Source organism: Cydia strobilella, chromosome 1 (assembly GCF_947568885.1).
Source record: "Cydia strobilella chromosome 1, ilCydStro3.1, whole genome shotgun sequence".
NCBI lineage: Eukaryota > Metazoa > Arthropoda > Insecta > Lepidoptera > Tortricidae > Cydia > Cydia strobilella.
Genome location: NC_086041.1, coordinates 10,504,568 through 10,573,593, shown reverse-complemented (window position 1 = coordinate 10,573,593; position 69,026 = coordinate 10,504,568). Strand labels below are relative to the sequence as shown.

At 39.7% G+C, this 69,026-nt stretch overlaps 3 protein-coding genes across 7 annotated transcripts in view; 1 reads left to right on the top strand and 2 right to left on the bottom strand.

Annotated features, from left to right (window-relative positions):
* Positions 1 to 6,901, bottom strand: part of LOC134740961 (zinc finger MYM-type protein 3) — a 13,657-nt gene extending 6,756 nt beyond the window's left edge. The window contains exons 1-11 of one of the 4 annotated variants that reach the window (XM_063673649.1): positions 6,702 to 6,901; positions 5,752 to 6,164; positions 4,636 to 4,946; positions 4,287 to 4,437; positions 3,497 to 3,658; positions 3,012 to 3,146; positions 1,372 to 2,658; positions 969 to 1,245; positions 647 to 755; positions 411 to 534; positions 1 to 324 (exon numbers count right to left, since the gene is read on the bottom strand). The exon at positions 1 to 324 is cut by the window's left edge and continues 342 nt beyond it. In XM_063673649.1, the coding sequence (XP_063529719.1) occupies positions 1 to 324; positions 411 to 534; positions 647 to 755; positions 969 to 1,245; positions 1,372 to 2,658; positions 3,012 to 3,146; positions 3,497 to 3,658; positions 4,287 to 4,437; positions 4,636 to 4,946; positions 5,752 to 6,115 (3,244 nt within the window). In that variant the 5' untranslated portion in view covers positions 6,116 to 6,164; positions 6,702 to 6,901. The remainder of the gene's footprint in view (positions 325 to 410; positions 535 to 646; positions 756 to 968; positions 1,246 to 1,371; positions 2,659 to 3,011; positions 3,147 to 3,496; positions 3,659 to 4,286; positions 4,438 to 4,635; positions 4,947 to 5,751; positions 6,165 to 6,701) is intronic. The other 3 variants (XM_063673667.1, XM_063673641.1, XM_063673658.1) reach the window with 3 other exon arrangements.
* A 2,364-nt stretch (positions 6,902 to 9,265) lies between these two features.
* On the top strand, positions 9,266 to 35,914 carry LOC134740981 (chromatin-remodeling ATPase INO80). Of its 2 annotated transcripts, XM_063673679.1 has the most exons (29): positions 9,266 to 9,498; positions 9,692 to 9,940; positions 10,715 to 10,920; positions 11,895 to 12,086; positions 19,368 to 19,456; positions 19,873 to 20,068; positions 21,077 to 21,214; positions 22,539 to 22,735; positions 23,940 to 24,150; positions 25,078 to 25,257; positions 25,482 to 25,737; positions 26,118 to 26,264; positions 26,450 to 26,590; positions 26,716 to 26,837; positions 27,001 to 27,281; positions 27,425 to 27,675; positions 28,185 to 28,288; positions 28,620 to 28,775; positions 29,072 to 29,231; positions 30,370 to 30,497; positions 30,729 to 30,818; positions 31,265 to 31,342; positions 31,712 to 31,870; positions 32,128 to 32,230; positions 32,434 to 32,504; positions 32,625 to 32,736; positions 33,064 to 33,216; positions 34,170 to 34,366; positions 35,543 to 35,914. In XM_063673679.1, exons 2-28 carry the CDS (start codon positions 9,703 to 9,705, stop codon positions 34,352 to 34,354), a joined length of 4,344 nt encoding a protein of 1,447 aa, XP_063529749.1. In that variant the 5' UTR covers positions 9,266 to 9,498; positions 9,692 to 9,702; the 3' UTR covers positions 34,355 to 34,366; positions 35,543 to 35,914. The 2 variants fall into 2 exon arrangements, with proteins under 2 accessions (XP_063529749.1, XP_063529760.1); XM_063673690.1 differs by lacking the exons at positions 9,266 to 9,498; positions 9,692 to 9,940; positions 10,715 to 10,920; positions 11,895 to 12,086 and adding an exon at positions 18,680 to 18,736.
* A 25,146-nt stretch (positions 35,915 to 61,060) lies between these two features.
* LOC134740878 (uncharacterized) overlaps positions 61,061 to 69,026 on the bottom strand; it is a 12,545-nt gene continuing 4,579 nt past the window's right edge. Inside the window, exons 3-5 of the mRNA XM_063673534.1 lie at positions 65,034 to 65,164; positions 62,362 to 62,520; positions 61,061 to 61,903 (exon numbers count right to left, since the gene is read on the bottom strand). Coding sequence (XP_063529604.1) covers positions 61,716 to 61,903; positions 62,362 to 62,520; positions 65,034 to 65,164 — 478 coding nt within the window. The 3' untranslated portion in view covers positions 61,061 to 61,715. The remainder of the gene's footprint in view (positions 61,904 to 62,361; positions 62,521 to 65,033; positions 65,165 to 69,026) is intronic.

The following is a 69,026-nucleotide window of genomic DNA, read 5'->3' as shown; positions in this document are numbered from 1 at the left end:
CCTTAGAAATCATCATCGGCTTCGACATAGTCGCCTTATTGGCTACTTCTCTGGGAGGCAAAGTTTTGACTATGACGTGATTGTATATTTTAGGGGGCGGGGGTGGCGGAGGTGTGGGGGGTTTGGGAGGGGGCGGAGGAGTCTTGGGGGCGGCCGGGGGTTCAGGTTCGGGGGGAGGGGGTGCGGGAGGCTGGACCTGCAGCCGCTTGGACTTGGCGCGCGTCATGGAGGTCATGGCCGGCAGCAGCGGCGGCGGCGCGGCCAGCGACTGCACGTTGGAGATCACCGGCAGGCCCGACGACCGCGTCTGCGTCTTCGCCACGGCTGGAGACACAAATAGTAATCTAACGTATCAACTCAATTAGAAATGTGAAAGTGTTCAGTGTAAAAATGCGGGTGCAAAAACCTACATTTACCGTTGTTTTTATGGCCTGTGCCAGAGTACGTCCGCCGGGGGACGCCCGTGGGCACCGCCTTCTGTTGGTCCATCGATTCTCCCGGCACTAGAGGCGGCGTATGTTTTGAGTATTGACCCTAGAAAAAAAGATATCATGAGATGGGAATTAGGTTTTAGTTGCAAATTTTTTAAATTGATTTGGTAATTTTGTGAAGCTACGTGATATTAAAATCTAAATACGTCTTTTACCTGGAATGCCATGACGCATTGGTATGTGCAGAAGTTCCTAACTGTTGCATCCGACATCGTCAAATGGTATTGTGCCAGAGACGTTCGCTTGCACATATCACATTTTATTCTGAAAAGAAAACATCCCTTTACCGAGTCCTACTTCATAATATGAAAGATATTTTGAGAATTTTTTTATATACCATGTTGTATTGGTACAGTCAAGGTTTTAAGTATCTTTGCCGGTGCAAATATTTAATACCTTGACTGTACCAGTTTTAATAACAAAACTTTGGCTGTACCAGTGTGATAGGATCAAAAAATTTATATTTTTACTGCTCACCTTCTTGACGACACTGCGTTCACGGAGACCTGGTAGAGATTCAAGCAGTTGAGCGAGCACATCATTACGACCTGCCCCGAGATCTGCACTCGTCGTATCATGTCGAAGTTGTATTTCTTCACTTTGCACCAGTTGCACGGCACGATGTGTCGGGAGTTGCTGATGTACACGTTCATGCAGGACTTGGAGCAGAAGCAGTCGGGGGATTGGGTTTCATAGATGGTGAAGCAGTTTAAGGTTTTGCGCTCGAAGTATTTTTTGCACCATCGGCATTGGTCTGAGGAATAGGCAACCAATTATTTTTTCAGCTTAATGTAACTATTTCAAGTTCAAGAATCATGAACACATATTTATACTAGGTTTTTTCTACAAAACTATTTTATCAAGACTAAATGCAAATTACCTGGAAATATGTTATTGACGAATTTGAAAGCGGCAAAACATGGATCGGAGCAAAGCCTTTGTACGATATTCTCACTCACTTCGACCTCTATTGTCGTCCCTTTCTCCAGAGAGCAGACGGCGCACTTTGCCCACACCGGCTGCGGCAGCGGGCTCTTGCTCATCTGATCAAACTTCTCCATACAGGTCTGAGTACAAAAGTCTTTGAACTGGCCCTTGTCTCCTACAGGCGCTAGGAAGCCTTGGTGACCGACCGATATATCTCTTTGACAATAGCAACATATCTTCAACCCCTTTTTGAACTCTTCCAAGCATCCAGAATTACAGAACTGTCGGATGTCATACCCGAATCTTACACAGTATTTTCCTAAACTAGTGTGCGTAACCGTGTTTTTGCAGTTGGCGCAACGCGCCCCTATCTTGTTCTGATACCTTCCTAGACACACCTCATTGCAGAAGTCCATGGTTTCCCACGTCAGAGTTTTATCACTTTCTAGGTCTAGTTGTAGATTGCACTGAAAGCATTTCCTGATAAATGTCCTTTCTCTCTCTTCCCTGGCTGCCTGCACCATGGCCGGAGTCTTGGGCTGTAGTTTGTACGCCTCATCCAGATATTTGTCTGTTGCATTGCTTATCACTTTTAATTTGAGGAGTGGTGGATTTGATACACTTGCCGCTTGCGCAGCCGCTTTGCGAGTGACTCGTTTCTTCTTTATGTGGAATCTGCCATTTTCTCTACTATTCAATTCCTTGATGCAGGTTTGTTCGCACACGGCAACGTGCTCGCCGTACAGTTTGAATGCGTAAGCGCATGGTTTGGTTTCTTTGCAGACTAGACACTCCGCTTCCGTCGGGGTTACTTCATCAATGGCCATCCTCCGGCGTTTGAAAACATATTTCTCCTTTTCATCTGCCATCATACTGTGTAAACAGGTAAGAGAGCAGTAATTTGTGTCTTCGCCGTCGTAGTTGTAATAGAAGTAGCAGAGTTTACTTTCCTCGCATTCTGAGCAGGTGAGTGTTTTGGGCGTTATTTCCTCCACGGTGAACTTCTTGGAACAGACATTGTACTGGCCGGGGTGTTCCTCCTGGAAGGCGGTGAGACAGGCATCGGTACAAATGTACTTGTAGTCTCCATCCTTGTCGACGTACCGGTAGGTGCAGGGCTTACTTTCGGCGCACTGCACGCAGGTGCCGTCGAATTGACTAATTTCCTGAATGTTGTTGGGAACTAAGTTCTCTTCATCGGCTTCGACCGCCTCTTCATGTTCGTTTTCATTTTCTTTATCTGTAAAATCACAACGAAAATGATAATTACCTAGCATTCCCTGGAGATTAATGCTGCGGGTGATAATAGTGTTTCTACAGTAGTTTAACCCTTAAATGCATAATGATGTATATATGCATCGTATATTTGATGGTCCGTGGCTCAATATGCAGCTATCCAAAATCACATTTATTACTTTTATACAGCATGACACATCTATTTCAATTTATTAAAAAGTTATACAAAAAATCATGCATTTAAGGGTTAAAGGTACATAATTCCATACATTATTCAAGTTTGGATTGGCGTTTTCAATCAACGATTGTCACCTTGGCTAGGCCCCCAGCAGTCATGAAATAAAAGAGAATGTTTACCGCCGGCGTGGTCGTCCGTGGCAGCGTCCGCAAGAGCGGGCGCGTCGCTCGCGGACTCCGATGGCGCCTCTGCATCTTCGTCCGCATCGTTTTCCGCGTCATGCTCCGTCTTGGGCACTGTCTCTGCTTCAGCAGCTGTTGAGACAAAAGTTTATCATAAGTATCAGTACTCAACGTAAGGTAACAAAGAATAACAATATTAATGTCGTGGCCAGATCATAGATTTTAATGATTCCATGAAATGCCATTTTAGAATTGATCACTTCATGATTTAGTTAGATTTATGTTTGACTTTTTTATGATGTGGCCCACTGGTCCACATCCATTCTACTACACCACAATATCTGTTCAGTAGTAGTAGTAACTCTTTAATGTACAAAAAAAAACAGGAATGAGAGGAGTTTATCGCCAACATACAGACAAACACACCCTGCTTTGTTTGAAAATAAATGTATGATGTAAAATTGTATAAGCAAAACACAAACCTTCAGCTTGTTTTCTCTTCTCAGCCAACACCTTTTCTGCTTCTGCCTTGTCAGCTTCTGAGATCTCCCGCTCAGTGTCAGGTAGCAGCATAATTTCCTCATCAGCTCCAGGTTCCTCTGCTAATTCGGAAACACTTCCGGTATCATCTAAGGGTGTTTCTTCTGTGAGGAAAATTTGCCAAATTTTAGAAATAAAAATGTGACAGTATTAATCTCTAGACAAACTTCTGTTTCAGGGTGGTAATCCACCTGTCCAATGTCATTGCCTCTCACGCTCTAATTAAGCAAAATGTGGGACACAATACACATTGGACAAGTGGAATAACGCCCTTAGTTATAAACTAGCGACCCGCCCCGGCTTCGCACGGGTAGTCCAACAAATTTACACAAAACCTTAACAAATTATATACCTAAACCTTCCTCAAGATCACTCTATTGATAGGTGAAAACCGCATGAAAATTAGTTAGTAGTTTTTGAGTTTATCGCGAACATACAGACAGACAGACGCAGGGGACTCTGTTTTATAATATGTAGTGATGTGATTGCAAAACGAATTAAATTTAAAGTGTTAAAGTGAAATTCCATAGTGAATGAGACCAGATACTTAACAGAAAGAAGTGTAACAACAGTAGCCTATGCTAATTATCAATTATCTTCAGTCATAATTGACCAGTTCTTGCATTCCTTATTCATCTCCTATATTGAAAGAATAATAATTTAAGTTTGTTTATGACTTTCAAGTTGAGTTATAAATATTACATGTTATTAAATGATAAGTGTTTAGTTTACCAGTGTGATCATCATCATGTGCTACAACACTGTCCGCATTATGGTCATCATCATCATCATCCAAGTTGACTACCCCGCTTGGTTTAGCTGTGGACGTTTCTGTAGTGCTGTCACTTTTGTCCTTCAGTAGCGCATCAAAAGGGTCCAACGCCTGGAGAAAAAAATGGGAAGTGACCAATATATAAATGATATAGATTCTTTATTAAAATATTACACCAGCACAAAATTTCAGGAGGTTGAAAATGGCCTCAATGGCTTTCACAACAGGATGGTATGGCATTGCCTTTGTTTTGCTAGCCTTTTGAATTTCATCTCAGTATGTTTGAATTTAGTATAATTAGGTATTTACCTGCGTATGGTCTTCCTGAGGCTCATCCTGAACATTAGGTGCTGTCTCAAACTCAGGTTTACCCACATCATCTTCCTTTTTCTCCACATGGCTTGTCTCCTGATCATCTTCCTCACTTGCTCTCATAGCAGTGGCTTCTGAATCTTGGCTAGCATCTGGGAGCTCCAAGCTGGTTTCCTGGACTGATTCTTGTGTGGACTCCTGAGTAGACTCTTGTGTAGAGTCTTGGCTGTTTGATTCTTCTGGATTTTCTATTTTCTGTGGTGGACCATCTACTGTTTCTGCACTTTCTGCATCTTCTAATTTTATTTCTGGAATAGTAAGATATTCTGTGAGAAATAAGGGTATATTGGGAAAATAAAGACATATAAACCTATTTACTAAGGCACGGGGGCCATTCAACAAGGCATAGCAAGAGGCATAGAGGCAAGGGGAGGGGGGGGGGGGGGGCATGGTTAAGCTAATTTCTGCAGCAAGTGTTTACTGAAAATTATGGGTAATCATAACTTTACCTTAACATCTATTTTATTTTACTTTTTCTCCATGACTTTTATTAACTTCCATCTTTTTATTAACTATCCAAATATATTATTTACAAATATAGATATTAAAATTTATTTATTTAATCTTTATCACACAAAAGGCGGACTTAATGCTATGAGGCATTCTCTACCAGTCAACCTTTGGGCAAAGCAGGGAAATAGTAAAAAAAAATACAGCAGAGGAATAATAGTACAGTAGGTAAAATGATAGTTTCTTCATCTTTTGTGCTCCAAGGCTCGTCATTTAATACAGTTTCATTGTCTCTAATTCATTGAATAAATCTATATTTTTTGTAGAAAATTGGTACAAAAACCACAGTAATTTTTGAATCTGAATATTCTTATTGCTATTATTATGTGGCATTTTCATCAAAAAAAAATTTGCCTTTCTTAAATGCAATGCCAACAAATCATTCTTAGTTGGTAACATTGTTGCTTTTTTATTTTCTTAATCTTATTAGACTGTTGCTAACAAGGATAGCATAGATTGTAGTTTTAAGTATATGATATGATGTGATGAACTTCATATATAATGATTATTCATTTTAGTTACATTTTATATGAAAATGCATACCATTTTGCTTAGTTGTCTCATCCTCTGTTGCCTCTGCAGCAGGTTCGTCAGTATTCTCCACATTATTCACCTTATCATTATCACTAACACTTTCACTCTCATGTTCCACATGGTTCTGGAGCTGACTATCGCCATCCTTATCACTAACTGGATCATTCACAGAATCACCATTACTGTCAGTAGCTTTGCCTACATCACTAACTTCTGCTTTATCACTGTTATTGGTATCGGCATCTTTGTTATCACTTTCTTGCGATTCTTCAGACTTTTTGGGATGTGTCTCATCTTCTGCAGAGATCTTGTCCCCAGATGCTTCACTCACAGCCTCCATAGAGTTTTCAGGAATGCTTTCTTTCTCTTCCATGTTACCAACAATCTAGTTGGATTTAGGTCAATTAGAGAGTCGAATACATCTGAAAATGAACAAAATGCATATTTTAAAATGCCTTAATGGTAAGACGCCGCACCCGGCGGCAAGTTTCTAGGTTAGAATGCAATTGGGCTGGCGGTAAAGAAAATTAAATAAGAGGGAATACACCTTATATCAGCTTATTGCTGTGCAAATTGACAAGCTTGCCCAATAGAATAAGATTTTTGGGCACGGTCATTTCAATTACAGCGGTAATTACAAGTCAAATGACGCCAATCCCAACCAAAGCCATATTAGCCCGCGCTTATTCTCTTTTTGGCTTTTTAAGCTAACAGTGGAGACTGTAGGCCTAAAAATACAATCATCTTGTTATCGAACTATAACTGAACTTGAATGCTGAAGTATTTGTCTAATAACTACTAGGATGTCGCGGCAAGTTTCTTTGTAACAAGTGAAAAAAACGGCAGGACAGGTAAATTATTTTGGCGAGACATTAAGCGACAGTGCCAACTATTGAACTTTTAGGATAAAATACATATTTTTCGTTATACAACCTATTCAATATGTAAATACAACTTGCCTGTATTATTATTTCACACAAAATTCCTTGAAAGCACAACAAACGACACCATTTTGGAATCGACTTGCATGCGATTTGTTGCGGATGTGTATACCGCACTAACTATATTTTATTATCTTAACAATTACTGTTAAGACAAAACGTGATAAAAAGATGTGTTAAATAAATTTAAAAACATTTTTTTTAATGTAATATTTGCAACATTTTCCTACAAAGAGCAGATTAAATAAAAAGTAATCAATGCAGAGCCTAAATAATATCTTTATGTTGGTAGTAAGTGACGCTTCCATACAACTGAATCAGTTTGAGTTAAAGTTAATAACGCCTAAATGTATTAAGGTTATAACACACCATCGCACCGCACCGCGACCTTGGACCAGTTCCATAGACAATTGTCTATTTTTCATAGACAAACATGAAAATATGGGGTACTTGGCAACACTGGCGCACGTGTGTGGCAGTCTGAAAAGTTCATCACACACCATCGCACCGCACCAAGGTCATTGTGCGACGCACCCATAAGTAAGAGCGAGAAAGCGATATCTCTTTCTTGCTCTTACTTATGGGTGCGTCGCACAATAACCTTGGTGCGGTGCGATGGTGTGTTATGGCCTTAAGGTAGAATCCAGTAGGATCGCACCGTTTTGACGGTTCGGTGCGATAGTATGATAATAGTATTATTTATTCTGTGGCGATAGTGTGGAAGCCCACGCCAGTACTACCTATTCCTGGAACTGCTCCAAGGTCGCGGTGCGGTGCGATGGTGTGTAAAGGCCATAACACACCATCGCACCGCATCAAGGTTATTGTGCGACGTACCCATAAGTGTGGGCGAGAAAGAGATATCGCTTTCTCGCTCTTACTTATGTGTGGGCCGCACAATGACCTTGGTGCGGTGCGATAATGTGTTACGGCCTTTACGGCCTTTAATGCAAAAATGTAAAGTTGGGACACACAAACCGTGAAAGTCAACCGTGTCCAGTTTCAGTCCAGTGAAGGCCCCACTGCCCCAGTACACAGTGGCTAACGATAGGCTATGCCAAGCCACTGCTATAGGCGACTGTGTGAATATCAGCACATGCCACGCTACGCCACGATTCCTTTGAAGTGTCAAAAAAACCGACAACTTCCCGATTGCGCACCACGATAGACCAATTTTCCGCAATTGTATACCATTGCCCCTTGTACACAATGGCGATGGCTTGTCATGGACCATCCTTGACCATTGTGTACTGGGCCCTTAAGATCAGTCTACAATTCTGTATTATGTAGTTGCTTTACAAGGGGGCAAAGTTGTTGTTAAACCTCTCTCTAATATTGATACCCGAGCAAGCGAAAGATTCCAAAATTCAAACACGAGGGTAGGGAGAGGTTCAAAATGTGGAATCTTGAGTGATGCGTGAAACCCTCGCACGAGGATTAAAGGCGCTTAAAGGGCGCCTGAGTGTGGAGGGCCCTTTATACCAGCTAGTGTGGTGAAAAATAGCCATTAATGGCTACTCTGTTTGGTTATATCCTCTAAGGTCTAGATAGTAAGGGCTCTCCACACTCATGCGCGAATTGCGGCGCGAAGCCGTGAACGCGAGTGTGGAGGGCCCTGTAAAGCAAGAAAACTTCTTGATAGCTCCGCATGTATTTGCGGAGCTGATCCCGCTCAATCCCGCTGATCTTAACTCTTAACCATGTATTTTTTGTATGTAACCTATATGATCGTTCTTTATTATTAAGACAGCTGTCAGATCTAAAAGTTCCGTTTCCCACATCCATTACATCACTCCTGCATATTAGTGACTCCTCTCCAAATATTTAAAATATTATATTTTATATTAATTCCTTTCACGTCATAATATAAAACCTTAATTTATTATACTTTACCTTTCCCTGATCCGTCCAAAATTCCCTCTTATCCGTTATAATATAATGTATAGTTGGTCAAGCAAATCTTGTCAGTAGAAAAAGGCGCGAAATTCAAATTTTCTATGGGACGATAACTCTTCGCGCCTACATTTTTTAAATTTGCCGCCTTTTTCTACTGACAAGATCTGCTTGACCAACTATATTATAATCCTTTAATTCCGTTTCCCCGTTTTACTCGTTTGGCTGAATGCGCCAGAAGCGCGATGCATTAAAAAAAAAAACGTCTTGATAAAGCGCTTGCTAGACGGTCGCCGACAAGCCGCGTGGCCTTGGTCTTGACGGACCGTGTAGACAGTTTTTCCAACATTCCACATAATTCCACACAAATTTCATACAAACATTACCAAGGTCAGACGGTCTGAAGGCTTGTCGCGACCTAGACTGTCACACGCTTAATACGATAACAAAATACCTAATGTAAAAGAAACATATCAACAACATTTTGATACGTAATTACGCATAGGTACGTAATGTTTATGGTAATATTTTTTTTCAATTTGTATTTTTATGTGATCCCCATAAGATCCCCATGATGTTATGGAGATCCGCATGTGTATTAACCCCCTTATGCCAGGGGCAAATGTGTTCTCCTTTACAAAACGATATCTGAGGCTGATTCTGAATTTTTATTGGCTACTTTCAACTCTAAACTGTTTCTATTGGCCAGTACAATGTCAAGATGTTTTGTTGTCAATCTCGTCAACTATGGCGGGCTTGTGTTTTTTCAAGCTCAAATATGAAATGAGTAGTTATGTGCGCCGCTCGGGCGGCGACATTGACAGCGATTTGTCGAATATTCTCGTTCGCCATTTTGTGAATGCTATGGAATTTTGTGTTAAGTAATCAACGTGAAGTCATCTTGGAGGTATCCAAAATAGGTGTAAGTTCAACTTTTTGCAAAGTGGCCGGGGTCTACTTGAAATTCAAAATAATCGCGATTCATGTGTGAGAGTCGTTGTGTGTCCGCGTTTATCGTTTAGTCGTTGCTTTATTGTTTCGTGTCGCAGCGGTTTAGCGAGCGTGTGACCTTTAGATTCCCTATAAATCACTGATTCACTGAATTGTTTTTTCAGGTTTGATAGGTATGACTGAAAATTGCGTTGTGGGTAAGCCGTCGCTGAAGCGGCATGAAGTCGCGAGGCCTGTACACGTACAGAGGCTGGAAGCTGCCCTGGAAATCCGACCTTTTGTGAACCAGGTGGAACAGATCCTCAACTCCGAAGGCGGAAGTGACAGTGACGATGACTCTGATGGCAAATCTATGGGCAATGAGATGTCCAAAGGAGATAGGGTGGTACATGGTGTTGTCACTACTAAACAAGGCTAGTATTTATCAATATTATGCTTCAATGATCCTAAGCCAAAATAATAACCATAGTTTTCAACAATAACATTACAACCGCACAGTACACAAACGAAACTACTAAAATAGATAGTATATGGTCAAGAAATTTGATTTTGGTACCATTTCATACCTTATCATAGTGACAATAATATCAGGTCCTTTTTTAGCCTACTTTGGTGTCCCACTGCTGGGCAAAGGCCTCTCCTCGTTTTCTCCACTCGACCCTGTCTTCGGCATTTTCCCACCATTTATGGTAGAATACGTCCAAGTCATCCCGCCATCTCCTTTTTGGTCTGCTTGAACCCTAGGCTGCACCGTCTATGGTCCTATGATGGTATGAGAACCTTAGGGATGTTCATATTGATTGTCACTGTTATAAGATTCAAAATGTTACATTGATTAAACTAATTCCTTGACTGTACTTTGGTTGCTGATAATCAAAACGAGGTTTGTTTTCCAACTCTTTTTTAAGGACTTTCTAAAAATTCAAATTTTATCTTGAATTGTTTATATAGCATCATTTCTTTAACACGTCTATCTCTATTATAATTCATCATATACATACACATCCACTTTATGCTCCATTCCATCCATGGATGTCCATGATAAATCATTAAAGTGAACATTGAGTAATAAATTGAAATTATGCATGTTGTATATATTTCTCAGAAATAGATATTTTCAAACACATTATTAACAGTATATTTCATTAAGAGGGAGTTGATAATATTTACAGTACCCTTTTTTACAGAACGCCATAGTGACCGCCTGCGCCTATACAACCTCACATCTGTGGGTGAAGAGAGAGAATGGCTCCGGAATGTTTTGCTGTCCTCCGAGTCTGACACCAGTAGTGGCGAGGACACACCTGCAGGCAAAGATCAGAGGATAAAAAGATTGCTTAAAGAGAGACTGTATCATAACAAATATACTAAGGATTATTACAAGGATCAAGGGGTATATATGGCATGTTTTTACAATATATGATTTCAGTCATCAGATGTCATTTTTAGGTCTTAGTTATTGAAATTGTATAACTGCAATTAATCTAGTTTAGTAACCTGTTATTTGGTAATTCTGAGTATTTCAGTAGCATGTGTTCATGAAAGAGTATCTGTGTCTCCACATCATGTAATTGGTGAATGACAAAATATTAAGAGGCCGGTGTCGATTTTAGTCGCAAAAATGTAAAATTGATAGATTTAGTCGGTGAAATTGTACACCTTTTGTTACCTAATTGAAATAACAAGTACTGGTTTCTATTAGCACGTCTTCTTATCTTACCTTTTATCAGATCAATTTTTTGAAAAGAGACTCACTAAATTAGTAATGTTTGCTTTTCTGATGGACGTTTAGGTAAACGCGCGTAAAGCACTGATTTTGTCGCTCTTATTTGTAAATTTCGTAACGTTTGGACGGCTAAACATGGTAATTTTGTATTACACATATCCTGTACTTGACGTTTATCAGACTACATTTTTATTATTATGACTTTGAAGTAGTGTAAATGAAAGTTAGCCGAAATCAATTTTCTCCATAAATTACTTCAAAACAAGTGACAATTTCTCTGAAAATCGACTTAATTTCAACGTAATTTTGATACTTAAACAATCTACAACATTTGCTGAAACTATTCTTATACATCAATTTGTATACCACCATAAAATTCTGATGAATTTTTAAAAACTGCCCCTTCTATTCATATATTACCGGTGACGTACGCTCGCAACCTCATTATTAAAAGGCAAGATGAGAAGACGTGCTAATAGAAACCAATACTTGTTATTTAGATTTTACGTAACAAAACGTGTATAATTTCAACGACTAAATCTATCAATTTTAAATTTTTGCTCCAAAATCGACTACGGCCTCTTAATATAATGCTTGCATCCTTTTTTGTTTTAAATACAAATATTTCTTAATTTATCTAGAACTCCCACTACATGTACTATGGTGCGGGGCTTCTATCAACGGTGGACCGGTACCCAGAGCGGCGCATCAGTCGACCGCCGCCGCCGGCCGCACGCGGACGCCGCGGGCGGCCCGGCGAGCGCGGGCGTGGCATTAAGCAGAAGAGTAGGCGCGGCCGTGGCAGGGAGGGTCGGGGTGAAGCTAGTGATATGGTCTGTCTAATTTTAGGCTGTAACAATTAGCTCCATGCATGAATTTATTTTCATTTTTGGATTCATAATTTATATCGTTGGAACACCGGAAATGATAAAAATACTTTTGTATGCCTTAACATTATTTTATTAAAAAATATTTAAAATGTTGAAAATTTTTGAGCGGTTGAAACGCTCATTGTTCAGCTTTGGCTTTGTATTTTTTAGATTTCTTGTTGTAATTACTGTGGCAACACAAAAGTCACAGTTTGAATTTGAATATTGCTCTGTCACAAGCTGTCAGAGCCAGTCTGTCATAAGCCTACTACCAGTTAACACAGTGTCTCGCCATTCTCGCTAATTTTCTCGCAATTGTTAAAAGCACTACTGCTAATATTTAGACTACTTTTAAAATCAGTGCTGTGTAGCCGAAGTACGCCGTGCCCATCCGTGAAGTGGAGAATCCGAGGTCTAAGTTGGACGATCAAGGTAACGGTTCTAAGCTTACCTCTAGCTTGCGACAAGGGCAGCCCGGGACCAACACCAGGGTCTACAACGGAGGCCAACGGTTCAAGCCCACAACCCCGGATTGCAAGGTAACTTCGCCCTACACTATTTCGCACTTTAGTTTCACTTCATAGGTTAATTTTAGTATAGCACAACTTTCTTGCTCGACCGGCCCCTAAATCTCATCCCTTATTGCCCCCCTTTACAGTCCATTCTCTCGCCAATGAACATTTTGGTCTTCGAACCGGATAATTTGAAAAGTGACCTTTGGTTTTTCGTTTGTCGTTGTGTGTTGCTTATTCAAATTCGCTTGGTCATACATATCTTCATATCATTTGTTTAATTCAAAAAGTTGAAGGTAGACTTCTAAAAAAGTCGAGGGTAAAGCAAGAAAGTTGTTGGTAGTGTAGTAGTGCTTTTACTAAACCATTCGTTCACTCGTGGTTAATACTGTCGGCAACATTGTCACAGCTGTCAAGTGTTGACGTTAGCTGTCAGTGTCAATATATACATATAGGTTCGGTACTTTGTTATTATTTTGCATTGCAATTAGTTTTGTGTTTTTTTCGCCGTTTTAGTGTGTTTATTTGCATTTAAAACAATATGAGTGTCCATGGTGATAGTGATCCGGAGCCCGCGACCGTGGACATGTTCCGTGTCGCGCGAGGGTACGCGATTTTTCGTTTGGAAAACATCGAGAGTTCCGACTTAAAAGGTTATGATGAATCGGACATAAAAGATTTGGAAAAAGACTTTCACAATGCTCAGTTGAGGATCTTACGTCCGCTGAAACCTGAAAGACGTGTGGAAGAGTACGAAGTTACGAGGGAATTCGAAAGTAAGTTGAAATCGGTAAAATGTAGGTTGAGACAAATGGCCAAAAGTGAGATGAGTGATAAGTCGGATGTGAAACCTTTAACGCTTGAAAATAATTTAGCCAAGCTTCCTAAAATAGCGATTAAACCTTTTGATGGAAAATTGGAAAGTTGGGTGTCCTTCAAGGAGCTTTATGACTCCCTCATACATAGTCGGAGCACAATTAGTGACGTGGAAAAATTGCATTACCTATTGTCTAGCGTTCAGGGTTCCGCACATGATTTAATAAAATCTTTTCCTTTGTCGGGTGACAATTATAGTAGTGCTTATGAGACGCTGTCCAACTATTATGACAGGAAGAGGCAAATTGCTGTCATGTATTATGAAAAATTGCTTAACTGTGAGTTGGTCAAAAACAAAACAGATTTGGAAAGGGTTTTTAGAACTTTTAATGAAAATTTAAATATTTTGTCCAAATTTAACCTCCCCGATAAGAACTTTATGTTGTACTATTTGCTGTGGGGAAAGCTAGATGTTGCGACTCGGGAAGCATTTGAGTTACAACTCACTTCCAGCACCGAGGTTCCGAAGTTTGAAGAATTAAAAAGTTTTATCGAGAAGCGGAGCAGGGCGTTGGAGAACTCAAGTGTAAGTGTCAGGCCTCCATCTCAGAGTGTTAAACCGGTAACAAAAAATAAAATGGCTCTTGTCGTGTCGACTCCGGCAACACCGACCTGTGTTTGTTGTTCCGGTCAGCACAGTCTTGACAAATGTAGCAAGTTTACAAGTCTTGGCAACGATGGCCGCTTTAATTTTGTAAAGGAGAAGGGTCTGTGCATTCTATGCTTCTCAAGTGCACATAAAGTGAAGACTTGTCGGGCTTCTCGCTGTAGTGTGTGTCATCGCTCACACCACAATTTGTTACACTTCACCAAGAATGTTGAAGCACCCACGGGCACAGAGACTACAACTACACCACCTAGCGGTAGCACGAGCAGTAGTAGTAGTAGCACGGTTTTAACTGCTATGGCGGGAGAGAATACAGTCTTCTTCGCTACTGCCAAGGTGTTAATTCGGGACAGTTCTGGTGTCTTCCGCCCAGTGCGTGTGCTTTTGGATGGTGCTAGTGCATGCAATCTTATGTCAAAATCCTGTGCAGACATGCTAGGGTTTGAAACGTCTGGCCAACACACCGTGTTTGGCATTGGCAATTCGCCCTGTCAAACATTTGGCTCACTTTCATGTGAGATCAAGCCAATGGGTAATAAACCCTCTTCGCTGAGTACTAAACTCGAAGCTTTCGTTTTGTCGCCGGTGTGTGCCGACCAACCTCCACAACCTGTCGATTCGTCGGGGTGGTCGCACACCAAGAATTTATCGCTGGCTGATCCTGAGTTTGCCCGTCCGGCGCCGGTGGACTTGTTGCTTAATGCACAGGTCTTCGTTTCGTCGTTGTTGCCCGGTATACGGCGCGGGGAGTCTGGACAGCCTACTCTGTTGAAAACCATCTATGGATGGGTCGTTATGGGTGAGTGTGACGGGGGTCAGCTCACAACAAGCGCTCTCGTATCTTATCGCAACAATAATAAACATTGTTTTTTCGTGTCGAGTCCTTCGCAGATCTTGTCGCTCGATGACTCCATCAAGAAATTTTGGGAGTTAGAAAACGTTAGTTCTCCGACCAAACCTTTCGTCTCGGAGGAGGACCAACGCTGCGAGGACTACTTTCGTACAAACTATTATCGCAATAAGGAAGGCCGGTTCGTAGTTCCGTTACCATTTGTCGATCCCGCGAACAAACCTACCTTCCTCAATTCACGCGAAATCGCTCTCAAGCGGTTCACGTCGTTGGAACGCAAATTGAATTCCAACCCCGAGTTCAAAAGGGCGTATGTGGAATTTATGGCTGACTATGAGTCTCGCGGTCACTTGGAGGAAGTGGAACCTCCTTCCACAAGTGAAGGCCACTTCTATTACATACCTCACCATGGAATTCTGCGTGACTCCGTCACCACTCCTCTTCGCGTGGTTTTCGACGCAAGCGCTAAGGACGCTAACGAGGTGTCCTTGAACGCTACTCTTCTCGCTGGGCCCAAGCTTCAGACCAACATCTTCGACCTGCTCACACGCTTCCGCTGGCATGCTGTTGTCTTCACAGGTGACGTGAAACAGATGTACAGGCAGATCCTGGTCTCTGAAAAGGACGCAGAATTCCAGCGCATTTTGTGGCGGCCCTCTGCTGTCGGTCCTGTGCGCGACTACCGTCTCAAAACGGTAAGCTACGGGGTTTCTGCTGCGCCATTCCAAGCGCTTCGTACAATGGCTCAACTGGCCAGTGATTCTGCAGCCGAATACCCAGGTGGTTCAACTGTTCTCGCTCGTGACATCTACGTCGACGACGTCGTCACCGGAGCGGACTCTGTCGAGCAGGCGCGTTTACTCCAGCTGGAACTTACAAACATATTGTCGTCGGGGGGTTTCCATCTGAGGAAGTGGACCTCTAATAGTAGTGAGTTCCTGGAGAGTCTTCCGTCTTCTGACCTGTACTCGGAAGATTTTAAAAATTTCGAAGAAATGACTGACATTTCTCTAAAGATATTGGGCTTGCTATGGCAACCACAATCTGATTCCTTTCGCTTTCGTGTAGCATCTACTCCTAACGGTCGATGCACAAAACGCACCATTCTGTCGGAGATAGCTAGAATCTTCGATCCATTGGGTTTCCTCTCGCCTGTAACATTTCTCGCCAAGTATCTGATGCAGTTACTTTGGGTCTCGGGCGTTTCCTGGGATGGAGATGTCCCGGAAAGCATCAGACTGGAATGGCAGGAATTTAAAACTCAACTCTCTTCGCTGAGTGCTGTAGCTGTGCCTCGCCGTTTGTTCGGGAAATTCGACGTGCTACATCTCCACGGATTTTGCGACGCGTCAGAACGCGGTTTCTGTGCCGTAATCTATTGCCGTACAGTAGCTGGGGAGGGTGACGTCGACGTCCAGCTGGTGTGTGCTAAGTCCAAGGTCGCGCCGTTACGTAAATTGTCCGTGCCGCGACTTGAATTGCTCGCAGCGGTTCTACTGTCGGACTTGATGGCTTCGGTCGTGGAGGCTTTGAAGCCTTTCCACTTGGTAGATAGAATCATCGCATGGTCGGACTCAAGTGTGACGTTAACCTGGATCAAGTCGTGTCCGTCCAGGTGGAAAACGTTTGTGGCCAACCGTGTGAGTCACATCCAAGACGTCATTCCTCCCGACTCCTGGCATCATGTTAGAACCACTGACAATCCAGCCGATTGCGGATCTCGAGGCTTGCTTCCCCAAGACTTGGTCAACCAAACGTGCTGGTGGAACGGACCTGGTTGGCTCCGGGACCCTTCCGAAAGCTGGCCCAAGTCAGCACTAGCGCCTGATAGGGATGTTCTTCAAGAAGAACAAAAGATTACGGTCCTTGTAGTGTCCAATGACAACGCCTTCATTGACAATTTATTGGAGAAGTTCTCGTCGTTAAGAACGATTCAACGTGTCTTAGCGTATTGTCGCCGCTTCGCGAACAACGCGAAGAACCAAAAGACGACCGCGAAGTTGTTACGCGGACCTTTGACACCTCTCGAAGTAAAGCAGTCACTGATGCTTCTTGTGCGCTCCGTGCAACAGCGCAGCTTCGCTCAGGAAATCGAAAAGATTGCGAACAACCATTCGAACTCTCTTCCAAAAGCGTTCCGGAAACTGTCCCCATTCACGGATGACGCGGGTCTCTTAAGGGTGGGCGGTCGCCTGTCGCGAGCTTCTCTCGACTTCGACGTGAAGCATCCGTTGCTTCTACCTCGCGACAATCGTCTGACCTTCCTTCTTGTCGACGACTATCATAGGCGGTTCATGCATCCAGGCATCCAAACGCTTCATAACTTGTTGTCACAACACTTCTGGATCATGTGTCCAAAACGGGCAATCTACGCAGTGGTATCAAAATGTATGAAGTGCTTTCGGGTGCGGCCACTGGGTGCCCCTGCGCCGTTCATGGGCGACCTGCCGTCCTATCGAATATCCCAACTTAAGGCTTTCTCGAGCGCAGCGGTCGATTTTGGCGGGCCTTTCGACATCGCTCTCGGGCGCGGACGCGGTAACAAGACGTACAAGGGCTATATTTGTGTCTTTGTCTGTACCGCAACAAAGGCCATTCACACCGAGCTTGTCACCGAGTTGTCCTCGGATGCTTTTCTCGCCGCACTTCGGCGTTTCGTCGCTCGTCGTGGTCGGTGCAGCCGGTTAGTGTCTGACCAAGGAAAAAATTTTGTCGGTGCGAACAACATCTTGCAACGTCTAGTGAAGGATGCTGCCGCACACCATACAATTGCCTTCGAATTCAACCCGCCAGGTAGCCCACATTTCTCAGGACTCGCTGAAGCTGGAATTAAGGCCGTGAAAACACATTTGGCGCGTGTCGTCGGGAACCAAAGGCTGACGTATGAGGAATTTTCGACGGTTTTAACCCAAGTTGAGGCTTTGCTCAACTCGAGGCCACTCACTCCTCTCAGCACTGACCCCAACGACCTGTCGGCTTTGACTCCGGGTCATTTCCTCACCACGGAACCCCTGTCGGTCGTACCTGAGGAAAACCTGTCAGACGTTCGGGTTAGCCCTCTCCAACGCTGGAAGCTGCTTCAGAAGATGCACCAGGACTTCTGGAACAAATGGTCGAAGGAGTACATGCATACTCTCCAGCAGCGGATGAAGTGGCACGACAGACAGCCCAACATCCAAGTTGGCGCACTCGTGCTCGTTGTGAACGAGCAGACGAGCCCAATGAAGTGGCCCCTGGGTCGCATCACCGATACACACCCCGGATCTGACGGGATATGTCGTGTGGTTACTGTGCGCACGGCCACAGGGTTGTACAAACGGCCTGTGGTCAAGCTGTGCCCACTGCCTGCGTAGCCGCTTTAGAGCGCTACCTTTGTGCTGTCCGTTTTTCGTTTAGTTTTAATATTATCGCACTACCTTTTTTGTTATTTTCTTATCTTTTTCGCTTAGTTAAAATACAATTGCATTTTGGTAGGCGGAATGTTCAGCTTTGGCTTTGTATTTTTTAGATTTCTTGTTGTAATTACTGTGGCAACACAAAAGTCACAGTTTGAATTTGAATATTGCTCTGTCACAAGCTGTCAGAGCCAGTCTGTCATAAGCCTACTACCAGTTAACACAGTGTCTCGCCATTCTCGCTAATTTTCTCGCAATTGTTAAAAGCACTACTGCTAATATTTAGACTACTTTTAAAATCAGTGCTGTGTAGCCGAAGTACGCCGTGCCCATCCGTGAAGTGGAGAATCCGAGGTCTAAGTTGGACGATCAAGGTAACGGTTCTAAGCTTACCTCTAGCTTGCGACAAGGGCAGCCCGGGACCAACACCAGGGTCTACAACGGAGGCCAACGGTTCAAGCCCACAACCCCGGATTGCAAGGTAACTTCGCCCTACACTATTTCGCACTTTAGTTTCACTTCATAGGTTAATTTTAGTATAGCACAACTTTCTTGCTCGACCGGCCCCTAAATCTCATCCCTTATTGCCCCCCTTTACAGTCCATTCTCTCGCCAATGAACACTCATAATTTTTGGCGCGAATGCGACAGAGCGTGATGACGTCACACGTTGGGCGGCCCAACTGACGTTTGCTACTAATGACACTAATCTGTCGAACGCGTGACGTCACGTGGCGTTTCGAGCGTTTCGCTCGCTAGCTTTTCGCGGGCAAATTTTTGTACTTTTTATTTATAATTTTAAGTAATTAAATACTAATTTAAAAACGGAAATGCATTTGTAACATGATATAACGGTAACAAACATCCGAATAAAACATATTTCGTTCAAATATAAACTTCATGCATGAGGCTCATTTGCTTCTATTTTGAAAACGCTGGATAATGATGGTACTTACCTTAACCATTTATTTTTGTGAAAAATGTGTAATATCCCTTTTTTTTGCAGCCTGATGATGTGAATTGGGAAGATCAACTAAGAAATATTAAGGAAGAGAAAGATGACGAATTTACCATTGTAGATAAACCAGGAGTGAGGTTGGTCATTTATTTACTTTGATTTCTATTTTAGTGTATTTTAAATATTATTAGGTACAAATTCTTCCTTATTTTGTAAATTATGTCTCATAATCTTAGTTAGGTACGAAAAATAAAATAAATAAAAATAAAAATAATTTATTTTCAGACAGTTACAGTCCATAGTTGTTAGTATTAACTTACAGGCTATGTTATGTTACAGAACAGTACCTACACTAAATTACATACATGAAATTACATACTAATATATTACAAATTATTGTGGCCGATCTATCAAACTGCATGATTGCACTAAAGCTCTATGCCTGAGAAGCATGTTACATCCAAATCGGTGTGATAATTAGTAAAAAGCATTGTGTTGTGTGTTAATTTAATAAGGTATTTGGTAGCCGAGTATTACCCAAAACATTTTCCAGAGGTCGCAAAAAGCTATCCACCCTCAAAACGCCAGAAGCGCTGACCGCGCGCCGCCGCCGACACTGGCAGCTGCTCGTCAAGAAAGAATTGGGAAAAGTACAAAGGGCTAGAACGGCCACGCACAGGGAGGTCATGTTGCAACGGAAGAGGCTAGCTACTCTATGCTGTAAACATTGGAGGCATGTTGCTATGCAGGTTGGTTAAAAAGTAATGGGAAAATTAAAGCACTACACAAGCCTCGCTCAAAAATCTCTTTACAGTTCGATCAACCAAACATAGCAATTGTTTAGTTTGACAGCAATGAGCGTAATTTTGAACAGGGTTTAATTTTTAGGAGTGAAACATAGGTACATATTACATATTATTAGGTATAAATCTCCTAAGGCCCAAGGTCCTACTTATAGTACTTCTTCAGTTCGATCATAGAGTAACTGATACTAGAGCGGTACTGTCATAGTAAATTTTGTAACCCCAGTAAATTCACTGCCATCTGTCAACACACTTTAAAACTAAAAATGAAGATTTATAAAAATACGATAGAATGTATTTAAATATTGATAAATGTTTCTTTTTATTTGCATTAATTATTTTTATGATTTTGACCCATGTTCTTTCACTGATATGCGTTAAAATTGTTAAATAACAAACGAAACCGTCAACGCCATCATACGACTGTAGGCCAAAACTAGTAGCGCCCTCTGAAGGAGAATCAAATTTTCTTGATTTTCGAGGCACGTTTTTTCCTTAGACTGTATCCATCTATTACGGAGTTATATCTATCTTTGGTTCGATGAAATTTAAACCCTATGCAATTGGCACAGTTGCATTTCTTTTGTTTCGTTAAATTTTGTTACAACTAAAAATCAACTCTATTCCCTGCACAATAACTACAATAAGTCATATTTCAGTGGTAAATTTTGGATTTTTTATTTGTATGGCTAGGCCCTAGGAGGATAAATAAGCTGATGATGATTTTGTGTCACTTCCCATACCAGAAAGAAATGTTACTGTACTGACTTGAAACTCTTTTGCAATATTGAAAAAACATTATTACTATAGATCTCAGTACGGGGGTGACATCGTCACCGAGTGACCCCCTAAAAAAATAACTATAAAAAAAATTGAAAAAATAGGGCAAAATGGAAACCTCTTATCTCTGTTTCTAATTATTCATACAACTATTGGTTGTTTTTATATGCGCAGTCCCAGAAAAACATGAAAGAGACAGTGTGGCGATGCAAGCGACTCAGCCGAGAAATGCAGGCGTACTGGAGGAGATACGATCGCGCCGAAAGAGAAACGAGACGACGTATGGAGAGAGAGGCGGAGGAACAGAGAAAGGTGATACAGCTTTTCGGATTCCTTTAAAATTATTACACTAAACAAAAATAACATTGTACATATTTTTTAAATCAAGCCATAAAGCTTGGCAAGATTCTAATTGGCCTTGAGATAGTGTTGCTGCAAACAGCTTACATATGACAATATTGTGCGTACGTCATGTATCCTCCTGAGTCCCTGAGGCTTTTATAAAGGATTTAATGTTGACATGTAGACCGAAAATTAAAAAAAAAACATAAGAGCCGAGAGTCCTTTAGTTTAGGAAGTTTTAATATTTCGCGCTAAAAGTAAGGCGATGGTGGTGGAAAGTAATTTTATTTTTAGTTATTCAAAGATTTAAACTTAAAGTTATATTGCAAAAAATATTATAATGTGAGACATAGTCTTGATTTTGCTACGTAAGTTTTTAACTAAAATAAGTACATAAATAAAGTTTTTGATGTGTTTTTTAACAGAGGAGTTCTGTGACTTTTGTAATTTTTAAATATAAAAACATCTTAGAAGCCCTTTGGTCATATTTTCTTAATCAAAAAGATACCTGATCCCATACAAAATGACACATTTTAGCAATCAAAGTAAAGAATTTTAGTCGCATAAACGCCAAGAGGTGTTTATAAAGCCCAAATAAGTTTTAATTAAAAACAAGCTTTAAATATTCCCCATAGAGTATAAAATCAACTTTATCCTAGCAAAAAACGGACACGTTAATTTGAAACCTTTAAAATTCAAACGATAGAAAGTTCAAGACAACACTTATTTCTTTATAAAGGACTCTCGGCTTTTATGCCAACGTATTTGGTTTTTTTTATTGGGACTCAGGAGGGTAAAGTCATTTAAAATGTCATTTACTGGTCATGTCAACAACCAATTTCAAGACATCCCTTTTTTGATGTATATTTTTTATTGTATTCAAAATAATATTTCTTGTATCTGTGGGAATCTCTTTGGCATTTTTGTGGTACAATCGTTTATAGTTGCGAAACCTTTGCTTCTTGTTTACACCGATGACATGTAAATGAGTACCTACTATTTGATAACAAACGTTGACATTTTAGGAGGCACCTTCTACTCCTTGCCAGTAAAATAAATTAGTACCACTGAAAATCCGCAACATGGCGAAGGCCACATAGAATCTTGTCAGGCTGTTAAAATTGATCACTAATTATAGTAATTATAGTTTCAAATTTTGCTGCAAATTATGCTATGTAGCCCAAATAAACTTTTTTACTTGAATGAGTTTGTTTTGTAGATCTAATTTAAAATTATCGTGTGTTCTAAAGCATGTATCGGTATTTTAGCTTAAAAACCCTTATTACTATGACAGATGGATGTGGAACTTATGGAAGCTAAGCGGCAACGTCGCAAGCTGAACTTCCTCATAACGCAAACGGAGTTGTATGCCCACTTCATGCAAAAGAAGTTGAGCGCTCCCACGGACGACGGGAACGGAGCTGACAGGATACTGAGGCAGCTTGATGAGGACAGAGACCCTAGGCTTGCGGCTATTGATAGTTATGACAGGTAAATAATAGTATTTTATACAATCGTGATATAATAGAGAGCTTTTCAGTCGAGTACCGTGTTTAAGCAACGAAGCTTGCTGAGTTGCTTATGTTAAGGTACGAGATTGAAAAGCTTGATTATATCACTATTGTATACAATACTTTTTCTACGAGACAAAAAAATAATACTTTCAACTAGTAGAATCATATAGGTAAACAAACCAAAAGTATACAGCTAAGATACGCAAGCTGCCGCAGCCCGCGATACCTTCATACAGTTCATACCGATGCCCCGGCCGCCGGGCCCGGCGCCCCCGGCGGGTTGGTCAACGACACCTCCTCGTAACACATGAGGCTCTGGTACCTGCTCCGCGCTAAATTCAATTTTAAGACAGTTTTTGTCTCGATTTTGGCCACCGTAGCCTATGGAGACTAACAAGCAACGCTAAGTGGTTTTCGTAGGGTATGGATGTTGCTATATGAAGGGCGTCACATGCGCGTTTCTGACTTATGAAGAAATTGTTTCTACTACAACATAAAATAAAATGTTTTTGTTGGCCAACCAATCACAAAGCAGATGCATTGAATCGAGTCTCCTCGAAATGTATAAAGTTCTATTTTCAAAATTTTTATAATTGACTAAACCGTATAAAATTCTTATGCTCGAGTCGGAAGTGCCATAGACTATCCAACGTTGAAAAGAGTAAGGTTGTAGTGTTGCATGTGAAGTTGTAATACACAGATTATACTCGACGAGTAGAAAAAGAAATTAAGATGTCTGTCTTACGGCTGGTATACCCACTTCATGCAATGGAAGAAAGAAACAGATTTACGCTCCTATGTGCGACGGGTAGGGCATGAACAGAATACCGAGGAATTTGCACAAGGACAGGGACCCAAAGCTTACTTGCCTGATGTATTATTTATATTACTTGTATAGTTAATCATAATGTTGCACCGCCTAAAAATTCTCTGCTTTGCCCGATGGTTGACTAGTAGACAATACCTTATAGCATTCAGTCCGCCTTTTGGACGAGTGTATTTTTTTTGTACAAGAAAGTTTAAGTAAATATATCAATAATATTTCACACCCACTCACATGATTTTGGTAGCTCAAGTTACCAACTGTCACCCTTATCGCCTAGGCAATAAAGTTCGATAGAAAACATCAATTAACTAGGTTTTATAGGTTTTATGACATTAACATACCCCGTTAATTCCAGCGAAGCAATGAAAGCGCGCGCGTCACGCAACGCGCGAGAAGCGTTCCGCACGGAGCGCGCGCGCACGCGGCAGTTCGACGCGGCCGCGGCGCCCGCGCCCGCGCCGGCGCCCGAGGCCCGGGGCGACCACTCGCAGCCCGACATCTTCCAAGGCACGCTCAAGGGCTACCAGCTGAAGGGGATGAATTGGCTTGCCAATCTTTACGATCAGGTCGGTTCGAGTTTGTTTTGTTAGGTGTATTCTCCGCTTAATATTGCCCTGGCACTTTCAACAGAGGCCGTGAAGTAAGGGGTTGCCGGCCGAATAGTTGTGAGGCCGGCAACCCCTTTTCACGCCGAGGTATGTATAGTGCTTCTCTCAAACATGACATAAAATAAATAAATAAAAACCACGTAATCAAAGTTTAATTTATAGAAACACTAAAAGTAAACTACACAAAATATAACTAACACGTATATCTTTATCACACGTATATGTTACACGTGTCGTGTATTTCTATTACCCGTATATTTTTATGTATCTTTGATTTTTTCGCCTTGTATCCGCGCCTGACTGTCGATTGTTAAATATTTATTTGTGTAGTTAAATTTGTAATTTTACAAATATTGAATTTTGTTAATAATTAATGTCTTATTTATTATGTTCATGTCGATTTTATATAAATAAAACGGCAAAATATAGCAAACATCGTTTATTGTTTTTCTTTTAAAGGCGTAGTGGCAGAATGTCATTACGAACCATAAAGCAAATACTGCCTATACTTTTTTTTAACCTTTCGAGACCCGGACCCGGAGTAAATATGGCTACCCAGGGAGCCGACGGGTCTCGAAAGGTTAAATGGCTGAATGCCATTATGCTGTGTCATAAATATCTGTGAAATGGAAATTAAAAAAAGAGCCCATTGCCGGCCTAGGCCTGCAATTTAGTATGAAATTTCATTAAAGACCTCTAGTCTAGCCGCGTCTGAAACGTGACACTTCACGGCCAATTTAAAGGAACATAATACCTATCAATATTTCATTCCATGTTTGAGAAAAGTTAATTGCCTACGTTTTTCTATGCCGTGCTATTATGTTACGTGGGCAATTTTCTTTAGGCAAAATTCGCTACAAACAATTTTTTTTTTCAATTTTTTAGGGTATCAGCGGCATCCTGGCCGACGAGATGGGTCTCGGAAAGACCGTACAGTGCATAGCGTTCCTCTGCCACGTAGCCGAACGGCTCGGCGTGTGGGGTCCTTTCCTAGTGGTCTCACCAGCGTCGACATTACACAACTGGCAACAGGAGTTGCAGAGATTCGTACCTGATTTTAAAGTTGTTAGTTGAAAATTTATTCGAGTTTATCATGCACCAGTAAATATTGACAATAAAACTTTTTCTTTTCGACAAAAACTGCCTTATCAACATTGTAATATAGCATGATACAAAAACAAGTCCCAACTCTTGTCGAAATTGAATGGTTGAATGATGATAAACTCTTCTTTAGATCACTCTCTGTTTGACTCATCATAGAAATGGTTAATTGGACAGTAAATTTGCAGGTACCTTATTGGGGCAGCCCCAACGAACGCAAGATTCTCCGGCAATTCTGGGAACGCAAAGACCTTCACACGCGCCAGGCCGCGTTTCACGTGGTTGTGACGTCATACCAGATCGTTGTCAGTGACCTTAAGTACCTGAATAGAGTCTCGTGGCAGTATATGATATTGGACGAGGCTCAAGCTATAAAGAGCTCTGCTAGCATGAGGTGGAAGCTACTGCTTGGGTTCAGCTGTAGAAACAGACTGTTGTTGTCAGGTTAGTATCAGATTTTTTTGTTCGGTAAGATAAGCTAGATTTGAGAAATTGGGAATCTATATGCTATGCTAGGGAACTTATTTCCTGAACAATCCTTGCCAATAATAATATTGAATGAGGCTTATGCAGTAAAAGCACGGAGGTGGTAGCAGTGGTGAAAGCTAAACCCCCGTGAATCACCAGAATAATGTCTCCCTTGCTCCCTTCAACATTCCTTTTACCTTCGCCTGCCTGTAACCTTCTTTGAAGCTTACCTTTCCCAACAGGCGAATCATGGTCGCGCTTATCGTCACGGCAACAAATTGTGATGTATACGAGTCACATTTTCTAAAACGCATGTATGTTGCATATACCTAATCATCAGTATTGGTAACTTGCAGGTACTCCAATACAGAACAGCATGGCGGAACTATGGGCGCTCTTGCACTTCATCATGCCCACGCTGTTCGATTCGCACGATGAGTTCAACGAGTGGTTCTCAAAAGACATCGAAAGCCACGCCGAGAATAAGAGCACTATTGATGAGAGTAAGTAACTAATTTAACAAATTAATATTTTCGGTTGAATTAAACAACGAAGTTTGCGCAAACGGGCTTTTGGGTCGCCAGGCGACAAATGAAATTGATGATTTTTTTCACATAGCAGATCTAGCAAAAGAAAGACTTCGAACAAAAGATTATGTTTTGTTAATATCGATTTTGTGTTGTTCCAGAGCATTTGTCTCGGCTCCACATGATCCTGAAGCCTTTTATGCTGCGAAGAATCAAGAAGGATGTGGAGAACGAGCTATCAGACAAGATCGAGATAATGGTGCACTGTCCGCTCACCATCAGACAAAAACTCTTGTACATAGGTTAGTCTAGTATGATTTCGGTGTCGCAAACATCCTGTATAGATAGTCGCATGTGGCCATTTCGTGTCTTTTTTTCTCAATAAGTACCGCAAATAAAAGTGGCCTCACAAAAACCGTATTTTTAGCACTGAAAAAGAAGATAAAAATCGAAGAGTTGCTGCATTTCACTGTCGGATCGGAATCAGGCCACAACGTTGACAAGAACTTCACCTCCAATCTGATGAACTTGGTCATGCAATTCAGAAAGGTTAGCCAAATTAATCTCTAACTTTATGAGTAGTAAAATAAGATATCTCATCCGTTTTGTTTTCGCTTATTGGATCTTTTGTTGTATAGACCTTGTAAGAGATTAGCTTCACACAGGTTTATTCCTTGCTTGGTAACATTAATTAATGATCGTTTTATCCCAGGTATGTAACCACCCCGAGCTGTTCGAACGCCGCGACGTCCGCTCTCCTTTCGCAATGCAAGTCGACGACTACCACCTACCGAAACTAGTCGCCGAAGAAGCCATCCTGGTACGAAGCATACCGTCCAAACGGCACTTGCTGTACAACAGGCTGAATATATTGACGCCTGATTATGTACACAGAAGTCTGAGTGAAGAGGGTGGAATGTTCAACTTTATGAGGTTCATTGACCTTTCGCCGATAGAGTTGTATAAAGTGACGCTGTGCGGATGGTTTTACGCGTAAGTACTATAATATACATATAACATAATCTTCTTTAAAAAATGCCACACTATTTTGAGAACTTCCACTAAAACGAGACTTACGCTCTGACTTACTCTTAATATTTAACCTAACATTTCGATGAGTGGAAATCTTTTTTTAGCATGGAGCATATAAAACAATGTCTAGAAAAATACGAAAGGCTTCGGCATCGGCACTTCTGGTGGCAACAGCACACGAATTCAGAAGTAAAAGACGAAGTGGTCGAAGAGACGGAAGAGTCAGATTACTATGACAATGTCAGTAGTAAGGATAGATTGCTGCTGTGTCCGGATGGCGATGTGTTGAGGCAAAGAAAAACAGACAGCTTGATGTGGAGGGACCTACTGTTTACTGACCCGCTGTGGACTCAAGGTAAACCAAATTTGCTGTTATAGCGGCAACACAAATACAACATCTGTGAAAATTTCAACTGTCTATAGCTATCACGGTTCATGAGATACAGCCTGGTGACAGACAGACAGACGGACAGCGTTTATTGACAGCCGTTTCCGAGATCCCCGAAATATATATATTTTTATATTTTGGGGATTTCGTAAACGGCTCTATTTCGATAAAATTTGCTATATGGGGGTTTTCGGGGGCGAGCTAGATCGATAGCTAGTAGGTCTTTTATCTCTGGGAAAACGCCCATTTTTGAGTTTTTATATGTTCTCCCAGATATTAGGAATTAAATTGAAAAACCGGACATGCGCGAGTCGGACTCGGGCTCCGGACCCGAGGGTTCCGTACTTTTTAGTATTTGTTGTTATAGCGGCAACAGAAATACATCAGCTGTGAAAATTTCAACTGGTGACAGAAAGACGGACAGACGGACAGTGGAGTCAGAGTTTGCGTTATTCCATTTCATGTTTATGTTATAGGTGGTCCATTCTACACACATACAGAACACAGCATATACTACATGGCGGAGACGATAGAACACAGAAACATGAGGACTAGAAATCTGAAAAGTCATGATGATCAGGTAATTCATTTAACTTACACATTTATAAGTAACTTAGCTATATATTTTGTCAATTTGTTCAACTACTAACCCACACTAGCGTCTCCCAAGCGTCCGCGTCTTGTCAACTCTATGGCTGCTGCTCGACGCAACGTTCGCGCAACTGCGCGGCGACGCCATTTTCTATAGCGCTGACTAGACGCCGACGCTCAAGACGCTAATGTTGGTTGGCTCTAAAGTGTAATTCAAAATGTAATGTTGAGGATAACTCAAAATTAGTCCACGTCATTTTAACTTAGCAGCCTTAGTCTAGTTTGATACAATCGGGCTTTACCAATTGTTTTTTTTTCAGTCGGATATGTTGCGTGAGATAAAGACGGAAGAGGGAGGTGTGATGTCGGTGCCAAGCGCAGAAGTTGCGGAATTCGCCCACGTGGAGAAACCGCCTAAAGTGTATCAAGATATGCCAACGAGCTTACCAGCTTTCTTATGTACTGCTCAACCCAAGGTAAAGTCCAATAGAAATTGTACTTAGTTCCTCACAAAAACGTCATTATGTAGTCCTTTATACAACCTATTGTCTTTCGATTTCAAAACTAATTTAATCCTTTGGATAGTTGTATGTACTGTGTTTATTGTAATATCTGAATTCTGAACACAGCCTCTATTATTAAAATGTTAAAAGTCCATGTTCAGATACTTGGCAACATCGGTAGCACCGATATATTTGTTGGCGACTGTGCAACTCGTCTGGGGGACCTCTGGTCTAATAGACCTGCAGAAGTATCAATATCGTGTGCGCAGGTATGCGTGTGCCCGCTGCAGCCGTTCGCGTCGTCGCGGCAGTTCGCGTACCACCGCACGCGGCACGCGCACGCGGAGAGCGGCGCCGGCGCGCACGCGCTCGCGCGGCTCGTGGCGGCCGCGCGCCCGCCGGCCGGCTGGGCGCCGCTGCAAGTACCAGGTATAATATTAGTACATTACTACAGAGGCTGGGAAGTAAGGGGTTGCCGGCCGAATGCATATAGACGGCCGAACGTAGTGAGACCGGATAGTTATGAGGCTGACAACCCCTTTTCACGCCGATGTATGTATAGTGCTTTTTTCAAACATGCAATGAAATAAATAAAGAAATCTCCACGAAATTAAAGTTTTATTTCTAAAGAAACTACAAGTAAACGAGACACAAAATATAACTACCGCCTATACCTATCTTTTATCACACGTGTCGTATATTTTACACATGTAGTTTATCAATTTATTACACAAATTTTCAAGATATATTTATGTATCTTTGAATTTTTCGCCTTGCATCCGTCTGACTGTAGTTTTAGCCACAACTAAGATTACATAGTCTTTTATGTTGATATTATGCTTCACATACATCGTTGCCTTAAACATGGAGTATATTTAATGTTTTATTTATCACTTTTTTGGGAATTCTATACAAATAAAACTGCAAAATATATCAAATATCGTTTATTGTTTTTTTTAATAGGCTTACCTATTGGCAGAATGTCATTCCGAACCAAAAAGCAAATATTAGTTATAGTTTTTGTTATGGCTGAATGCCATGATGCTGTGTCACAAATATATGTAAAATGGAAATTAAAAAAGAGCCACTTCCCGGCCTAGGCCTGCAACTTTGTATGAAATTTCATTACAGACCTCTCGTCTCGTCTAGCCGCGCCTGAGACGTGATACTTCCCAGCTTAATATGACGAACATAATATCAACATTTCATTGCATAATTGAGAAAAATATACATACGCCCTTCTTCATTATACTGCTCCGTCAAGCCCCTGTACTTCAAAAGGTTACGATATTACGAATTATTGACTCAATCATAAAAGCTTAGTAGTACAACTCTCTCACTTTCTTTTACTTATTTCACGAAACCAGAGATTTTTGCATCATATGCGCTTTGATGGGTGCCTAGAATGTGCTAGTTTTGTCTTGCTGCGCTGAGCAGTATTACAACTGCGTTTACATTTGTACTACTAGTGATAAGTTGTTTTTTTTTAAATTGTTTTTCGTGCGTGTTACGTTATGTGATATTTTTTCCAGTTGTGTACTTGAAAATGTGATATGCTTTGTTTTAGATAAAAACCAGCTGGTGAGCGACGCTGGCAAGCTCACAGTATTGGACTCGCTTTTAAAACGGCTTAAGGAGAGAGGACACCGTGTTCTCATATACAGCCAGATGACCAAGATGATTGATCTCTTAGAGGTGTGTATGGTTTTCAATTAATCATTGTTTTCTTCCTCTGCATACCGAAGGAGACATGCACATTGTAATGGATGAATCATCATGCTTATGAAAGTTGTGTGAGGTATCTTGTGAGCGCACGAGCGCGTACATATCTACGCATCGCATACCCATCAATCATATGGCTCGATCTTTGATATATTAAATATACCGTACTGTAAAAAAAAAACATTTAAAAATGTTATTTGGCAGGAATACATGTGGCACAGAAAACACAAATACATGCGATTAGACGGTTCAAGCAAGATATCGGCGCGGCGCGACATGGTGGCTGACTTCCAGGTATGCAATCATCAGAAATATGTTATAAGGACTATCTAAATCGGAAACATATTACAGTTTATAGTCGATGGTCAATAAGTAACACACCCCCAGGTGTATTTATTAACACACCTTTAATTGTTATTAACGATTGAAATCGATAATTCATATAGATACTTTCAAATTAAATGCTTTAATGTTTAGGTTTACATAAATTTAATTAAGGAAACTGTAAGTCTACAATATTACTAACTACCCTTGTACCTAATGTTACATATACGAGACTGTTTGTTTCTTAATAAATAAAATAAATAGGTCTCAATGTCTCAGACTGTGAAAGAAACGAATGACAAAAATAATATGGTGATTTTTTTAAATAAAAAAATGGCGCTAGCAATATCATAACTATACACTACTATAAAGTGACTTGTCTGACGGTGTGAACTCAAAATCAATATAATTCACAGGCACGAACCGATATATTTGTGTTCCTTCTGTCCACGAGAGCCGGCGGCCTGGGTATCAACCTCACCGCTGCAGATACTGTAAGTTAATTATGATACCTAACTATGTCGCTGCATTTGTAACGTGGTTTTATAGTCCTGGGTGGGAACGAGAAAATTGCGATCCAATGCGACATGCGGGCGTTTGAGCCCCCTATCCAACATATACTCCGCGTCCTTTCAGCCTTTAACGAACTTTACTTTTTCAAAATCTGTTGGCTACATGAGGAGACAGGGTGTTAATTCAAACAAAATCATCAAGTTTTAAATTTAATCTGAATTTAGAGGCTGCCCGGGAAGCAACTGGTTTTTGGAAGGTTAATTTAGTGTTAATATTATCACCGTCTACTTTTGACTATGCTTGAACAATAGGCGACTAATAAATGATATCTTGGGTTCTTTTTATGACAGGTGATATTCTATGACTCTGACTGGAACCCAACCGTGGACCAGCAGGCCATGGACCGCGCCCACCGACTCGGGCAGACCAAGCAAGTCACCGTATACCGGCTTATCTGTAAGGGCACCATTGAGGAGAGGATCATGCAGAGGGCCAGGGAAAAGAGTGAGGTAAGTTAGTTACCTATTATTTGTTAACCTACTGTGGGCCAAGATCTGATGTACTGATGTGCAGTGCAGACGAGAAGTTTACAGAATTGCATGGAAAGATGTCAAAATTTCTCTGAACTCTCAAAAAAAATTGACAACTGTGTTCTAAATAAATTAATAAAAAAATAACAAACGAAAACGCCAAAACGAAAGTGTGCAATTATTGATGTAAACACATATGATGAAATACATATATATGAAGCAATAACTCTGTACAGATACAAAGGATGGTGATAAGCGGCGGCAACTTTAAGCCCGACACACTGAAGCCAAAGGAAGTCGTCTCGTTATTGCTGGACGACGAAGAAATAGAATTAAAATGTAAGTTTGCTATTAAACCCGTCCGCCACTTATTCCTCCTAAAAATCGTTAAAAACTCTCAAACACATTTTCGCTCTCTTAGGGATTGCATGTCAAAAAAATATTTCCCATGAAAAATATGTCTGCCAATGTATAAGTAACGAAACTGTTTAATATGCATATAATGTTAACTACTTACAATATTGATTTTTTTTTGTTTTCAGACCGACAAAAATCAGAAGAAAAGAAACAAGAGGAAAGAGAAAGAAAAAGAAAGTCAGCGGCGCTGCCACCTGTAAGTAACTTGTTACTTATAAGTTGATTTGATTGTTCGGTGTCAAATTTGTCTCGAGGTTCTTTAGTTTCATTGTGTGTTTCAGTTGTAGTTATTACAGTAACACAATGTATGTTGCAGCAACCCGCGGCCGTCGAAGTGAAGCGTGGCCGTGATTCGTGTTCGGAGCCCGGTAGTCCGCTTCTCGTGGACGATGAACCACGCGACGCGCATCTCACCCCACCGCACACGCGTGAGTATATCAACCAACTAAACTTTAAGGTTAAGAGACGTAGAATGAGTAATGTATGCCGTTCGTTGTTTCTTAAACCCTAATCTCAGGGATCTACATGTGCCAGCCAAACCACGATCTTGAGTTTTTAAATTTAGAATTGGAGTCTGTAGGACTCAAGGGGCAGGCAAACCAGTGGGAATGGAGTTTTGTTAACCCTTCAAACGTGCTAAAATTTGCCAGTTTAACTGTAATGAACTTACTAAGGGATCTTTGTTCATGCTTCTTGGAGTTTTTACTGTTTAGGTTTATATGTAATACATTTGATAGAGTAATTTACATCTACAGCTTTCTCCCCCGTGGGTCGAGCTTCATCGTGGTCGGCGACGCGATCAACGCGCGGCGCGCGACGGGGCCGACCGCGCGGCGCGCGACACGCGTCACGCCGCGAGCGACCCCTCCCGTCCGACACCGCGGGCACTTCAGCGGACGCTGTTGCCGGTAAAAAAAAAATGTTAACTAAGTATAGTCTGACAAACAAAATTTAAGTCGAAGAAAGCGCGAAATTCAAAATTTGTGTGGCCAATCAATCAATCGAACATACCTACATCTTTCAAATTTGCCCCCGATTTCTATTCACAAAATTGGTTTGACAAAATATATGTAGTTTGTTTTACAGTTTTTCTGTCGCTGCGTATTACGTTACGTCGTCCTGGTCGTGGACGCATTCCGTTTGCTTTTTAATCTTGTTTTATTTTTTATTCGTGTTTTGTCTGTTTTTACAATTTATCCATTTTTTGTTTTATTTTCCATTTTTGTTTTATTTTTGTTAAAATGAAAGAATATTTCAGTAACATTGATTTGACAACTTAGCATTTCTATTTCTAGTTTAATTTAGTATTTATATAAGTCATATGGCTTTCAAACTCTTTTTAGGGTTCCGTACCCAAAGGGTAAAAACGGGACCCTATTACTAAGACTCCGCTGTCCGTCTGTCCGTCTGTCACCAGGCTGTATCTCATGAACCGTGCATATGATAGCTAGACAGTTGAAATTTTCACAGATGGTGTATTTCTGTTGCCGCTATAACAACAAATACTAAAAACAGAATAAAATGAATATTTAAGGGGGCTCCCATACAACAAACGTGATTTTTTTGCCGTTTTTTGGTACGGAACCCTTCGTGCGCGAGTCCGACTTGCACTTGGCCGGTTTTTTAGTGAACTGTAGGTCTACAAGTCTTTTACCCTATATTGTAACAACTTATTAATATAAGAGACTGTTTGTTTCTAAATAAAGAAAAAAAAAATCAGTGAAGCCGTACAATAAAATCTACATTATTTTTATTTTACTTTGAACTTTTATTGAATAGAAATAGGAAAAGAGGAAGTTATTTATTTCACGTCAAACTCGTAAACTTCTGGCCCTTGTAATAATGTACAAATGAATCGCAGGTGCCGCAATGTTGGAGTCGGAAGCGCCGCTGGAGGCCAGTATCGCGGCCGTGCGCGCGCGGCGCGGGCCGGGCCGCCCGCGCCTGCGCGGCAGCACGCCTCGCGGGCCGGCGCGGCGCCCGCGACGCGCGCCCGAGCCGCTGCTCGTGCCGCTCGCGCCGCCGCCGCCGCCCTACCACTCCTAGCGGTGACGAGAGGTACGTGCGCAGGCGCGGCAGCACGCCTCGCGGGCCGGCGCGGCGCCCGCGACGCGCGCCCGAGCCGCTGCTCGTGCCGCTCGCGCCGCCACCGCCGCCCTACCACTCCTAGCGGTGACGAGAGGTACGTGCGCAGGCGCGGCAGCACGCCTCGCGGGCCGGCGCGGCGCCCGCGACGCGCGCCCGAGCCGCTGCTCGTGCCGCTCGCGCCGCCACCGCCGCCCTACCACTCCTAGCGGTGACGAGAGGTACGTGCGCAGGCGCGGCAGCACGCCTCGCGGGCCGGCGCGGCGCCCGCGACGCGCGCCCGAGCCGCTGCTCGTGCCGCTCGCGCCGCCGCCGCCGCCCTACCACTCATAGCGGTGACGAGAGGTACGTGCGCAGGCGCGGCAGCACGCCTCGCGGGCCGGCGCGGCGCCCGCGACGCGCGCCCGAGCCGCTGCTCGTGCCGCTCGCGCCGCCACCGCCGCCCTACCACTCCTAGCGGTGACGAGAGGTACGTGCGCAGGCGCGGCAGCACGCCTCGCGGGCCGGCGCGGCGCCCGCGACGCGCGCCCGAGCCGCTGCTCGTGCCGCTCGCGCCGCCACCGCCGCCCTACCACTCCTAGCGGTGACGAGAGGTACGTGCGCAGGCGCGGCAGCACGCCTCGCGGGCCGGCGCGGCGCCCGCGACGCGCGCCCGAGCCGCTGCTCGTGCCGCTCGCGCCGCCGCCGCCGCCCTACCACTCATAGCGGTGACGAGAGGTACGTGCGCAGGCGCGGCAGCACACGTCGCGGGCCGCGTGGATAAGGTGCTCGCGCCGCCGTCGCCGCCCTACCAGTCCTAGCGGTGACGAGAGGTACGTGCGCCTTATCCATGAAACCCCCTACGAAAAACGTGTTTTGTATTTATGTGATTAGTTAAGAGTACTTTTAACCTTAAATGCCGTGACGTCACAAGCACCGGAACATCAAAAATTCCAGGTTTAACCTTTTCGACGCAGTGTCAAACACAAGAGCTGTCACTCGGACGCCACTTCACCGAAGTGTCAAAAAATTGAACTTTATACACATGCATGAAGGTCTATGTTGCTCTGTGGTCTTTGACCGATTAATGCGTCTTTGGCGTTGGACCTGCGGTGCCGATATATCGGTCATTGGCGTCCAAAAGGTTAATAGCCACTTTTATTGTTACAGATACCATACACCCCCAATTGTGTTCGACGCTGAGCCCCACCTAGTGCAATTTAATTAAATTAATGAACTAAACTCTAAAGTAAATACTGACATGTTAAATTTAAATCAGCTTTGTACATACGCTTTTATTTGTTCTCCGTTATTGTTATTTTAAAAGCAAGTTTTACTTTAATTTTACACAGAAATCAATTTTATTTAAAAAGAAAATGATTCATTTAAATGTTATTTAATGAAATATGGACAATCATCTTATTTATGAAGATTAAATTGTTGTGGTTTTAAATTTAATTTAAATAGTTTGAAGTCGCGTTTGGCGTGATGCCGTTGTATTATAGGAGGAAGTGGATGTTTTGCAATAAATGTGAAACTAAACTTTTGTTTTATTATTATTACTTTCTTGAGATTGTCGTTCAATAGGGTGGTATTCACCTGTCCAATTTCTTTGTCCAATGTGCATTGCGTCTTACTTTATCATAAAGCAAAATGTGAGACGCAAATACACATTGGACAGATGGAAAAAAAACGCGTGTGGTTTAAAAAATCGTGGGTTCAACCCCTGTTGTGTTGTGTAGAGCAGAAAAAATCGTACTCGAAAATTGTGCAAAAAAATTACAAATAATTCGGTTAGGATCTTTATCATACTCATACACAGACAAGATAAAAACAGTATAAATTTTATAGTCATGGATTACGTATGGATTGTGATTACCATGTGATACAATACAAAATACGTGTACCTTGTAGAATTTTCTCGATTTCTCCATGATCCGATCATCAGAGCCTGACCTGATGAGATTGAGAAATCGGAAAACATCATAAAAGTAATTTTTTTAAGTCTTCGGTAGAGAGGGGCGCTGACCCGACTACTCGTAGTTAAAATCCTAAATCCGTATCAAGATTTTTCGTGGGATAATGAATGACCCCCAAACGCATTCATTTTAGTTAGTTTATGAATTGAACGCTAGATGGCGCTGACCCGACTAGTTAATATCCTGAATCGCGCTATCAAGGATTTTCTTGGATTTTTTTAGTGTACATAAAACGGCGCTGCTAAATGGCGCTGACCATTTTACCTTCTGCTTGCGTTTTGTAACATCTACAAGAGTAATTCAAATTTCATTTCAAAAAATTTCTTTTAGAGAAGCAAAGTTTGGGAATTCCTCACGGTTACCTGGTTGCTGATTACCGAATTTAGTCTTAGTAATCCTGCTTAAAAATAAAGATTTTCTCTAAATCACATTTGACACTACATACATGCTAACCACACTGACACTTCTATGTCACAACTATGTGCAAGCATTATATGTCTCTATAGTTTAAACTGTGTCACTAGTTATATATTAATAATTAATTAGGTAAGTACTAACTTTCGAATATTTCATTACTTTCCACTGGTTTTTGTTGACGTGATCTGGTCCTAGCAGAAAATCAGTGCGTTTCCTAATGGGTGAAGCGTAATACTGAGCCAGAACCTTTTTGTTTTGCTGCGACGCACAGGATTTTTATTTGTATAAAACAGTATTTATATGTATTTTTTCCTTTTTCTCTATTATGTAAAAATCCGTGTGACTCTTATTTGTTGTTGTAATTTCTATTTTTTTCTGGATTGTTCTGTGTACCTATGTCATTTTTATATTTGAATATTTTGTGCGTATTGTGGCAAACAAATAAACAGTTTATCTATCAAATAAACAGTTTATCTATCTAATATAATATTCACCTGCTACTACCTACTGCGTAAAATGGATGTAATAATAAACGGAAGACTCAAAGGTAAATAGGCTTGTACCTACCTTTTTTTAAGTCAAAAAAATAAAAAATAAATCAAAAATCAAAATTATCTTTATTCAGTATTATAAAAGACATATATATGCTTACATTTTTATACAACTACATAGTGTAGTGACCTTGGTCACTAGGCGCAGCACAGTTAAGTGACCAACCGACGTCCCTAAGTCGTTAGAATAAGGTCTACAATTGGTCAGTCAACTGCACTGTCCAGTAAAGATAACAACAAAATAATATAGGTACTTTAACATTTTATGAATAAAGTAAGCTACATCTGTTCCCCGTACTAGTATTAAACTGTATCACGGTGGAAACAGGATTCGCCATCCTCTATTTTCAATGTGTTGACACTTGACAGTCAATGAGCAACATCATTTAATTTTATTAGTTAAGTTAAATATTAGCCGTACACGTGGGTCGTTTGACAAAAAACCGCATTCCGATGGTTAGTTGCAGTAAGAGTAAACATGTAGTATATGCAAGAGTAACACATTATTCTTAATTTATTTAAGTATATTTAAGGTTTCATTTTAGGAATATAGGCCCTTAGTGTTTTGTAAGAAATTATTTCAGTTATAGTATGTACAGATATAACTTTTTTTGTTATTATTTTTATTCTATTTTATTTATTATACGTTTACAACTTTTAGATAGGGATGATAAGAATATTTTATACAATTTTAATTAGGTTTTATACCAAGTACCTACATACGTTCGACGTCAAAAATGAGACTTATATAATAACTATAATCAATACGTTATTATTTACATAGTATCTATAGGTATGTGTGTGAAAAAAAACTGACACTTATGTGAAACTTACAAGTATGTAATACATTTATTAATATGTTAAGTTGTACATATTTAGCTATAATATTTACTTAATTCTATAGGTGTGTGTGTGTCTATGTATGTGGGTTATATGTAAGTGTGTGTGTATGCCAATTACTCATTTTATTAAACGTTCAGTGCTGTCGTAGTTCAATAGTTTTAAGTATTCTTCTAATTTTAACTTACAAGAGTATGATGTAAGCGTTCTTAGGGTTGTAGTTTTACTAATTTTATTATAGACTGCGGGACCCAGAACCATAGTGAACCGTTTTGCAAACTTGGTACTATGATTCGGAATGGAGTATACAATATCGTTTCTTCGTCTTGAATCAAGGAAGTCCGGTGGAGTTACGTGCTGTATAAGGATCAATTGCTTAATAAATAGTTGTCTGACAGTTAGGACCGAAATTTCACTGTACAGGCTTGTAGTTGAATAAGTATATTTTTTAAAGGTCATGACTTTGAGTACAATTCTCTGCGCTCTTTCAAGCAAGCTCGGCCGAATTTCACCTTCCCATACAAACGGAGTTTCGTTCTCATTTTAAAACTACGTGCTGGATTGTAATGAAACATTGCACATGCAATCTCTTTTCTTCTCTTCCTCAGCGAGTATGCGCCCACTGTTGGGCATACGCCTCTCCAAAACACCTCTAAGCAGCCCGATCTGCTGCTTCTCTCCTGCAGAGTGGGCCCGCAATGTTTTTAATATCATCCTCCCATCTTGTTGGAGGTCTGTGATCTGCTCTTTTTGAGCTAGGCCTCCACGCTAGGCACATGCAATGACATGAGGTATATCTGTAATTAGTTTACATGGCTCTAGTATATACAACAAACTAAATAGAGCAAAAACAAGTTTTGTATGAAAAACTTAAATTCGCTGTATTTTTTTCTACTATGGTATCTGAAGCTACATAAACAAATTACAGACCTAGATATACCTTATCCTATTGTACGTAGAAAGTTTTAGAGCAATCTAGCTAGTCGTTTTAAAATGAGAGCGTATATAACTACGTTTGTATGGAGAACCGAGCTTGCCGGGGACTCTTAAATACATAATTATCATGAATGACTTTGTCCTTTGAACGTTTGCTTTGTTATTTTAGGTCAGTACCTAATGTATGTACCTATAAACTCATCTCTCTACCTGTCTACATTATAAGCCTGACACGTCATACAAACATTGGCCCCGTCAAATAAATGCACGACGTTAAAATTCGTGAAGCAAATTCATTATGGAAAAATATTGTCCAATAAAACCGTAATCAGGTAGTCGTGCGAATTCGTCACTAACGACCTCTGGCGACGTGATCCAGCATCAATTAATGCACTGCCGCTGCATACAAATGCACTCGTGACAGGCATGTGTGACGAGATATACGCTATCGCAGATTTCGTCTGTCTGTACAAGTGTACACCCAGCCGCAAAGCTGCATGGATATCATGTATCATGTCGCCATACAATTTTGAAGTTCACTGTACATTCGGACTGCATACTGAGGAAAATAAGTATGAATAATGTACGAAGCCCTACAGCGCCATCTACTTTAGCCGTCAAAACTATGACTAGGTACAATATTTTCGGCCTGTTTCTTACAGCAAGCGACATTAAATTTTTCAATGAACAGTTAAAAGCCAATTTAAAAGATCACGCAAACCCACGATATTCTCTTGTAACCCATTATGATCGTAATAAAAACTCGTAACATGTTTTTTACGGATTTATGACCAAATCGAACCTTTAATCTGTACGTGAGGTGGATTTACCTCACGAGTGATTCAGTGTTCGAAATCAAAGAGGAAAAGGTCGTAATAACAAAGAGTGCAGTGCCGATAAACAACATCGTGTGTTGACGGTTTGTTACGGGCATTTTGACATAATTAGGATTAAGGCATTTTAATGAAGTCAAAACCTAAACGTGTATTCAGATGCAGCAGAGTTTTTGAAAAATCGTTTTTCGATCATAATACGGTTGCAAAAAACATGAATAGCAATCTTGAGGCCTTTCGCTAGTAACTTCATCGATTCGAAACCTGAGGGCCTATCGCGAAGACCGAAGTTCGCAAATTGCGGGCATCTTTCTCTTTTACTCCAATTAAGGCGTAATTAGAGTGACAAAGAAAGATGCCCGCAATTTGTGAACTTCGGCGTTCGAGGTAGGCCCTCTTAATTCTTGACTTTCGCTCGATAGAAAAAAATCACGAACATAGGTGGTCTAAAACGCACCTTAATTTTGTTTTTTTATTTTATTTTTGATGGAACTCATCGATTCTTTTTTTGTTAAAATTTACTAAAATATCAATTGAAAAATATGATATTCGCGATCCTGGGCACGCACAGCCGTCTCGCTTACGCTCAGTGAGAGAACCTGAACCCACAGGGCCTTAACTAATAATAAATCCTGTTTTGTGCGTACAGATTTTCAAATGGAGTATATTTAATAATTTATAATATACGTTAATACTTAGTATTTCGATTTCAGTAATGTAATTACACGAATAACGTCACGTAACGTTCAGTAATGATATCAATAGATGTACCAGTGCGTCGCGTTAGCTAGCGCAGTTAAATGTGTTGTTCGCCCTAGCAGGTAGGTACCGTTGTTTTCTACCATTTTTTGCCAGCAACACGAGTAATGCAACGTGCAACTTACAAAATGAATGTCTGACACGGTAAATAGAGACTGTAAAAAGATACACCAAGCACGAATATCTGGCGTTCTGTTAGCGGGCGGTCTCGCGGGTCGCTAAACATGTCAATTAGTATTCCACGCACTGACGAGACCCGAGAGGGTCTGATTTGATCTTGCACTAGCTCTCGCATGTGGTGTTTGACAATGACATATTTAGTTATGCTTTGTTGCAATGAAAAGTACTTTGTATTTCACCCATCAGGAAACAAAGGCCTCCGCCCCACACGGGAGGGACATTACATGCTTAGGTCTACATGTCTTTAGTTTAGTAGTAACCAAAAGGCTGCAATTACAATGGATGGATGCAGAAAACAATAGGGAGTATTACTGCAATGTTTTACCGCCAGGGTGCAGCACTAGTGCACATGCTAAACCATAGAGTAACATAATCATACATACTATGCCTTATACAGTTTATTACAAGTTTTCACTATGACATTCAAATTCAAATATCTTTATTGCCAATATATTAATTACATTTACATGGAATATAGACCCTGTAAGGGCACAGCAATTGAATCTTATACCTACATAATCATATACAATTTTACCTTATACATAAGCAAACATATACATAAGCATTGCACAGACATTCGAATAAAACTATCATTAAAAAGAATTAAAAAGAATGAAGAAGAACATTGATGCATCAAGGCGGTATGTTTAATCGAATCGAATCGAAAACCGAAATTTCGTTATCTGCCTCTCTATCGATCGAATATGCAAGTGATAGAGAGGCAGAAACCGAACTTTAGAAATACGTGTCTGTGATTGTGCAGTGACGTTGCGTAATATTCCCTATTTAAAGACTATAATTTATTGGGGCAGGCAAGAACGGTACAGCTCGCGCGGCTTTTCTTTTGGGATGCATATGCATACAAACACTTTTTTCATTATCGTATGTCTTGCATAATGTAGGAAAATCAGGTCAGGTCTTTGAGGTTGTTAAAGCGTGACTTCAGCTGGTCCAAAATACGAGTAGAGGGGACAGCGTCGGGAAATATTATCGGTGGTCTGCTCTTCCAACCCCTTTGTGTGTAAGAGAATTGGAGCGGCCATGCCCAGTAGCCCCAGTACTCGTCAGCCTAGTTAGGTGGCACCAAAGTTAGCGGGGGAGGTCAACCCCTTTTGGTTTTATTGTCGGGTCGGTTATATGGGCGGTTTCCCCTGCTGTAGTAGCATACCACTTCGCTTTCCACAGATCTGAGACATATAAACAAACACTTTAAGTTTAAATTCGATTGATCAATTCCTGTAACAATAATTTCGCCCCAACATTAATAACTTATAATAATCCATTTATGAAATTCTAGACACTGTAGTGTATGTAGGTAAGTCGGTTATATAATACATTTTCATGATATATGTAGTTATATATAGGAAACCAAATTAATAGATTTAGTCAGCTGTCAACCGGCTTTTCATTTACACTGTGTAGAAACATGGTAAGTAATAGAAACATACGTAGACTTTCGAAACTCCCGCATGACTACTTTTGTAATGCATACTTATATATACAGCAATAACGTCTAATAATTGTTACGCTAGCATAAATAGAGTGCAATCTGCATACCAGTACCTAACTATTCTTCTTCGGTTACCTACTGCGATAGTTACTCATGAAATAAAACTCGAACCCTTTACAGCGAAACTTCGGGATGTGTTAAATTCAATATACGCGATATAATCCGTTTTAATAGTATTAATTTCACAAGTCTTAATCGGCAACACTGGTTACTTTGGGTTACTGGTCAACAGTTTTCCGTAAGGCCTCGATGAAACTAGTTTTGACTAATTATCCAAAAATGTATTTGAGTGAAATGTAGTTTTTACTAGACGATGCATTTAACACAAAAAAGAGTTTTTCTTTCTAAGTTAACATTATAAAATAAATAAAGTCGGTTCTATTTCACGCTATTTAATCACGGTTAACATAAAACGCTTCTCCTCGCTTCGCCACGTCGTCGCACGTTACCTATCTTTCGGCTTTGGCAGAATATGGTGAAAACTAGTTTTAACTAGTGAAAATGCGTTTTTCATAGTCAAAAGCAGTAAGTAGTTAGTAAAAACTAATTTTCACCAAGGAATTATGCGAAAACTAGTTTTGATTGAAAAATCCCTCGGGCAGAAATCAAGTCAGTTTTACGACTCACGGCGACAGCTAAACGCAGTAGTTGGAGTCATTTAGCCCACTGTTACCATTTCTCCCGTCTCACACGACACGAGCAGCCATGAGTCACGTGGGAACCATATATCGTACCTCAAACGACGGACGTGGAACAATTTTTGCAAGAAATCTTAGCTGCATGTGGTGCAAAACATAAGCGATTATCTGTTTTAAAGATTTGCCCGTTGAGAAAGTGTGGTCATATCATATGAGTATACATCAGGGATAATAGCACATTTCGATGCTAGTGCGGAAAGTATGTCATTATTTCACGAGTACCGAGATATCTTGCCACGAGCCGTAGGCGAGTGGCAAGACACGGGACGAGTGAAGAATGACATATCCGCACGTGTATCGAACGACGTTTTTTAAATACAGTTGCGAAAAAATAAGAAAAGCACCAATTAAGGAATGGAATTCGAAACTTATATTATTAATTCTTTGACACTGACATCATTGACATTGACATTATACATTATGAAGAGGTGTTTTTCTAGCTTTTATTCGACTAGAATAGATTTTGTTATTATTATTGAACCCACTTCAATGAATGTTTTGTTTTTCAAATGCATGTTCTATAAGACAGAAACAATTGTAAATATTAAAACATTGTACTATTATTACCTAAATATCGTTATTTACCATTATTTGTGTATCGTATATTTATAAAAATAATATCGAATGTTGCCTTTGGAAACTTAAAACATTCTTGCAGTAAGAAAATACGCCTCTTCTTTGACAGGCGTTCCGTTCCATTCAGACAACTTATTAAGAACGGTTTTTCAACATTAAAAAATAAACGTGTTATAATACTTATAATGATGAAGAGGTAAGTAATAAAATATGAAATATGCATTTTTTTCGTATTCTTACATTAACAGTAGGTTTTTATGTTGATTACGACGTTTAAAGGAAACTAATATCAACTCATCAATAAGTAGTCATGAATTGGAACAAGTAAAAAAAAAATGGAAAAGTAAAAAGCACTAGTTCGCGAAAATCAACTTTCCGCACGCTAAACAGCCACGAAAAGTAGCACTTTTTGAGCAACTGTATTAAAAATTACTCACTATGATAATATTCGTGGGTTGATATATGTGTTAGATCGCACGGTTTACAGTGTTTATACATTGATCCTGATCATGTTTGGTAGTCGTTTAGTTTTCAAATTCAAAATCTTGTCAAATTCAAAATTCTAAGTAAGCTAATCATAAATACGTTTAGTTAATTGTCCACCATAACACACTAACCTAACCACAAATTAACCAAGCATCAAACCCATTTCAAGTTTGCCATCTTAGCTAAATCAGTTTTAACTGTTAAGACCACTATAATCATAGTCACGAATCACAGGTTGCAAGCTTGTGACTCGCACCACCCTGGTCTATCTATTCACAAAAATTGCCTCGATTGCGAGCTCATCTCATGTTTAACTTGACACTAAAATTCTTTACAACCACAAGTAATCGTAGGTCAGAATTACGCTGGTCCATTGCGAATATGTGTGTGAACAATTCACACCGTTTAGCATGCCGCGCGCATGCGCGGGGGCGCCTGCGCAGCGTCACACGCTTCCGCATTTAATTGTCCACATAACACCGCTGCATTAACCATGAGCTCAATCGCTTATCTATTACAACGCTCAATGGACTCAACTTCATTGAAGAGGTCTTAACTTAAGTATTCATTAAATCTATGACAAAGACCTTACCACGACTGCTATACATCTCGCTCTCGCTCACATTAAAATAAGCGAGTACGAGCGAGATGCATAGAAAGTAAGTTACGCACACGCTAGCAAATATGTCAGGGTCAAACTGGTGGTAGCCGTACCTACTGAGAATTATCCAATGCAAATTCATAAACGATCTTGAACAGGCACTTCTTAACGAGCGTAAATCAGCTGATTAACAATTAATGGATAAATAAATTCAATTACATATCCGAGAACCCTGCCTGAACCTGCACTTTGCACATGACATAATGCTTTGATATTTATACTAGTAGGTATGATTGTGCCGTGCAATAAATAATTAAGTAAAACATTGTAGGTTAATGAACGGGCAAAATTTTCGCTGGTACGTAACCTCTCCTTTATCGGTACAGAGACCAACAGAAATAGAAGCTTACTTAACCTCAATGTCAGGTCAACGATTGATCAGTCCGTTGACCCGGCACGACATCTTGTAGACTAATATTTCAGTAAGCTGAAATGAAACACGCGCTGGGGCGGGCTAATTCGATGCTCCGGTTAGCAACGGGTGTCGATTGATCTCAATAAGAATCTCAATGAAAATAAATAATCTCGTAGCTGTATGTAATTACGTAGCTAAACACAGATTACTGAAGGCCAAATGAAACTTAAATAATACTTGGAAGTAGTCACGTGACTTCGTAGCATTTGTCATCCCGATTTTTTTTTTCTTTTTGTTTGTCTTGTCTGGTAATAATTGACAACTGGCAGGGTATTTGGCAGTGCATTATTGCGAAGCAGGAAAGGCGTGTATCTTCCATATATCTTCGCTCTTTAGAATTTTTTTGACGTATCTTAAACTTAAAATCAGGCCGTAAGTATAGGTAAGGTAAACTAAACATTTCGCAGTCTATTTTGCCAGCAGCTTTGCCTGACAATTTAAAGAAAAAAAAACCCTAAAAAATTGTACAACTAAATACGAGAAGTACATATTTATACTTATCCTAACCTACCAACGACTTGAATCATCTTAAATCTTATATAGGGAATGCTCCCGGTACTGGGTTTGTATGGCGAGAACCGGGAATTCCCGGCTCCGGTACTGTATATATTTGTATAGAAAACCAGTAGATACCGGGGGCACTCCCTAACCTTCAACAATTGCTTTACCTAGGGTAAACTCGCATTATTTGGTGACATGCCTAATTCGGTGATATAAGTTTTGAAGCATGACACCCAGGAAAGCTAGTGAATTAGGGCCTATTAAATGGGCCTCACGGCAAAGCCGCCGAAGCCGTGGAGCCGTGAGGTCCCATATAAAAGGCCCTAATTCACTAGCTTTCCTGGGTGTCATGCTTCAAAACTTGTATCACAGAATTAGGCGTGTCACCAAATAATGCTAATTGTCATAAAATGGTTCTAAGAAACCATTCTGCTTTTATGACAGTTAAGAATAGTAAATCTATATGAGTTGATTTACCTATTAGGATTTATATCTAATTGAAATAGGTACGAAACATTGAAATATTATGTCTTAACGCCAATCTATATTTATCAAGTTTACAACCCCGTGTCAATAAATCACACCCCATGATTTCCCTTGCTTCCATTCATCAAGTGAAGACAGATACAAAGTAGCGATATGTTTTTCTGACCATACATCATCACAAACCGCCTTGTCGGCACTTCCGATGTTTTTGCAGACGGTACAGCATTCCTGGTACGGCTAACTAGGTAGGAATGCATTCTTGGATCATGCTAACTGGTAATTAGGATAAGATGGCATCTTCAGTTTTTCTGATGAACGAAAAGCGTGTTGCGTTTTTCAATGAAATAATATAAAAATAGAAAAGCTATATAGTGAATGATATATTTTTGCGCTTTTGTTAGCAAGGAAATAATCATAGTGTTTTATTAATAAAACACCTTGAAATGGTAACGAACAGTGGCTCATAACAAAATAGATTATTTTACTCGCATCAAGACAACGTTAACAGGTAAAAGGCGTAAATTCGCGAATACAAGGCCAAAACCAATATTTTGTTAAGTAAGCTTAAATACTTAAAGTAGATTTACTGCCTAAAACTTCTTCCAAAAAACCTTCTATTACCACAACCCTAGAAAAACACAACGCAACTGCAACTGACCGCCGCGTCGCCTACAGCTACTAAAACCTATCAAACCAATTATATCAGTGACTATGTACTCGTAAATCAAATTTCTAGCTGCATGACCGCGCTTGCCGTGACCGGGGACTAACTTCTCGATTTCATTCTATTTTCGTAAAAAAAATAAAAAACAAAATTCATAAATAATTTCAGTCATAACAAAATCGTCACGTAAATGAGTTACACGTTGTCGTGTTATTTCGGATACCGCCAAAGCGCCCGCACGTGGGGTATCGGATACGCGTTTTTTGACAGCGTTTTTTTATAGTTTTTTCTACAGTAACGTTTTAATTCGAGGTGTAAGAACCGGGGGTGAAACAGACACTTATCTTTTAGCGAACGATATGTTATCGAGTGCACTTAGTGATTCTCAAAGTTTACGTATTTATTTAGCTGCGTTCTCTTTCTGTTTGTTTTTTTTTTTGTGTAGAAGTACCTACCTAGTCTAAATACATTTTTTCCATAATCGTCTTCAAACTTCAAAGGGACATTCTGACCGTAATCGTTGTTTAGCCAGTAGTCTTTAGGCTGATTAATAGTATAATAGATAAATTCGACGTGTGCGTCTCGAAAATTTTAATTTATTCGAAATTTTTACTCCACTAGCGGCCACGTGTCAATTTCATTATGCTATAGAAAGCCGAAATGACTGTCGTGACTTACGCAAAATATTAAAATAAGTAACGTGAAACTGTAATTGGTTTATATCAACCGGTAATGTCACTTGTATTCTTAGATTTTCCTGCTTTTAAAACCTACTTAAGGGTCCCCGGCAAGCTCGGTTCTCCATACAAACGTAGTTACACTCTCATTTTATATTAGGATAAGGTATATCTATGTCTGTAATTAGTTTATGTTGCTTCGGATACCATAGTTAAAAAAATACAGCTAATGTAAGTTTTTCATACAAAACTTGTTTTTGCTCTATTTCGTTTGTTTTATAAACTGGAGCTATATAAACTCATTACCTACCTATTCATTGTAGGGGTTGTCGGGCGTTGACTCATATCATTGTAGGTATGTGTCATTACAATCCAACACATAGTTTTAAAATGAGAAAGAAACTCCGTTTGTATGGGAAGGTGAAATTCGGCCGAGCTTACCGGGACTCTTAATACTATAATAATAATTAGTCATTCATGCTGGTACAGAATTAGGTTTCTAGTTTCACTAGTTTGAACATCTCAGACCACCATAAGTCCCGCTGACATCTCTACCTTGTAAAGACATCCGTCATTCTACGCTCTAAGACGATTTATCCACCCTCCTGTCCTGTCTCTATCCTATACTTAAACTCACCAAGAAAACTTGATCTGTGCCTTTCAATTTCTTCTACGATACTACACTACAGAATAGTGCCTTGTATAGAAGACAGAGGTCATTTGTGAGTGGTTTGCTAATACAGAGGGCGTAAAACGTGTAATGTGCCATTTCCGATAAACTTTCTGAGTCCCGCTTTTTGTTATGTTATATTGAAAATTCTTGTTCGTTGTCTGTTTTACTAAGTAGTTCATGAAGACATGATAATCGGGGGTAATCATATTTAAATGATTCTACGGTTACGACATGCGATATGTTTAGGTCTTTCAACTTGTTAGCCTAATTAAAAACAGATGGAGATTCATATGACTTCAGTTATTTATCAAGTAAGTCTGCATCACTGACCTACATTACTCACAATCAGAGAGCTTCTAGTATGGCTTCCATGTAAATTGCACCATCGAGAACTTTCTTCTTTGCACATAGGCTTACTGCTATAGTTATTGGCCACTACATAGTAATTGGCCACTTAACAATAAGACTGCTTTTGGCTTGTTTCTTTCTAATTTGTTAGGAGTGGCCAATTACTATGTAGTGGTCAATAACTATAGCACTAGCAGTCATACTGTACCTAGGGTTCCTTAAAACATAATTATCCTTTAAATTGCATATTTTCGATTCTGTATTCTCATAAAATAAAGTAGAAATAAATACGCTCATTCATAATATGTATAAGGGGTTTAAGGTTAGGTACTCGTATATCTAATAATCCAAATACGAAAAATGTTTTAGTAGAAATGGTACAGTGCTAAGAATAGGGTCAAGTCAAGATAGGTACGAGTAGGGTACGATCATTAGGGCCGACTATTTTATCTTTAGAATATTATTTTAGGAGTCACAAAAACTGAAAAAGGTAACCAATTCTCCTCTTAATTCGTCTTCGCCTGAGTTTCGCACCTCGTTCGGGCGTTAAAAACTGATCGCTAAAAATGTCTGATGAGGGTTGTCATGGGGACCTTGTGTAGTAAACGGAAGTTTTCTTTACCCAAAAATCTAAATTAAATCGGAAAGATTTGTCTGCACAGAGCCGGTTCTGAAATAGAAACACTGTCTGTTATGATTACTGAATTTTGAAGTGTTTGCATTTGTAGTTAGGTAATTTAATTAGCATTGATTAAGGCTCGTCGTCCAGCCAGTTGGCGAGTCCATTATGCGCGTTAAATTTAGCGCGATCAATAGCAGATGTCTGGAGCCGTAATGGTGGTACGTCGGCATCAAAACGTACCTACAGCATGTATGCGTGTATGTATGTATGAAAACACTTTATTGCACATAAGCATAGCTTATGCAATTTACTCTGAGTGATGCTACCGACTGGGACTGTCTAAGGGATAACGGCAACTGGTTCCACAACTGCACAGCGCGCACTGTGAAGGACTTGGAGTATGACCGGGTCTTGTTACATGGTACAGCGAGAATCAGGTTCGCACTCGATCTCAAGCGATGACCACTACCATCCGCCAGGTATGTAAACCTTTCAGAGAGATATGGTGGGGACGTTGGATTGAACAAAAATCAAAATCAAAATCAAAATATTTTTATTCGGTAGCTTAAAAAACACAAATTACAATATCTGCGCTGGTGCCTCTTTTTAAGTGAGAAAACACTTGTGCTAAGAGAGCACCGCTCTTCCACGCCATTTTTTTTTTTAACATTAACAAAACAACTAAACATGATTTCAATGTACCTATAATTGAAACTACTAGAGACTACTATAGAGTACTTAATATAGAAAAGATGTGTGTGTGTGTGTGTGTGTGTGTGTGTGTGTGTGTGTGTGTGTGTGTGTGTGTGTGTGTGTGTGTGTGTGTGTGTGTGTGTGTGTGTGTGTGTGTGTGTGTGTGTGTGTGTGTGTGTGTGTCTGTGTGTGTGTTTTTGTTTGTTTGGGTCTGTACTAATGTTCGCTATACTTATTTTGAATTAAGTTTTCTATGTCGTTGTAGCTTTTAGTTTGTAACCATTTAGTTAACCTACTTTTACACTCGTATGTAGTGCAGGAATAAATGTCAATGTGTTTGTTAATTTGATTATATAGACTGCAAGATTGTGCCTGTTGCTGTCTTCTGGCAAATGCAGTTTTCACTGTATGGGTTTTAATTACATTAGTCTTTTTAGAATAAGATTTAGAATATACAATTTTCTTACAGATAATAGATTGCAGAGTAAATAGAGGTCGTTAGTAGGGAATCTGAATGGCTTTTGGTGCATGACTTTTAGCAATGCTCTTTGAGCTCTCTCAAGCTCAAGAAACTTAGTCTTTGTGGCACCACCCCATACAGAGATACAATATGTGATGACGGATTGAGCCAGCGATACGTAAACTTGATTTAGCACAGTTTTTGTTACTACATGCCTAAGATTTTTGAAAGTCCAGGTCAGTTTGCGGATCCTATTCATTATGTTCTCAGCATGAAGATGCCATGTGAGGCGCTGGTCAATTGTAACTCCAAGGTATTTTGTGTATTCCACTTTGCAAATAGATGGGCAGGAGCAGATGGCCAGTGAGTTGCCGCAATTATGTATCCTAATTGAGAATTCTTTCTCTGGCTGTGAACGGTTACAGTTGGCGAAGCAAATAAAGTTGGTTTTGATGGTGTTAAGGTGAGCAAGTGTCTCTGCAGCCAGTTAGCGATTTTTGTGAGGCCAAGTTCTGCAGAGAGGCGGACCTCCTCCCACGTGTCTCCTGAGAATACCACAGCTGTGTCATCTGCATAAGTAAATATAGTTCCCGCCTCAATAGACATGTTGCATAGTTCATTTATATAAACTAGGAACAGCGTAGGGCCTAGAACACTACCTTGTGGCACTCCGTAGGATATGGGGCTTTCATCACTGATGCAATCACCAAGTTTGACCTTCTGTGTTCGGTTCTGGAGAGATAGAGAGGTGCCTCTTATGCCTTTCTTTTCCAAGATGTTAATAAGGATGGGAACCGACACGGTGTCAAACGCCTTTTTCAGGTCTAGAAAAACCGATAAACATTTTTTGTTTTTATCTACGTTATTAATTATAAGCTCAGATAGTGCCGTTACAGCGTCCTCCGTTGAAATACCTTTTCTGAAGCCGTATTGTGCTTTCGATAGGATGTTAAATTTATTTAGGTAATTGGTTAGTCTATTGTTTATCAGTTTTTCCAGAACCTTCGAGAGAGCGCTGCCGTGTCAGACGTATCTCTGCTATCTCAAAAAACATAGTTTTGAGTAAATCGACTTTAAAGTTTTTGGTGAGCGTGAAAACTAATAAACTCATATATTTCGTGAGTTTATTGAGTTAAGTCATTTTTAATATGTGTTTTGTGTTTCAATAGACGTGAAGAATAATATTTCTTTACTTTTTTTTTGTAAAAGTACATAGTTTTTGAAATAAACGCATAAACATAGTTTGGCGTAACCACTGTTTCATACATTTGGTGGTTGCGCGTAACTATGCTAACTTAAAGTTAGATGAGTTCGTTGTATGAGCGCTCATACTATTTCGCGTGGCCACGGCTCGCGGGCTTATTGCGGTTTTCGTTTATCTAAAGTTAGAAGACTACATTGTATCAACTTCTAGTAAAACGTGTAACCAGGGCATGGGGAATATTGAGGTGGTCACGCGTAGTTCTTTTATCTTAAGTTGTAAGAGTTCGTTGTATTAGTGCTCCTAGTAAAACGCGTAACCAGACTACACAAGATAATCCATTTTATATTGTGCTAACTCACATTACATACAAGGAGCCCGATTTCCATCAGTCCTTACATCATTGGTTATAAAGTAGATCAATCGTATGGTGGAAAGAGCCTTATGTTTAATCGCGTTTGCATGTATTGCATGTATGTATGTATGTATGTATGTATGTATGTATGTATGTATGTATGTATGTATGTATGTATGTATGTATGTACGTATGTATGTCTGTATGTATGTATGTATGTATGTATGTGTGTGTGTGTGTGTGTGTGTGTGTGTGTGTGTGTGTTTGTTTGTATGTACTTTATTTTATATTTAATCCCAGTAAGTGTAAAAGGCGGAATTAACGGCAGAAGGTCAGTTACTCCAAAATTTTTAAACGCCTTAAAAAAAGGTTCTCAGTTTGACCCGTATGTTTGTCCGAGATTATCTCGCGTTTGGCTGAACTGAGTTTGATGCGGTATTCAGAAAAATGTTTGTTACATTTTGGAGAAGGTTTTAGTATACATAGATCTGAGCTGATGCTGAACCCTGGCTGTACCTAGTGGAACTCAGGTTTGGTGCAACATAGGCACACGCTGTTTTGGTCATCCAACACGTCTTAATGAGTAGTTGGGGGAGCAGTACCCAAGACAAAGCTGATGCTGAACCCTGGCTGTACCTAGTGGAACTCAGGTTTGGTGCAACGTAGACAAACGCTGTTTTGGTCATCCGACACGCCTTGATGAGCACTTGGGAGAGCAGTACCCAAGATAGAGCTGATGCTGAACCCCGGCTGTACCTAGTGGAACTCAGGTTTGGTGTAACATAGGCATACGCTGTTTTGGTCATCTAACACGTCTTAATGAGCAACTGGGAGAGCAGTACCTAAGATAGAGCTGATGCTGAACCCTGGCTGTACCTATTGGAACTCAGGTTTGGTGTAACATAGGCAAACGCTGTTTTTGGTCATCCGACACGCCTTGATGAGCACTTGGGAGAGCTGTACCTAATAGTGGAACTTAGGTTGGGTGCAACGTAGGCAAACGCTGTTTTGGTCATCCGACACGCCTTGATGAGCACTTGGGAGAGCAGTACCCAAGATAGAGCTGATGCTGAACTCCGGCTGTACCTAGTGGAACTCAGGTTTGGTGTAACATAGGCACACGCTGTTTTGGTCATCCAACACGTCTTAATGAGCACTTGGGAGAGCAGTACCCAAGATAAAGCTGATGCTGAACCCTGGTAGTACCTAGTGGAACTCAGGTTTGGTGCAACGTAGGCAAACGCTGTTTTGGTCATCCGACACGCCTTGATGAGCACTTGGGAGAGCAGTACCCAAGATAGAGCTGATGATGAACCCCGGCTGTACCTAGTGGAACTCAGGTTTTGGTTCAGGTTTGGTGTAAATTTATTGTGGGTATTAGAAGATATATAGTAAAAATATTAAGGTCAGTTACTCCAAAAAAATTATTCAGAATCAGAATCATTAACTATACGTTTCTATGTATTTCAAAATAAGACACTCCAGCGATCCAAATATATGTTTAAACTAATATTTTGCCTCTACTGACACTGTTTGAAACTTTTTCTTGCTTTTAGTAATAAAAATGAAAAGAAGAGTAAAAAAATATGTTTTATAAATTATGTTCATAACTTTACTTACTTTTTATGCATTTATTAGTTATCTTCTACAGAAGAAAGAAACTACTACAGAAGTATGTAACAAGATAGTACTCGTGCATTACTTATATTATATTGTCAGTTATTTCAATTAATTTTGTGTTTGTCATTTTTTATTTTTTATTTACGTTAAGATTTTTGACGACTTTTTTTGGTGACTGGCTGACTGACATACATATTTGGAATATTGGAACATTTGGAACGACCGACATTTAAATTCAAAATTAGACAATAATCACAAGACCAGTTGACGACTAGTTCATGACAGACAGCGGACGACGATAAACAGTTCAGTACCTATGTAGGTTATCTTAAGATTTAAAAAAAAAACGAAATAGTTTAGTTTTTCACAGGGTTTTCAGCAATGATTACAAAGTGAGATTAGCTAAGATAATTAGTCGCACAACCTTTGTTTTCTACCACATTTCTATCACTACACATTCGTAACAAGGCTTTACTTCGTAAAAAACTCATTTCAAAGACTAATTTATCATATTTTGAACAAACAACATAAAAAAACACCGGAACGCTAACTTAACCGGGTCAATATTACGTACAATGAAATGTAAATGTGACGTTTTCAATCAAAAGGTACCACATTGTCGCTTACCATAAGGACGAAAATTGCTTGTATCTTTATACGAAAAACCTGTCAGAATGTCCTTATGATAAGCGACAATGTGGTACCTTTTGCTTGAAAACGACACAAATAAACAAATACACGTGGCAAGGAGCGACGAGCCGCTCCCTCCGCGCCCCGCCCCCCGCCTCACCGCGAGCCGCCTATCGTCGTACTACCTGCGTGTGGTTACGCGAAACTATGATAACTCGAGATAGTAGATATCCAGTTTGCCGTAAAAAAACTGCGAAGAGTTACGCATAATTATTCTAACTTGAGTTAGAAGAGATACGCATAACTCAATGTCCAAAAATTCGAAAACGTCTATCTTAAAACATGAAATATCTCAGTAACTAAAGACATTTTTTGAAATTTTGTTTAAGTATTATATAAAGCATAGTGTCTAGTTTCATTAAGCACTGGTTAGGCGTATCTCTGCTATCTAAAGATAGCAGAGATACGTCTGACACGGCAGAGCGGGTAGGACCGATATTGGCCTGTAATTAGATATGTCACTTTTGCTTCCTCCCTTGTAAATAGGGGTAATGACCGCTTGTTTAAGGGCGTCAGGAAATACTCCCTGTTCAAAGCACAGGTTTGCCATATATGATATTATAGGGACTACGGTATTACTGGCCATTTTTAAAAATTGAGTTGAGATGCCATCCCATCCAGGAGCACTACTTGATTTTAAGTTGGACAAGACTGAGAGTACTTCGCTGGAATCTGTTTCTAATAAAGCAAAAGAGTTCACGACAGTGTTATTTGAAGTCGAATCATCGAGTGCTACATGACTTATTGGATTACTAGTAGCCGGTGGAATAAGTTCAGCGAGAGATTTACCGATGTCAGAAAAATACTGGTTGACAGCGTTTATTGACTCCGTAGGCGATTCTCTGATGTCTAGTAGCTCTTTATTCTCAGTTCTAACAGGTTTGCGGTTAGTTATCTTATTTATCGCTTTCCAGAGCATCTTAGGGTTGTTACTAGCTTTATCTAATTGTTCCTTTTCGTATTTTCTTTTTAGGTTTTTGGTTAGGGTATTGCAGTAATTGCGGTATCTTTTATAAGTAATTTTTAGTACGATATTGTCTGGATTCCTTTGAACATTTTTCTGCATATAGTTCCTATTCCTGATGCATCTTAGAATGCCTGGGGTAATCCATGGTTTAATGATGCGATTACTCCTTGGAATTAAAGTGACAGTAGTGTTTTCCAAGAGGCATCGCCTAATTTTTTGTATAAACATTTCCGTTAGTGTATTAGGATCATTTAAACCGAATAATTCTGCTAGGTTGTCTTTTAGGAGAGTACTGTGCGCATTCTCGAAATTTACTTTAATTTTCTTTTTATTATAGCATTTAGGGATATCAGTGCTACCTATTTTAAGAAGTATCATCGCGTGGTCAGTTATCGTTGTGTCTAGAACTAGAGTTTTAGCGTTCGAGTGATTATTGTCGAGCTTCAACATAAAATGGTCAAGGCAAGCACCTTCCCTTGTGGGTAGTATATGTCCAGGTAACAAGCCGTGCATTGCCAACATATTAAGGTAGTTTAGTCTGTTAGCCTGTTCAAAAGATTGCTCATTGGTTTTTTCTCCTATATTGATATTAATATCTCCGGTTATGATAATATTTTTAGTTGACTTGATAGTGTCAAGATGAGAACTTAGAGAGGTATGAAACAGTCTGCTTTACTATTTGATGGGGATCTATATATGCCTAATATTATAGTGTCGTGAGTAGAAATTTCTAAACATGAGGCATGTGTTAGTACAATTTCTCTTATCTTATATTTACGGCTATTACTAACGTACGCAACAACCCCATCATTTTGATTTAGGTGGTTAGAAGATGAAAAATGTGTGTAGTTTTCTATTGCTGGAACGAGTTTGTCAGGGTGCAATCGGCACTCACTTAGAATAATAATGTCGACCTCAAATTTAAAATTATTTAAAACTACTAGTAGGGAGTCCATGTTGCAATAAACACTTCTTATGTTTTGGGAAACTATAGTGAAATCTGCTGGATGGAAAGTTGTATATAATGAGATGTTTTCAGTGTTGCATTTCATGGATTGCGCAATGTTTAAATCGTCTATTAGATTTATAGTTGTAAGTGTGTCATCCATAATTAGAATCTATATATATGTCAGATAGAGTAGCGTACGGGTTTGTATATTTACTTAATTGTGTATAGTTATTTTCTACCGTATTTGCGCCATAAATTGGTGATCTGCATAGATCCATAAGGCCATCATTATAGTTGATTTTGGATTGGTTTCTAAGTAGATATGTTTTTCGTTTTACATGTAACGGGTGTGTTTTTAGTAAGGTTTGAGTTTGATTGTAAGTGTGAGAGTGTAAGTAATACATAAGGTTATTTATTATGTTATACTGTGACAAATGTGTAGTCGTGTGTTTTCTTGTTGTAAATAATGTAGTATAGACTAATTTTCTTAAATCTAGGTTGAATAGGGAGATCATAATCCAGTAATACATAGCCAAAAATTGTGCGTTAGAATTACAATAACAGAAAATAAACATGGCTAGTCACGTTTGCAGTACGTTGAAGAGCAATGCCAGGATGTGTACGTCCCTGCGCCGACAGATCGGAAGCCAACCGAGCTGAGAACGGAAGTCGGAGATTTGGTCATATTTCCGCGACGCTCCAGCTTATCGAGGTCCGTTAGGTCCAAGAACGCAATGTCACCATAATCTAAGAGTGGCAACAAGAGGGATCGCGCAAGAGTCAGCTTGGTGTGTACAGGTAGGAACTTCTGGAGACGCCTTAAAACAACCTTTTACTCACCTCAGCCGTGTGCGCAGCCCAAGAAAGCGTTTCATCCATGGTGATACTTACCCAAATTTTTAACAGTAGAGGAGAAGGAGATGGGAGTTCCATCAAAAAGTGTCAGGTACCTACAACATGTCTATGGGATATTTTTTTAAGTATGTAGGTAAAGCGTATAAGCGTTCCAACAGCGTTACTTTCGTGGATATATTTTTAATGATTTAGCCGTGGAATTTAATGATATATTGGGGGATATCGTAGAAGCCCTTTAGTTTTACGAGATTTACTTAATAAGAAACACCATACATTTCTTTCTACTGCCACATCTACAAAATTGTGGCCCGCGGAATACAAAAATTTATTCAGAATTTCGAAACTACGTTAAATAGTATTTAATTAGCGAAATTGTAAATAGAAATAACCGTTGAAAATTACATGAAATAAATAATTTTGAATTTTGAATTTGAATATGGATGGTGGTGTATGGTTTGGTGGTGGTGGTTGGAATGAATTGAAAATTGTATCAATAGCTACGTCGTGAAATATGTGCGTACAGATTATCACATTGTTCGTGTTCTTCTCTCACTCCACTGATCGTAAGCGTGAGCGAGATGGATGTGCGTGCTTGGAACTTGGAACCGTATCATGTTTTGGAAATTAAATTTTTTGTGTGTTTTAATAATAAAAAAGTAATCGCTGAGTTCCCGCAAGCATAATTTTGGTCATTTTTAGAAACAATTTTCATATTTTTAGTTTTTGTGCAAAATTTATTATAATTTTTTAAAGTGCATTTTAGACCTATGTTCATGATTTTTTTTACCGAGCGAAAGTCAAAAACTCAGGATTCGAATCGCTGAAGTCCCTAGAGAAAGCCCTCAAGATTGCTAATTTTTATTTGGAAACCGTGTTGTGATCTGAAGCACTACGACTTTTCAAAAACTTTGTTTTCTGAGCCTACTGCATTAAAAGGTTACTTTTATGCTGAGGCTGAAACACCAATTATAAAATGTTCGAGTTTGCTGACAATACTTAAATCGCTTAAATGAAATCGCTTTATTTATTTGCTACCTAAATCGAGTTGAATGTTTTCTTTATTGCTTCTAGTACATACGTTTTTTGTACGTGTTTCTTCAAACAACTTTAATCAATGGGTTGATCGTCAAGCGGGTGCAGTATTATAATAGAACATTAAGACAATTGATTGAGACATTCTTCTTCAGTCGGTCCCTCAATAATGAGGATCGTTACATCATGTCCTTCTGCTGAAGAACAGCTTCCTCCATAGGGTTCTGTTCCTCGCCAAGCGCATGGCCTCGTGCAGTTTTAAGGGTGCATAGGTGCCGTAATTTGAGCACACCATTGAGACATTAAGACATTCTTATTGTGTTTTGAAATAAAGAAAAAAGTACCATTTCAGGTAAGATTCTCAGACCAACCGCTCTGCCAACGCAGTTTTAGAAACGTTCCAAAATTCGGCGACTATTTCAATAATATTATTCATTAAGAACGCCTTTGGTATTTCTGTTTTTTCCAAGAATTTAAAGCTTAGTTTATTAAACTTACAAAACTAATCTTAGTCGACTGGAGTAAGCTACTTCGCGTGACTTTACAATGACAGGCAAACGAATTGCTTTTCTTTCAAATACTTTTCTGTCTGTTAATATTCGGAAAATAGCAATAACAAAACGACATTGAAAAATTATATATATGAAAAAAGAACAAAATTGTCGTATTGTGTCTGGAGTAGAAGTTTTATTTAATAACTGGACGGATTATGTTTTACTGTTCCGGACATTTTTGGGGCTCATTGCTCAAAAGTACCAAAAAGTTACCTACTCTTGTTTATCTTTTAATTAATATTTGAATATCTTGAACGGTAACATGTCCAATAAGTATCAACTAGTAGGGTAGACCGAGGCGAATCGGATCACAGGGCGAATCAGATCAGACTAAAAATCTGTTGATACTTAAACTATTTCTTACGACTGACGTCGCAGGCAGAAGAAACGTACGGTGAAATTTTAGTGTGCTCATATCAATGCAATATTTCAGATATTAACGGAATTTTCATCCGATTCGGTCTGTGATCCGATTCGCCATTAATTCTATCGAATTTGTTTTGTAATATCTTACAAAACAAAAGCATTCCATAAACAATCACTTTGCGAATAGCCAATTACCAGTACAACGAGCGAATCGGTCCGAATTCGACGCTGCGCGGGCGTCGCCGATTAGACGCGATTAGGCTTTCATAATCCTAGGCGCACCATGCCACCTCGTGGATAAATAATCAGAACTGGAAAGCAGAAACCAAACTTTGTTACATTTGTAAGTAGGTAATTTATTCCCACGTGTGTATTCCCAGGTATCTTTAATTGAATTATGCGATGGATAACACAAACGCGATTCTTGATGATTCCCATACAATATGGATTCCACACAACTGCAGTTTACATAGTAGCCCTCCCCCTGTACCACTTTAAAGCCTGCTGGGATTTCTGATAGTGAATAGGAGTATTTTTGTGTATTTTCCATCGAGTTTCTTTACGAGTGTCCTTGTTGACCGACACAGGTCACACTTCGTATGTCCACTGACAAATCCACTGTGCCTCATTGCTCTATTTGCTCTGCAGTAGCAAGTAGTTCATTTCTTAGCAGCATGGATAAAGGAACATCAATTGTTTTTCTAAGTGCTTTCTTTGCAATAAAATCTTTACCGGTTACCCCTTGACTTTAGTATTCTGTATTTAAAACGCCTGAACTCGCATCAGTGTGATAACTCCATTCGAACCGACACGATGATTTTTGGTCGTACTATATTGACAAACGAAAAGTACCCACTTATATATCAGCAGATACAGTACAACCATCTGATAATGAAAAGGCTCCTTCACAGCTGCTTGATGGCTACAATAGTGCAGCAGTGAAGTGCAGTGAAAGCAAAGTGTGGGTGGACACGGATCATACCTACCCGGTATGCAGTCGATGTAAACGAGGATATCTTCTAATTGTATCTTGTCTATATTGGCGGAGAAGAAACTACGATAAAATATAGGTACAAATCGTAATCAGTTGAGAAAATTTTGCACACAAGTGATTACTTAAGACATGGAAAACTGACAACTTTCTGGAAAATTAATAATGCTTGACGCCATCATATTCGTAAACTTGAAAAATAAAAATGCACAACTGGATGACATTCAAGCTATGGTTAGTTAGATATTTACCTAGCCATAGCTGGAATGTCATTGGACATAAATATATATGTCCAGCCAGGCTAGCACATGATTGGCGGGAGAGTATCTCGCCGCGACATAGACTACCCGTCCCCCTTTAATTCATACAGTTAGTAAAAGACGGGTAGTCTATCTCGCGGCGAGATACTGTCGCGTCAATCATGTACTCGGCCTACTGAAACTAGAAAAAAAAAACATCATTTATATTATCACTACTTGTATATACTATGTCTATGTATTATCATTAGTTTTAGTAAACATTAGATTAAGATTAGTTACTTAGATAACTTTATAAGTACATTACATACTATTCTGTGATGGTGATGCCATGTTCGACCGCAATTAACTTTTGCACATAGCGTTCCAGTATTTTAACCTATAAACGAGTCGTTACGTAACGCAAGTGACACGGCATTTGAGCATGATTACGGCTTGCGTGTAGGTACGAACGGGGAAATGCTGTGACAGTATCTTGTACGATACGCACATACTGTGTTCTTCTCTTGAACGTTCTGTGGCGCACCGTTGCATCTGCACTTCTGCAGTTGTGCCGTTGCCTAATGTATTGTTGCTTGGGTACCACACGTAAAAGTCCATCAACTTAACGGCGTCGTGACGGAGATTAGATCTAGACACTTGCCGAACGTCAAGCTTATGGAAAATATCTTGTTTATCATTCAGGCAAGTACCTATAAGTAAGTGTGAATTTTTTTTATACTCAATATCAGATTAAATTTGAGCGGCCAAATATACCTTAACACGGCTATATTGTCAAGGGGTTAGAGTACATTAGGTAGTGTGAGTCAATAATTGTTATTATTTATGTACCTGTAAGAAAGGCAAAGCGGGTAATTTTCATTAGATTAAAAAAAGGTAAGTAACCTATACTAAAATATGTATTCAAAATGTAAAATAAATTACCAGTTTATAAACAATCGTATCAAAAAGCAGTCGGTTGTTTTCAAACCACTGCATTGTACCCCAAAGTATAAAAACAAAATAAAAATAAATTATATTAGCAAAAAACTAAAATATCACACAAACACTGTATAAGTAGAAACCTAGGCTAGACATACATAGCGAATTAGCTCGTCGTTGAAGTAAAACAAATTGAGCCTTCTTCATAGGTTACGAAAACACCTGATAAACGAATAAAAGAAAAGGGAATTTAAAGATACGAGTACCTATACACGTACATCTTAGATATAAATTCTTTCCGATTTAGTAATCAATAATTTTTCATGTGCATGTTCCTAGCCAGTTCGAAATAATAGGTAACCAAAATTCGTTGAACATAGATTTCGTAATTGACTCCAAGCATCAGCAAAAATATTGTAGAAGGAATAACAAACTACAAGATTTAAATTCTTACTACCCCAAAATATTACACAGAACATTTTAGAAACTCCGTTTTTACATGCGAGTCTGTTCGCCAAATTTGTCTGCTTAAGGTGCCGTGTGGTATTTTCGGCCAAACATTTTGTACCTCTGCTCGTGTAAATATGTAGTAGGTTTATAATGCTAGCCTTTTTATTACTTTATTTCTTTTCCTTCTCAAAGAATTCAGGCGTAATAGGTACGTTGGAGATCTGCTGGTAAGTGTAAGCGCTGAAGAAGCGCTGCGTCACGTTCATGGCGTAGTCGATGGCGTACTCGAGGATCGGGGCGCCGAACTCCTGCGCCACCAGCTGCGAGTTCTGGTTCAGGACTTGCAGGATGTTTGCACCTGGAAGTAGAAGGGTGATTCTGTAAGAGCTATAAACATTTTAAGGGTACGCGTTACATACATGAATTATATTCGTACTACCGTACCGAAACTACTACATACTCTTCTTTTTCCTCGCGTTATGCCGGCATTTTTGCCACGGCTCATGGGAGCCTGGGGTCCGCTTGACAACTAATCCCAAGTATTGACGAAGGCACTAGTTTTAACGAAAGCGACTGCCATCTGACCTTCCAACCCCGAGGGGAAACTAGGCCTAATTGGGATTAGTAAGCTATTATATACTACATACCTATATTAATACAACACTACTAATACTACCCCTACAATACCTACTTAAACACTTTAATCGTAGCTACATACCTTAGTTACTCACTTCTAAGTAAGCAGTCCCGCAGCATAAATTGGATTTTACAAGCATTATAATAAGTACCAAATAATAGAGAATTACGAGTACGTACTGATTTCAGCGCTTCCTCGGAATAAGTTTGTGAGGTTGAGCTTGAGGTCGGTGCCGTAGTCAGCTTTGTACTTGTAAGAGTTAATCTTGTAGTGCCCCTCGCCCGTAGTTTTGTCCATCACAACCTTTTCCAAAACCTCCAGGCGGATACGTTGGTTCCCTGAATAAAAGTGAATAAGTAAAATTAATAACTTACGCATACTAAAAAAAGTATCAGTAGATCTGAAAAAATATAAAGAAATAAATTCTTGTTTCTGTAATTCTGTTCAATAACAGTCATCATTTATGACTATAATTAGTAGGTAAGTAATTAACTACGCTAATAAGTACATATTTTTTTAATACATTAATCTTCACTTTATTAATTTCATACCTTATTTGTGCTAATTAATAAGTGACAATAAAAACTGACACGACCAATGGGGTTGGCCGGTCGAAATAATTAGCAGATGGCGCCAGCATAGCTTGCCCTGTCAATCCCTCGAATTGTGTCAAATTTTTGTTTTTTTAATGCCCTGGATGCCAGCCCTTTAAGCCAAATCTCATCAAAATCTCATAGAAACAGAGGCAAGCTATGATGGCGCCATCTCTGCAAACCTTTGACAGTTGCCAACCCCACTGTGAATAAAAATGACCACCGATCATAATTAGGCAAACTATATAGGTATTTTCAACACACTTGCTCAAAACGACGTTTTCATTCCACTGATTTTTGGCTCATAATCCTAGATATTAAACACGCGTGCTTCTTCAGTATATTATAACACTCGTGCTTTTTCATTATATAATCCGACTGAGTTAAGAAGGTAACTGATCGCTAAATAATATGCATGGAAACGGAGCCTTCTTAATTTGGTCGAGTAATACATTTTTTTAAACCAACTATTGGGTTTCAAATGTTGGTTAAAAGAGGTTTTATCTCACTAAACATAATTTATAGATTAAATGATTTCGTAAATTACATTAATGAATTAACTAACACGTTAGACCGGGCCGTGTCCGGGCCGGAGCTTCTGGCGCTTCGTTTTCTATGGAAAGCATCACGTGATCACCTGTCATTTCATAGAAAAATAAGCGCCGGAAGCTCCGGCCCGGACACGGCCCGGTCTAACGTGAGTCATCCTTAAACATAACATTTTATCGATTTGATCTTCATCCATCGGTTAGAAATACCAAAATATTAGCTTTTTTACATTTTTTTAATTGGCTGTTTGTGGATTTCGTTCGCGCATTGCCTTGCGCGCGAATTGGAATCGTGCGTAAAAAAACCGGCCAAGTGCGAGTCGCACTCGCGCGCCGAGTGTTCCGTACTTTTTAGTATTTGTTGTTATAGCGGCAACAGAAATACGAGTACATCATCTGTGAAAATTTCAACTGTCTAGCTATCACGGTTCATGAGATACAGCCTTGTGACAGACAGACAGACGGACAGACGGATTTGTTGTATGGGACCCATACAACAAACGTGTTTTTTTTGCCGTTTTTTTGCGTAATGGCCGTGCCAACCATTCGTGCGTGAGTCCGACTCGCACTTGCCCGGTTTTTTTTTTTTTAACTGTACTGACCTCGTACTGACGATGTATATTGTGTGTATGTGGTCTGGTTGTCACCAATAAGGAGCTAGCTGAAAATCAGCGCTGCAACCTTCGTGCTGTAGCACAATGCTGAGTTTGAGCCTTTTGGCTGGCACACTTATTTAATTTATTGTTTGTATTTATGGGTGTGTGCAGATAAAATATTTTTCTTTCTTTTTTTTATAATCTTTTTTCTTTCATGACAAAATTAAACTTTTTCCCTCAATCTATAAAAAATGCATTCATAGTTGGACAGTCACCTCATACGTATGCAGTTCCATGAATCCTGGCAAGTGATCAACTGATCACCCGAGGTGAACTATAGTCTAATGGCGTTATTCATAAACGCGTTACTAGTCTTTGTCATTTTGAAAAAAAAATGAAAAAAATGAAAAAGCGTTTATTGGTTACAATATTGTGTACAGCAAATTATGGTTGGAATCTCCAAGTAAGTAAAATTATACTTGTGGCAGGAGATCCCGCTCTTCCTACCAAAGTTACATACAAAGTAACCGAACATATACTTAAAATGAATATCTTACAAACTAAACTAAGCTAAAATTAATTAAAGCTAAGATGTGTGTGTGTGTGTGTGTGTCGACTATAGCTTTTTTACAACTGTATAAGTGCAAAGGGTATACAGAAATATTTTTTTATTTTGACATGTATTTGTAAAAAAGGGATAAAACATTATTTAACTAAATCAGGCCCGTAAAGTTGTATGAATAAGGGGGTAAGCGTGGCCGCAGAATTGTTACAGATATCGAGTCACAGTTACAATAGTTCTCCTGCATCAAGCGACGATGACAACAAAAGACAGCACACTTTCAAAGTATATTGACATTCTTTGAATATTCAGCTAAGAATAAGAGAATTCACATCTATTATGGTTGACTAAAAAGAAGCAGAGGCAGAGCACATATCTGATGGACGGATGCCACGCAAAAGTATCCCCTGGTACTATTGGAATCGTTATTGTTAAACAGCGAGCATTGCCAAGCTAGACCAAATCAGAAGGGTCTGGAGAACGGTGGTAAAAACTAGTGCTATATATAATCATGATCCTCAGCCTCCAGGATCGAGGAGAGAAATAACTTACATATTTTGATCTTGGCGTTGCCGTCGGTGTCGAGGTTGAAGAGAAGGATCCTGCCCTGCAGACTATAGTGGCCCTTGATGGTGAAGTTGCAGCGGATATCGAAGATGAACTTGCGGGTCTCCCGGCGGGACCTGCCAACAAAGTATACATAAATCAGTTTGTATTATTTTTAAGGGTATCGTTAAACTTTTTTTATAATACCAAATGCTATAGGATTTTTAAAAAATTACTAATAACTAGTAAGTAAGTAGAGTAAAGAATTTTTTATTTTTTAAATTTAAAGAATTTGCTATTCACAACAGACCTTTGAGATAAAAGTAATAATAATAATTGTAATTACGAATGTAATGGGTTGATACCTGAATAACTTTTTTAAGCCCAGGTGTGGATTGACCGTTTGTTCAACTTTTCCTGACAAACCAGACTAAAATATCAGCTATTATAATTATAACGTACGATAACGCGCAAGTTGCAAACGGGTCGAATCTATAAAATAGGAATACTGACTATCAAATTTTAATATACCGACTGAGTTAAGCTACAGAATTAAGAAAAGGTCGAGGCGTAATAATGATTAGGCAGGCAATGCGTTTCGACATACCGACGATAACCTCTTCTACAATGAATAATGCATAGAGTTTTTCCAAGCTAATTACAAGATGCGTGAACACTGGTTACGTTGTTACTTATAAACTACAATGCAGTGGGAAATCCTCTACCTCCCGCGGACCACAAGGCCAGTGAAGGATACGTCACAATTGTTTTACGGACACATGGGCTTCTCGACGAACATTCAACTTATTCAAACACTAGCTTTTGCCCGCCACTTCGTCCTCGCGGAATGATTGTTGAAATTATAAAAAATATATTGATGTCCTTCATGGGGCCTGAAATTATCTTTATAACAAATTTCATCTAAATCGGATCAACGGTTTAAGCCTGAAGAGGTAATAGAGAGACAGTTAGTTTCGTATTCATAATATAATATAATATATTTGATATATAATATGTATTATACAGAGTGTCCCTAGCCATTGGACACAGCCGAAATGTACATATGTACCTATTAGGGTATTTTGAACCAGTGTACAAAGTATCATAACAACCGGTGTAGCGGTTACGAAGAAATTAACAAATTACGAATTTTTACTTTGGAGCAGCCTGTATGTGTTAGTGGCTCCTGAGGTAATAAATAGTATGAAACCTTGTTCGACCTTTTTGATTATCTTTTTTATTTATGACACTAATACGATTTTGACTTTTGATTATGGATGGTATAGAAAGGATGCCAATAATCTCTTATGGCAGAATTGTTGCAAAAGTGACCGCTTTCAGCTTTAAATAATAGTTCCTAATCTCTCCGGTGGCGCTAGTTAGGCTCTGGGACATGAGTATAACATATAAGGCAACAAATAACCCGACCAAATTACGTAGTTTGTTTTTGGTAGTATTTCGGTGTATGGTGGCGCCGCCTAATTACTGTTTTTTGATGGACACTTTTCATACATAGAGATTTGGCTCCTTTATATAGTCTCCATGCTTTTGATGATGACTGAATGTCATCATTGCCGCACATTTTCGAACAAATTGTCAAAAGCACTGCCAATGATTAATACAGTATGTTTCTTTTTGTTGTCGATTATTGGAAATAACTTTTGTTTGAAAATTTATTTTATAATTTTTTGTTCTAATTAAAAAAAGTGTTAACGTTAGAGCATTTCTGAGAAGTAATCCTACGTGTGATTTCAGGGTTTGTCCAATGGCTAAGGTTACCCTGTATATGTTGCAGACAAATTGTAAGAATCCGCCGTTTACAAACGGCGTCGTCAATTTACAAACGTTTTTGCGTTTGTAAATTGTCGAAGGTAAACTATTAGTGGGATCAATGGTGTCAACGTAAACGTGATGGTTGTCAGAGAGTGACCATGGTTTGCTGTTTTATAAATTTATATTAACTTTTATACCACACCACCATCGTCACGCGCGTTTTAACCGTGGTCCCACTGCTTTGACCCACAGTGGGTCCACGTGTATTTTTTTACCCGTTGTCCCACCGTTCTAAACAGTGTTCGCCAGTGGGTCTACAGGTAATTTATTTTTACCATGGTCCCACCGCACTGTTTCTTTGCCAAAAACATTTCCTTCACAACTTAAGTAGACGGAGCCCCGCTTTACGGACGTCACACTAAATCGGTAGGTAGGTTAGGTTCGTTAGGTAGCTTCAGATGCCCGAAGGGCAAACCGCCCAGAAATAGGAGCCTCGCGAAGCGGGGCTCCGTCTTTTTAAGTTGTAAAGGATTTTTTTAAAAGAAACAGTGCGGTAGGACCGTCCAGGAACTCCAGATCTGATGGACACCCCAGCGTTTTTCATAGTTTTGATGTGCAGCGCCACGCGTAGTAAATTAAAGAACTAATTCGACCAAAATGTTCACTCACATAAAAATACAGTAAAACGGTATGTAATTAAGGAGACGTACAATCTGCATAGATTTAAAATTACATATTATAAAAGCAGGTGTCATAAGTAATTACATTGCGTTTATTATAATTGAGGTTATCCAACGACGAGGCGAGGCAATTCAGGAAACATACTATCCGAGTGATTTAGGTACTACATATGCTACATATATGTACCTACATTATAACGCCAATCGGCATTAGTAGTACTTATTACAGTAATCAGCAATAAAAAATACGACTCTTCTTCCGATGTATAATATTGTAGGTACTACAATAATAAGTTGACTTTCATTTCATCATCACATATTTTTGTGTCCTAGCTAAACAGAGATCAAGGTTAAAAACACTCGTACCAACGAGTCAAGGTACATAATACATAAAAAAAACTGTATGATCTCTTTTATGAGCCAATAACAGCAAATATTGTCCATGTAAATATTGCATGGTCAATGTCAGCGGCTTTTTAGCAACTGAAGTGTAGGTAATGTGGGTTTGAAGATGTGAGTATTAGTCGGTAATTTATTTTGTGACAGGTAAATATTTAACATATTTATGTTGAATCAAATATCCAATTCCGGGATAATTACTCGAAGCGGTGTATAGCTATGAATATATTCAATATAGTTCTAATAACTGTTCTAAGCGAAACGTGCTTTGCCTCCGGAAAGTTTGTAAAGTTTTCTGTTCGTCTTACAAGGGTTTGCATCTTATACTTTGCTAATCTTGACGCTATTATTTTAATTACCAGTTGACATTCCTTGACATAAAATGGCGACATAACTGTACCTTCTGTCTTTGCAAGAAATAAATGATAATTAACTAGATTGACTATAAAACTACCGACTGCATAGACCGATGCTCTTGACCTATCGTGTCAATTATTATGCATCATGTAATGCTAATGTCGTTAATCCCTTGGTCAAGTATAAATCATTAAGCGCGTCATTTCGAAAGCATAATACTTTACTTGAAAAAAGCTTTGCTTATAGCAACGAGGCAAAAACGCAACTTAAATACCCTGATAGCTATTTATGACATACCTACGTATAATTAGTCATAACGAATGACATTGCTATTTTCGCTGTTATAACTATAGGTGGAAAGAAATAGGTGAAAGAATCGTTCCCTATCGGTTTATCACAAAAGCATGGCTGGCATGGCTCTTTACCATGGTTGGATAACCCATAAAAGTAAAGTTGGTAAAGTCCATATACTTGACAATTTACACAATGTACAGTACGGTACGGTACGGTTTCGTAGCAATTTCCTCAAGGAGCAGTATATTTTTTTAATGTACCTGTCGGCGGCAGATCTTGAAATCGGTCATATCGAGATATTCCTAGGCATATCATGAAACGCCGCCATTTCATGTTCTGACTAAAATTAACCCAGGCATATCACGATCTGCCTAATAAAACAGGCGGCAAATCGATCAGATCAATGCATTCGTTGATATTCCTAGCTTCATGCCGGGCGCATCGTAAAATAACTTGATCGAGATATTTCTAGGCATATCATGAAACGCCGCCATTT

What these genes read in the sequence shown, in the direction of transcription:
- LOC134740981 (XM_063673679.1), top strand. Translation starts at nt 9,703, where the DNA reads ATGACTGAAAATTGCGTTGTGGGTAAGCCGTCGCTGAAGCGGCATGAA. An exon ending in TGAAAAGTCATGATGATCAG is followed by an intron (nt 28,289 to 28,619) that starts GTAATTCATTTA and finishes TTTTTTTTTCAG; the next exon opens with TCGGATATGTTGCGTGAGAT. An exon ending in AGATGATTGATCTCTTAGAG is followed by an intron (nt 30,498 to 30,728) that starts GTGTGTATGGTT and finishes GTTATTTGGCAG; the next exon opens with GAATACATGTGGCACAGAAA.